A 57388-nucleotide genomic window follows, 5' to 3' on the forward strand; every position below is an offset into this window, starting at 1 on the left:
TACAATAAATTATGAGTATGGTAAAAAATTTAGCCAATTTCACCATATTTTAGAATCCGATCGGATTGGTTAACCGTAGTCACTTATATGTTTTATTGTTTGACCGATGGCGTGGCAACCGCGAAACGTGCTTATTTTTTCACATCACGTTTGTATATATTCCATCGATGGATGTGCGTGGACATAAGATAAAAAAAATTAATTTTAATTACAAACACATTGGTGTATACCAATTTTATTCCTTTAGTTGTATGACTTATACATTGCATTTAAATTGTTTAGGTTCATTCTAAAGCAACCATGAAGTAGAAAATGAATTCGGAGAAACCAACCGCTCGATGGAGAGATTGTAATGTTTTATGGTGATTGTAGAAAATCTAGCCAATTTCGTTATTGTCTCGAATTCGATCAACTAGGTCAAACGTAGTTACTCTTATAAACCTATATTTATATATCATACACTCCAAAGAGCAACCCCTATCAATTCAAAGAAAATAGAAAAACCGACCGTTGGATGAGTTTATTACAATAAATTATGAGTGTGGTAAAAAATTTAGCCAATTTCACCATATTTTCGAATCCGATCAGATTGGTCAACCGTAGTCACTTATATGTTTTATTGGTTAACTGTTGGCGTGGCAACCGCGAAACGTGCTTATTTTTTCACATCACGTTTGTATATATTCCATCGATGGATGTGCGTGGACATAAGATAAAAAAAATTAATTTTAATTACAAACACATTGGTGTATACCAATTTTATTCCTTTAGTTGTATGACTTATACATTGCATTTAAATTGTTTAGGTTCATTCTAAAGCAACCATGAAGTAGAAAATGAATTCGGAGAAACCAACCGCTCGATGGAGAGATTGTAATGTTTTATGGTGATTGTAGAAAATCTAGCCAATTTCGTTATTGTTTCGAATTCGATCAACTAGGTCAAACTTAGTTACTCTTATAAACCTATATTTATATATCATACACTCCAAAGAGCAACCCCTATCAATTCAAAGAAAATGGAAAAACCGACCGTTGGATGAGTTTATTACAATAAATTATGCGTGTGGTTAAAAATTTAGTCAATTTCACCATAGTTTTGAACCCGATCTAATTGGTCAACCGATTACCGATATGTAGAATATATATATATGCACATATTCTATATAGAATAATAGAAGTATAAGAAATTCAACACACACACACACACACATATATATATATATATATATCTATATATATTATTATATTATATATATAAACACACACATATATAAATATATATACATATATATAAACACACACACACACATATATATATATATCTCTATATATATATATATATTATATATATAAACAAACACACACACACACATATATATATCTCTATATATATATTATATATATAAACAAACACACACACACACATATATATATATCTCTATATATATATCCTCTATATAAACACACACACACACACACACACATATAACCCTATATATATCTCTATATATATATTATATATATAAACACACACACATATATAAATATATATATATATATATATATATACATATATATAAACACACACATATATAAATATATAAATATATATATATATATATATATACATATATATAAACACACACACACACACACATATATATATATATATCTCTATATATATATTATATATATAAACACACACACATATATAAATATATATATACATATATATAAACACACACACATATATAAATATATATACATATATATATATACAACACACACACACACACACACACACATATATATATATATAAACACACACAAATATATATATCTATGTGTGTGTATATATATTTATAAACACACACACACATAACTACAAATATATATATATATATATATAATATTTTACGGGCTTTTACAGGCCGGGCCTAGCGGGCTTTTACGGGCCGGGCCTAGCGGGCCTTTTGGCGGGCCAGGCCTACGGGCCGGGCCGGGTTTTTGCTGGCTTTAGGCGGGCCGGCCCTCGGCCCACCAAGGCGGGCTTTTGCGGATTTTTTGACGGGCCGAGCCGGGTGATAGGAGCATTTTAATGCGACGTTTTAACTGCATTTCCCTACATTTCTTACGTTATTTCCTTATTAAAATCCTGTTTAGGAAAGTTTCCATTCTTTGATTGGGAAAGTTCCTATTTGTAGAAAGTTTATATTTTTGTAGTTTCTATTTATCATTTTTAGTAAGTTGCCATTTTTCATTTTAGGAAAGTTTCTATTTTTCTTATTTGTTTCTATTTTTTTAGGACCTCCAAGCAAGTGGAAAATCTTGAGGAGGAAAATCAAAGTTGCAACCAAGTGGAAAATCTTGAGGAGGAAAATCAAAGTTGCAACCAAGTGGAAAATCTTGAGGAGGAAAATCAAAGTTGCAACCAAGTGGAAAATCTTGAGGAGGAAAATCAAAGTTGCAAGGAAGTGGAAAATCTTGAGGAGGAAAATCAAAGTTGCAACCAAGTGGAAAAACTTGAGGAGGAAAATCAATTCAAGTTGAACAAGTGATAAACATGTGGGAAGATATTTTTTACAAATTTGTCTAACATATCTAGCCCTTCATTTATGTTCATCTCCACCCTCCATTCATCATTTTTTGGGCTATAAATACACTTCTCCTCTCACTCTCAAAACATCTTCCTTCATCCATCTCATCTTCTTTGTCTCTCCATTTCCTTTCCATTTTCTCTCCATCCTCTAGTGCATTCAACGTTTCAAGCAAGGGAGAAGAAGAAGAAGAAGGAGCCGTGAGCATCATCATCCATCCTCCACCTTGAAGCTTGCTTTCGAGATTCAAGAATCCATAACGTTTCATCCTTCATCCCCATCTCCATCTCACGGTGTAATTCAACCTCTTTCTTTGTAATCTTGCTTAGTTTCGTGAGAATTGTTTTTTCGTTAACATTTATGTTTGAACAAGGTTTATATTCTGAAATTTTATGATTGAATAAAGAATTTCAATTCTTATGTTGTGATTCCAAAGTTGCTTATGTGTGATTGTTCGATTGAATTTGCTTGATAGAAAACTTTTATATGTTTATCTTATTTGGGTCGACACTTATAGGATTTGCATGTAATTGGTGCTAGGTTTAAGAACATGAAATCGACTTTTCGTTTTGTGTAAACTTGAATCAAAGTAGTAAAGATTTTGGACAAAAATCGAATTCAATTGAAGAGGATTGCAATTAGGTGAACTTATTCATACTAAGTTGTACACTTGAGTTGATAGCCTTTCTCTATGTGTAATGCATTAAACATAACATGATTGACTAGCTTTCTAGGGTTTGATTGCATGTTTAATAGGATTAATCTAGGTGCTTTCGCTTAGATTAATTAGCATTGAAAAGTAAAATATGGGAAATCGTTTGCTTTCGAATGTTTCACATGATCAACTCCTTTCACATGACTTGGAAGAACAATGTAGGGTTAATTCGAATTCAATGATAAACTTGGGTTTAATCTTTGTTTCTTATGTTTCATTCTTGTACATGTGTTTTTATATTTTCTTTATCTTAATTTTCAATTCTATAATTCTTAAACCCCCCTTCCTTTTTATTTGTGTTTACTTGTATATATTTATATTCTTTATTTTATTTTTGTAAATAATACTTTTTTATTTTAATTCTTTATTTGTTTATACAATTGTATATATTTATATTCTTTATTTTATTTTTGTAAATAATACTTTTCTTTATTTGTTACACAATTACAGGTGTACCCTCAATCCCCGGAATAGAACGATCCCTATTTGCTTATACTACTAACGATATTTCAGGGTTAAATTATGCGCTTGCTTTGAGCGCGTCACCGGGCTAAAAGCCCTCCGGGCCGGCGGGCCTCCATCGGCCCACTTGATCCGCGGGCTTTTTGATGAGGCCTAATTGAAGGTGGCTTTGGTGGCAAAAAGTGCTTTTCATAGCTACTTTTTCTTTAAATTTGCTACTCCTCTTCACTTTTATTTTTTATTTTTTATTTTTGTCCTCTTGGATTTATTTATGCTTTGCTTTTATATCCAATTATCCATTAACTTAGAAAAAGATTTCCAGAATGTTATGCCTGGGGCTTTTTACATTTCCAAGCATCACATTTTCTGAAATGAACTTTGGTTTTGTGCAGTCCTCAAAGATTTATCTTAAAGTTGTACTGTACATGAATTTTGATGTATATTAAGCTTTGGAATAATTCAAAGTTCACAAAGAGTGGGGCTTTATCTATGGAAGAAGTCAAAAGAGCTGGTGGGTGATGTGTCTCGTCCTTTTAACTAATCCAACACATGGACTGAAAGTAAGGAAATCAAAGAATGAATCAACAATGGTTTAGATAAAAACTGTCCTCTGTTGTAGTAAATAGGTAAAATGTCTATATCATGGAGTATGCACTTAAGAAGTGGAGAATGTGTGGTTTGTATGGAATGCACATTGAGAGGTAGAGAAATTGTGTAGCAAATATACTAATGTATGTAGGGCAAATTTACACTACTTTGTAACCCTATATAAACCCCTCAATATGAGAAGAAGACTCACCAATTCACTCTTCAGTTTCTCTGAAACACGTTATCAGCACGAAATCGCTCTAGAATTAGAATCGAAATCGATTAGAGTAGTGAAAGTTCTTGATCCGAACTAGGTCATTTTACCAACCTTACAAGAAACCCCCAAATCCTATCACATATCAAAGCCCTTGATCCCAGAAGCTCAGAACCGGTTTCAGAACCCCCAGAACCGGCCGGAAACCTGCCGAACCGGCTGCCGGAAGTTCTGAACCGCTGTCAGTGTGCTGCCGAGCCCCTGCCGAGTGCTGCCGAGCCCCTGCCGAAGTGCTGCCGAGCCCCTGCCGAAGTGCTGCCGACAGCCCCTGCCTACCCCCTGCAGACCCCCTGCGCAGCAGCTGCCGAGCCCCTGCCTACCCCCTGCCTACCCCCTGCGCAGCAGCTGCCGAGGCCCTGCGCAGCAGCTGCCGAGCACCTGCCGAGCCATCTGCCGAGCACCTGCCGAGCAGCCTGCCTAGCACCTGCGCAGCAGCTGCCGAGCTGCTGCCGAGCAGCTGTCGACACATCTGTCGAGCGACTTTCCGGACACTTTTCCGGCGACTTTCCGGACACTTTTCCGGCGACTTTCCGGACACTTTTCCGGCGACTTTCCGGACACTTTTCCGGCGACTTTCCGGACACTTTTCCGGCGACTTTCCGGACACTTTTTCCGGTCAATTCTTAAGGTAAACTTTTCTAAAAGTTCCCGTTTTTGAAGTTTTTATTACTTTTCTCTTCTTTTCACGGGGACTTCCAACATCCCTTATTCTACCCCCCTTTCTTCTTCATAGGGGAGACCAAAAAGGCCGAACTGTGGGGGTTCGTGCTCACTCCAAGCTTGGAGCTTGTAGAGTCCTCCAAACTTAGAATTTGTTGAGAAGAAAACAATCGACCACATACATCATTGTTTCGATTTAATCCAAAACCCCTCTTGGAATCAAGATTTTCTTGGAAGCGACTACGCTCAGAAAATCCCTAATTTCTTGAAAGCGATTACGCTCAGAAAGTTTATAGTTTTTCGTGGTAGCCTTTTTCGCTCCGAAACTAACCCTATTTTCTTGTTGTTCTTCAGGATGAGTAACCTGAACAAGTTGAGCTTCAACCCACTAGGGACAACAGGCGCAGGATACCACAGGTGGATCCGTGATATGCGCCAGCATCTTAAGGCTGATGGGATCCTGAGTACGATCCAAGAGCCAAGTCAGGACGTGCTTACTCCTCAACAAGCTCTTGCTTTTGAAGCAAATAGAGCAAAGAGAGAGGCTAATGAAGCAAAAGCCATCATTCTCATGACAAGGCACATGAATGACGCGCTCCAAAATGAGTACCTCAATGAGGAAGACCCAAGAAAGCTATGGGTAGAACTCGAGCAGCGTTTTGGCAACGTCCGTGATTCCCTGCTTCCCGACTTAGAAGAGAGATGGCAAAGCCTCCGCTTCTGTGATTTCAAGACAGTTCTTGACTACAATTCGGAAGCACTTCGTATCAAGTCTATGATGGAATTCTGTGGACATCAAATCACTGATACGATGTTGATCGAGAAAACTCTCTCTACCTTCCCTGTCTCTGCATTAATGATAGCTAAAAACTATCGAATTGATATCAATGCTAGACGCATCACAAGATTTCATGAGCTAATTGGTGTCATGAACGTAGCTGAAAAGCACGACAACATACTTGTGAAGAACTATAACTCTAGACCCGTGGGAACCAAGTCAATTCCGGAGTCTAATTATAGTCGCACCTCCAAGGGAGGACGCAAGGAGCGAAACCCTAAAAGAAGGGATAATTATGGACGTTCAGGTCCATATTCTCGCCCTAAAGAGGAAGGAAACCGCCAAGATAGGCGTGCACGGAACCGTGGAGGTAAACGTGTGAAGAGAGAGCGAGGCCAAGCCTCCGGTTATGGTGGTAACACCACCAATGGAAACAACCGTTTTCAAAGTGCTCCTAAAGCACCTCGATCAAAGGAACCTGACCATAATGATGCTTGTCTCCGATGTGGACTACCTGGACATTGGGCAAGGGCATGTAAAGCATCCCAGAATGTTGCAAACGCGTACAAAATGTATCGTGAAGCAAGGGAGGCAAATTACATGGAACAAGAAGATCAAGATGGCAATCTCGATCTAAGGGTGGAAGACGACAAAAATCAAAACCCAGAAACTGGCGATTTTGATTAAGTCTTTTCATTTTCCAAGAGATGTAGGCAATCGCCACATTATCCTATAGTAGATGCCAATGGGATTAATCTTTCTTCAAAAGTAGGCGTACTCAATGTAATTGTGATGTCTAGGAAGGTTTTGAGATAATTGGTACTTAAGCGAGCCTTTGCTCCACCAACATCTCTCTACTCACCTGGTCACCTTTGCATTGGAATTACCGAAAGAAGTTAGACGACTACCATTGCTTTGCATTAACTAAGTTTATTGGATTACGCTTTCTTTGATGAAATAAATGATGATGTAATTCCGTTTGGCTTATTAATAAAAGTTGAGTTCTTTCCTTTATGACTCCTTTTTTAATTACGAGCTTTTCTCTTAAGGAATGGATGAACTACAATGTCTCGCTGATAGTGCGACTACGCACACCATTCTACGACATAGGCAATTATTCTTGGAGATGTTGCCTACATATTCCACTATGACTACGATGGCTGGGCCATCAGGTTTAGTTCAAGGACATGGAATGGCCCAATTCCTATTGCCAAATGGCACCTTGATTAAAGTCACTGAAGCTCTCTATGCTCCTAAGGCAAATCGAACCTTATTGAGCTTTAAAGATTTAAGAGCCAACGGATTCCATGCGGAAACGCATACTGAGAACGGAAAAGAGTTCCTTTGCATTACCTCTAATGATTGCGGACGAAAGCGCATCTTAGAGAAACTTATGTGTCAATCTAGTGGACTTTATGTCACTACAATTCGACCAATTGAATCCAATAATGTCATAAGAGAAGATCTCTTGGATTCTGACACATATTGGCTTTGGCATGACCGACTAGGGCACCCTGGTCGTGATATGATGCTCCGTATACTAAAGACTTCACACGGACATCCATTCTTCAGAGTGAGAAGAAGCAAGAATCGAGAATTGATTCCTGGACTTAACAAGACCGCAACAATTGCAGCATCTGGTGCTGCAGCCGTCTTGGGGCGCCATAAGGCTGGCCAAGTCCCATGTGATGACACCAACCATGAGCATAACGCCATGATTGTTCCTCCAAATAGCTACAATGCCATAGAAGGAGATGTAGTCACACATTTTGCTTCTAATAGCGCTACAGACGCTCAGGCCCAACCAAAATCCTCATTGGTTGCTTCTAAGGCCCTCGCTCATTTTGCAAAGCCTGTTCCTTCGGGAAATTAGGACCGAGACCGTCCTACGCAAAGGATCCTAAAATACTCATTCCGTTCTTACAGAGAATCCAAGGGGATATCTGTGGACCAATTCAACCATCATGCGGACCTTTCAAATACTTTATGGTATTGGTTGATGCGTCGACACGCTGGTCACATGTCGCGCTGTTGTCCACTCGAAATGCTGCTTATGCTAAACTCCTCGCCCAGATTATCCGTCTACTGGCTCACTACCCTGACCATCCAATTAAGTCAATTCGACTTGATAATGCTGGGGAGTTTACATCGAAAACATTCGATGACTATTGCATGTCACTGGGGATTGATGTAGAACATCCAGTTCCCCATGTTCATACCCAAAATGGTCTCGCAGAAGCTGCTATCAAACGACTACAAATGATAGCACGGACATTGGTAATGCACACTAATCTCCCTGTTTCTGCTTGGGGATATGCAATATTACATGCAGCGACGCTAATTCGTCTACGACCCACTGCAACCCAATCTTACTCTGCGTTACAGCTAGTGACTGGGTACGAGCCTAATATCTCGCACTTACGCATTTTTGGGTGTACTATTTATGTGCCTATTACGCCGCCACAGCGTACTAAGATGGGTCCACAACGACGAATAAGCATTTATGTTGGATATGAATCTCCAACTATCGTCCGCTATCTTGAACCCTTGACAGGCGATCTCTTTACCGCTAGATTTGCGGATTGTCACTTTGATGAGACAGTCTTCCCATCATTAGGGGGAGATAAGAACACAAATGTTCAACAGGAACGACAGGAATTGTCGTGGTCTGTCCCCACTATGTCTCATCTCGATCCCCATACCGCACAGTCCGAACTTGAAGTGCGAAGAATAATCGAGCTCCAGAACGTAGCAGACACTCTGCCTGATGCGTTTTCTGATATTGCTAAAGTGACGAGATCACACATACCTGCTGCAAACGTGCCTGCAAGGATTGATGTCCCGAATAATGGACATAACGCCACTCCTTTAACGCTAGGAGATGGCACCATTGCTCAACATGGCAATAATGTGGCATCTATGGCTGTAGGTCCCGCAAGGAAGCGCGGTAGACCGATTGGTTCGAAGGATACTCGCCCTAGAAAAAGAGCGAATGAGGCACAAATAAATCCTTTGATCATCGATACTCAAAATCCGTCCCATGAGAATGTTCCGGATTATGGTTATGTCCAAGAGACATCATTGGGGGACGCCTCAGTGTCAGAACCTATCCATGAGAACATAGAGATCTCTGTAAATTACACTAGTGTACATGGGACGTGGGAAAGAAACTCCATCATCATTGATGATGTATTCGCGTATTCAGTGGCGCGTGAGATTATTGAGACCGATGACATCGAACCACGCTCCGTTGATGAATGTCAACGTAGAGCTGATTGGCCAAAATGGAAAGATGCGATCCAGGCAGAACTTGATTCTCTAACGAAAAGAAAGGTATTTGGCAAAATTGTACCAATACCACCCAACACCAAACCAGTTGGTCACAAATGGGTATTCGTTAGAAAGCGTAATGAGAAAAACGAGATTGTAAGATACAAAGCTCGTCTTGTGGCGCAAGGCTTCTCACAACGCCCTGGAATCGACTACGAGGAGACATACTCTCCCGTAATGGACGTTATTACGTTCCGCTACCTTGTCAGTTTGGTAGTTTCCGAAAAACTGAACATGCAGCTTATGGATGTGGTTACTGCATATCTATATGGGGATCTAGATACAGAGATATACATGAATATTCCAGATGGAATTCAACTACCCAAATCAAGTGGCTCTAATCCACGGAGCGCGTTTGCAATTAGATTGAAACGCTCACTATATGGATTAAAACAATCCGGACGGATGTGGTATAACCGTCTAAGTGACTACTTGATTGGTAAGGGATATGTCAATAACGAACTATGCCCATGTGTGTTCATAAAAAGGACAAGTTCCGGATTTTCAATAGTAGCGGTTTATGTCGATGACATGAACATAATTGGCACCCTTAAAGAGTTAAGGGAAACCACTGAACACTTGAAATCCGAGTTTGAGATGAAAGATCTTGGGAAAACACGGTTTTGTCTCGGTTTAGAACTTGAGCACCGTAGAGATGGTATCCTGATTCATCAATCAGCTTATACCCAAAAGATGCTTAGGCGTTTCAACACTGACAAAATCAAGCCTTCAAGCACCCCAATGGTCGTCCGTAGTCTTGATCCAAAGAAGGATCCATTTCGTCCAAAAGATGACGATGAAGAAGTGCTAGAGGCAGAAGTGCCCTACCTAAGTGCAATAGGTGCATTATTGTACTTAGCACAATGCACGAGACCAGACATCTCATTCGCTGTGAACTTGCTAGCTAGATATAGCTCTGCGCCAACACGACGCCATTGGACTGGTGTTAAAGATATCTTTCGATACCTAAGTAGTACGATCGATATGGGCTTGTTCTATCCCTACAGAAAGAAGATGGATTCGGACCCATCAAGTGTCAGGAACGCCACACATGGTGGATTGCGTTCCCTCTCCCCATCCCAAAACGATATAAGTGTTTTGGAAGGTTTTGCTGATGCTGGGTACCTCTCTGACCCACACAAAGGTCGCTCCCAAACTGGTTATGTTTTCACCATGGGAAAAACCGCGATATCTTGGAGGTCTACAAAGCAGACCCTAGTCGCTACCTCTTCAAATCATGCAGAGATTATTGCTCTTCACGAAGCAGTTCGTGAATGTATATGGCTTCGATCCATAGTTACGCATGTTCGAAGCAATTGTGGTTTGAAGTCTACCACAGATGAGCCTACGAGCATTTATGAAGATAATGCTGCTTGCATTGAACAAATGAAGCAAGGTTACATCAAAGGCGACAACACCAAACACATATCGCCCAAATTCTTCTACAATCAGCAACAACAGAAGCTCCTCAAGATCAAGGTGAACCAGGTTCGATCTGAGGACAATGTGGCAGACTTGTTCACTAAGTCATTGCCCAAATCCACGTTCGAGAAACATGTGGCAAGAATTGGCTTACGGAAATTATCTGAACTCCCATGATCGTTGTCATCAGGGGGAGGCACAGACATCAGGGAGAGATGTCTACATGTTCGTCTCAAAAGCGTGAAGGGTGTGTTGTGCTCTTTTTCCCTTTCGACCGAGGTTATTTTTATCCCACTGGGTTTTTGTTACTCGGCAAGGTTTTTAATGAGGCAACAAGAGAAGCACCATGTTATCCAGAAACAAACTCCACACTCAACGCGCGTTGTGCTCTTTTTCTCCTTCGACCAAGGTTGTTTTTTCCCACAGGGTTTTATTACTTGGCAAGGTTTTTAACGAGGCAAATTAGAAGCGCACCTCCAAGACAATACTACTGACATGATATATCCAAGGGGGAGTGTTGTAGTAAATAGGTAAAATGTCTATATCATGGAGTATGCACTTAAGAAGTGGAGAATGTGTGGTTTGTATGGAATGCACATTGAGAGGTAGAGAAATTGTGTAGCAAATATACTAATGTATGTAGGGCAAATTTACACTACTTTGTAACCCTATATAAACCCCCTCAATATGAGAAGAAGACTCACCAATTCACTCTTCAGTTTCTCTGAAACATCCTCTTGTTTATAGAGTATTCCCTGGCATGTCTTTCAGACTCTGCTTTCTTTTACCTTTCATTTTCAGTTTTCCCCACACCACTCTTTAATCATCACCTAACGGGCTAACAGGACAAGTGTGGCTCTTGTAACCCTGTTGGTGTTTGATAATGATGAACCTATTTTCAGGCTCGAATAAAGAGTTTATTAATCAGTTTGACGTATTATTTGTTATCGGATCATTATTAGTTGAAATTTTGTTTGCACATTAGTGGTTTTGGGCATATTTTATGCAAACTAGTAAAATTAGAGCAAGATGTGGAGACAAAATAATAGGTCCATTTATAATTTATTTGAAGATGTTTAGCTATAGAGGCAAATTGTATTGAAAAAGTTAGGAGTTCAACAAGAGGGTACGAGAGAGTGCTTGAAGATTCAAATATGACATAATTAGCGTAATTGGGTAAATTTACCTAAATTAATAAGCAAATTCATCTCATTTATCTCGGATGATAAGTCTCCGAAACTTGGTGGTTTCGAGTTAGGACCTTACACTAAAATATAAACAAAGATAACGATAGCAGTCGTGAGGAGCGACTTTAAGCCGTTTCGTTCGAAAAATAAAAACAAGCAGGCAAGGACCCGTGAAGAAGCGGAATGAGCTACTAGAGCCATTATAATCCTAAATGAGTCTTTAGTTGAAACTGGAGAGAATGTTTCTGTATAGTCTATCCCTTCCTTTTGTGTGAAACCCTTAGCTACTAGCCTGGCTTTATGCCTTTCTACATTTCCATTTGCATCTCTCTTTGTCTTAAACACCCACTTGCAGCCTATTGGTTTTTGGTTTGGGTTTGGTTTAACCAATTCCCATACTGAATTCTGCTGCATTGACTCAATCTCAGCCTTCATAGCCTTCTGCCATTCTCCAACTTCATGGCTCTCAATAGCTTGCTTGAAGCTTGAAGGATCATTATCTTCACCTAGGATATCAGTTTCTTGCAGGTACACTACAAAATCACTATCTTCCCCATATACTGGTCTTCTTTCTCTCTGGGATCTCCTAGGCTGAGTTGGAATTTGTTCTTCTGTAGGGTTATTTTCTAAATGGACATCAATCATAGGTTCATCTATATGAGGTTCTAAACCTATTGGTTCTTCTAAAGCTTGATTTTGGCTTGGAGTTTCTGTATCTGCATTATCTGCATTGTTTGACTGAATTAAAGGTAAGATATTCTGTAAATTTTGATTTTCAGTAATTTCTTCTAACTCCAAGGACAAGTCTTCAAAGTTAGTATTACTAAATCCTTCATCCAGAAATTTTGCTTGATGAGTTTCAAAAGTTCTGGTAAAATTTTGAGCTGCATAGAACCTATAGCCTTTAGATTTCTCACAGTAGCCAATAAAATGGCAACTGACTGTTTTGGATTCAAGTTTCTGTGTCTGTGCATTTGGCAACTTTGCCTCAGCCTTGCATCCCCACACATGGCAGTGATGCAAGCTGGGTTGCCTTCCACACCATAACTCAAAAGGTGTTTTGTCTACTGATTTACTAGGTGATCTATTGCAAATATAATTTGCAGTCTTAAGAGCTTCACCCCATAAAAATATAGGTAGGCCTGTAGTGCACATCATACTTCTCACCATGTTTAATAAAGTCCTATTTTTCCTTTCTGCTACTCCATTTTGTGTAGGATTATAGGGAGTTATGTACTGAGCCTTAATGCCATTTTCCTGTAAATATAGTGCAAAAGGACCCTTCTGCTGGCCTGCTTCAGTGTGTTTCCCATAGAACTCCCCTCCCCTATCAGATCTCTCACTAGCTTAATTTTCTTCTCTAGTTGCAATTCAACTTCAGTTTTATAAATTTTGAATGCATCTAGAGCTTGTGATTTTTCTGACAGTAAATAGATATAGCAGTACCTGGAAAAATCGTCTATGAATGTGATGAAGTAAAAATTTCCACATATAGTTTTGTGTTTAAATGGACCACATATGTCTGTATGTATTAGTTCTAATAGGTTTTGACTTCTTAAGGCCTTTTTCTTTCTGCAGTTTGTCAATTTACCTTTAAAACACTCAATGCAGTCCTTTAAATCAGTATAATCCAATGCAGGTAAAATTTTGTTTTTCTCGAGTGTTTTCAGTCTTTCTTTAGATATATGGCCTAATCTTCTATGCCATATATTTGCAGACTTATTATTGAACAATGTTCTTTTTGTACCTGTGACAGTGTTATCCTTAATAGTGTTTTGATTATTTTCAATCAACATAATCTCCTGTTGAGCAACAGAACAATTTAATTTCAAATAATCATGCATAAACACACCACAGCCAAGATAATTTGAATCCTGAAACAACTTTATTCCACTGAAATCAATAATGAGTTTGCAACCAATCTTAACTAAAAGACCTACTGAAATCAAATTCCTTTTCAAAGAAGGAATATAATAAACACTATCTAGAAAAAGAAAATTTCCTAAGCCTAAATCAATCTTCAGAGTCCCAATGGCCTTAACTGCTACCCTCGAACCATTCCCTACACAGACTTGGACCTCACTTTTCTTTGGTGTCCTCCTGTTTGTTAAACCCTGCAAGGAATTCGTAATGTGTATAGGTGAGCCTGAGTCTAACCAGTAAGAGTGAGATGCTATATTAACAAAATTAACTTCTAGAGAAAAGACAGAATTTGGAAAAGACTCACCCTTCTTTATCATCCAAGCCTTGAAACCACTGCAGTCTCTCTTCATGTGCCCTATTTTCTTGCAAAAATAGCACTTAAACTTAAAAGGTTTCTCAGCTTTATGTTCTGCAGGTTTGCCGGGTACTTTAGTGGTGGTAGTCTTCTTGGCCTTAAGTTTGTTCTGTTTCTTCCACTTAGGCTTCTCAACTAGGTTGACTGCAGTAGCTGGTCTGCCTTCCTTCCTGATTCTCTCTTCCTCTACTACACAGATAGAAATTAACTTGTTCAAATCCCAGTTAGACTCTTGGGCATGGTAGGAGGTTCTCAGGTTACTGTAGGTGTTAGGCAATGACTGAAGTGCCACATGCACTACCTGAGAGTCTTTAACTCCCATGTCTAAATCCCTCAGCCTCGAGTTGAGGTCAATTAGCTCCATAATGTGCTCCCTTACACTTCCTTTTCCTGAAAACTCCAGGTCATTAAATCTTTTGGATAGCCTAGCAGCCTCAGCTTTGTCACTCTCCTGATATTTGTCTCCTATGGCTTCTAGGAAATCCATGGCAAGCTCTGGCTCAATGATCGAGCCCCTAACTGTGTCAGACATAGAGGTTCTTATCACATTTTTGGCTTTCCTATTGGCGCTATACCACTCCTTATAGTATTTTCTATCTTCTTCTGTGCTCTCAGTGTCTAGCTCTAATGGATGTTCCTCAATCAAGCAAAGATCCATATTTTGATGCATAGACAGATAAAATTCAACTTGGTTTCTCCACTTCTTATAATTCCATCCATTAAGCAACTGAATTTGGCCTATAGTGACCACATTTAGACCTAAAAACACAGAAAAAATAAACAAAATAAGATTTCTGCAGTAAAAGATTTTATCTGTGTGTTAATCTTTAAAACAAAATCATGTATTTGAATAACACAAGCAAAAGACATAAAATTCAAAAGCAGTCATGAGCTTTAAAATTTTAGCAGATACATGATTAGTTTTCCATAAAACCCCATAACTGAAATAACATCAAGTAACACCTTTGTGGCATAAAACTCAACATTCTAAAGTTCTAAATCACCATACTGCATTTAACAAAAATCAGTCATTCCTTTAACCAGTCAAAATCTTTGGATAAGAAAAGCTTCAAGGTATCTAAATAGATAGTTGTGATTACATATGATGCTGTTCTGCATTCAGAATTACACAGTGAACAACTTCTTTGGAAGACAAAATATAAGTGCAATTTTAAATGCAGAAACACAAGTTCCAGTTTTGTTAAAACTTAAAATCCTTGAAGAGTGATAATGAAAACTTTCTTTGTGCAAAATGACCAATACAATCTTTCAAGAATATCAAAACTAGAATTAATAACCATATGCTCAGTTTCTGTATGAACTTATTAATTTATGCCATGAAAATAACAATACTGCAGATTTTATGTTGGGAGATATATTCATAATTGTTAACTAAAAACCATAGCATACTTAAATCATCAAATCATACCATCACAGTAATCATATAGTTCTCAAAACCAAAACTTCATATCACACGATTACAGTAAGTCATTCAACCATATATGCAGAATTCCTTCAACATGCATGATCAAGCATTCCAAATATGATTATGACAACCCTTTCCATATGCTAAACAATAATCCATATGACAACCCTTTCCATATGCAGAAATTGAAATACAAGTTCTGGGATTCCCAATGAACATACCTTGGCCTCTGCTACAGCGCTGCAACAAATATTTTATAGCGGAAGCAAAAGAAAACAAGCAACAAATTTCAACCCTTCCACATGATCCAATCAATTCTAAAGAGGGGTCTTGAATCCCATAACCGAGAATTCATCTCAGTGAGCCCTAACTCAATCTGATCCCTAAAGCAAAAGTGACCGTTATGTTCCAACGGTAATATTCTTTGATTTATATATTAATTTTGAACTCGGGTTTGGGCTTATTTGCTTAATGAATTGGATTAGTATTAAAGCCGGGTTAAAACCACTTAAGGCCTGCTTTTAGTCTAAACAGAAAATATATATATATATATATATTTATATATTTTTAGAAAATAGTTTTCACAATATGAATTTTCTGAACCAAAACAAAAAACGCATGATATGTGTTTTATGAAGTTCCTAGGCTCTGATACCATTTGTTAAAACTACATGATGCAACAAACAACACATCAACCACAAGATCATATCATACAACACACATCAAGAACAATAAACCAGCTGCATAACAATCACATGATCTGCAGAATAGCTTTTCTAGCTGCACTAGGACTCCACCTGGATCAATGACGCTCTGGATCCCTGCAGAAACAACTTGTCCAAGGTTAGACATCTTGAGCAACTGGAAACGAGAATGAACAGCAGCAGAACTAGAGCAGAAAGCCTTCTGTATGTCAACACCAAAAGCTTCAGAATGGGGCTGAACAATATGCTTAACAACGGTGATGAATACAGGGACTTTGCTCCCTATTTATATTGATCAATAAACCTGAGCTGGACTCATCCCATAAGGAGTCCAATACTTGCTTCATGTTTATCTTGATAGGAGACTTAGAATTTATCACAAACACTTAATGTAATTCAGGTTGATTACAAATGAGTTCCCTACTTCTACTAGGAGCTATACACCCACGTAGATAACTGGAATTAGAGTTATATTCATGTACTCCTTGTTATTTACATAGGATTAAATCAACTGATTTTATCTCAATGTGATTAAGATAATGTTAAGTCCACATATTCTAACATTTCCCACAATGTTCGGTGATGTCTAAAGTTTAATTTATCTAAAATCATGAAAAATTTGAAGGCAATTTTTAGGTTCACGTTCTAGTTGTAGGTTTTTTTTTTTTTAGTTAGAAATGTCATCTATTATGTAATTCAGTAAGCAGTACAATAATAACTTTTGGATCCAAATGCTTGAGATTCCAAATTGTATACCAAATTTTGGATCCAAATGACGTGGCAAATGACACATCATCACTTTTGATTTCATATGTTCAATGTCCTCAAAATAATTATTTTCATTTAAGTAAAATAATTAACATAAATTGTAATTAAAGTCAATACTCATCCACTTCTACTCTTCTAGCCATTTCTTAATTGTATCCCATCGCCACTCTTCTCTTTATCCCTTAGAAATTCATCAACCATCTTATTCTTGCAACGAAGAAAAACAAATCATAATTGTTCTCTGGATGCTTAGTTTCTTTTTATTCTTTTTTGATTTTATTCGTCATCTAAGTTGCTCGTTAACTAATAAATTAAGCAATTAAAGAATTTTTTTCCTAAATGAGAATATAAAATAACTATTTTTTCATCAAAAAATATTTGCTTAATTTATTAGTTAACAATAACATCAATACAAACAATTGATATTAGAGTTTAGTAAAACAAAAAAAAAATTATTGTGTCTCTAACACTACGTAAAAATAATAAAAACCAACAAGATAAGATCCAAAAACCAAGCCTAATTGAAGTCCAATAGGCCCAATTAGTCGGAACCCTAGGATGACCTATAGCAAGCAGACAATTGCCACAACCCCCGCCGGCCGCCGCTACCGTCGTTTCCGCCGCCACTGCTGCCACCACCAAGGAACCCCAACAGAGCTAGCCCGATCAAAACCAACCATAGATGAATCCCACCGTCGCCATCTCTCGCATACTTCTTCTTTGCTGCCCCCGCCACCGTCAACTACTCCACCAGTAGCAACCAGATCAGCCCCACTACCAACATCTCAAGGCAAGACCACAGGATCATTAACTAGACAACAACGCATCAGAGTTTGCCTCGACGGCCATAGCTAAATATGAAGATGAGAATTCGTTATTAACAAATCGAAGTAAACCAAAATCACCAAAAACCTAATGACAATGGCCATCCCTTATGGACTTCAAAGCCCAACACAAAAAAGTGGACTATGTTGATGGCAATGGCCAGCCCACCGTACACCCTTTATGGACTTGATTCTTAGTCTGTGTAATCCAAAATTTTTCTAAATGATCACAAACACCTATTAGGGAGCTAGACGTGTTTATTTGTGGAGCCTTTGGTTTTCCACCTCTTCTTAGTAAGAACCGCACGTTTTTATATCCACTTTTTTTAGTGATGACATGACAGGCACCAGATACCGAAATGGGGAAGTTTGAGGAAGAATTTGCTTGTATGAGCAAATACTATATACCTAGCTGTGATCAACAGGTACCAACTCTTTCAATTTTTATGCTTGCTACAATGTCACCATCTGTTTTGCATTAGTTAATAATGGGTCATTGTCCTTCGTGTTCCATCAAAGGTTTAAAGAACGATGGAGTTGGGATGAAGGTTTGCTTGAACAACCAAAAAGATTAGTTAGATTATTGGTAAACAAAATTTCATGTTAGATGACATCATCTTGTACATTTTTAACTTTTTAAGTGCATTTGCCATGCATGTAAGTTGTATAACTAATGTCACAATAAAATGGTTTTTCTATTTCAGTATAAACCATCATAGAAGAAAATTTATTTAAATAATGGAAGATATATTTAGACGGGAAACATAAAGAACCTAACTCTAGAGAGTGAAGTCGAACAAAACAACACAAAAATAGTAAAATCGATGAAATATTTATTTAGAGAGTCTAAGTATGTGAAGAGTGTGCACTTTCAATTTCTCGATTGGTTTTTGGTTTAGTTCAAGTTTGTTTGTTTTTTTAATTCTTTCATGACATGGTAAATTGACTAGCTAGCCATAGATTTTGATTTGCTATGAGTTTTTGAACTAAGTACGCAAATAGAACACTTTTGTATGGTCATTAATACGTATTCGGAAGGATAACCATAATTTGATATGCCATCTTCCTATCAATAGTTGGGCAAAACATTGGAGTAGCTTGAAACTCCAGGGGGATTATTGCTGTTTGTTTCTGATAATCTTGACAGAAACCTATCAATAGGTACAATTAACTTTGAAGTTCCAAAGGCTAAGTGTTCTATTATTAGATGAAATGCACCTAACTTGCTTGTTGTTTTTCATTTTTGGGTGTGAGGATCTGCCCAACTTAAACAATCAACTTTGAAAGAATTCGGCACAAGATTAGCACTGAAAAGATTAACAACCGATCTTATTCCTAACAATATGTTGGAAGTCCAATTTTGATGTTACTTTGTTAATTAACTCCATAAAATCTAAATGTAAAGTTTTATCTCAAAATGTTCTATTGTTTATACAACTTGAAAAAAAATTCTCTTGGTTTAAAGTAACCATTTCTTCCACAATTCTTAAACACGATGTATGTGTACCAGCAAAATTTTTACAAAAACCAACATCGGAATTAGGAACCAACACAAAAAATGATGATATATCTCTGAAAGTCTGTCTTCTCACTTCATCTAAAGCCAAATTTTGTTTCCTGAATCTTGATTAACAATTTGGTCAAAGATTGTTTGCCCGCCCCTTTCCTGACAGCTTCTTACTTCTGTAGATACTAGATATATATAATTTGTCCAACTGATTATGATTTTTCTCATCAGAAAAACATCCCTTTCAAGTTAATGGCTAACTTACAAGAGCTATGTCGACATTTCAAACTGCAAATTTTGATGGAAAACTGTGAATCACTAGGGTAAATTTAGAAACTAATCCAGGTCTATTACAAAGGAATTGATGATCAAGAACCACCAACATTGCTATCAGATGAAGACATTGAAAAATTAAAAGGGAAATGAAAATTAACATGGTTTAAATTGATATTGAGCACATGTAATTGTATTTCTAAATAGTGAATCTGATTTTCTTAACCTGGAAAGTTTGACAATGATGTACATTTGTAGCTTTTGCAATGAATAGTCAACATAAATTTTGGTCTATCCTAGAAGTCAAATTTCTTGATCTAAAAATTTTCAATATTTAAGTTCCACATAAAAAGAAGTCCTTCTCAAGAAGAAAAAATAACCATTTCCCATCTTTTATTTAAATCACCCAGATGATGAATACTATTCCTTTCTATATTGTCATCCACTCATCCGCGAGCAATCATACTAAATAAGCTATTATTGTTGGCCCTGGACTTGCAAGAAGTTGAGAGATCAAAACAACTCGAAACAAAACATAAATTTGATGAAGATTTGGTATATGGAGTTGTCAACAACATTATTCTAAAAAAAGAGGGATCATATTGATTAGCTTAATCAACATCAACACCATTAACAGCAAAACTGCAACTCAGATAAATCTCAAACACTTATTTAAGCTAATTGTAGTTGTACTGTACAGACCACCACCATATATAATCTGTCTTGCTTTATAAACTGCTCCCAAATCCTCATTAACTGGTCCTAAATGACACAATTAATTAAGAAATAACACAAGCATTTGGGTTCTCTTCTGCGCTCTGCACATAATAGTACCTCGTCATCTGCGGATTATAGTTTTGATAGGCTCGCACAAGCTCAGCAATTTGCTCATTCGGGTCCTTCTTCTTGTTATCATCTTTCTTAGCTCCATCTTTCTTATCATCCTTCTTCTCTTCTTTCGCCGGCCCAACTGTCAAAATCTCAGTGTGCCAGTTACCTTTCCGTAACTTGTTCACCACATCAACCGGATCAATATTGCCAGTCACAGTTAATTTCCTCTCTTTCATGTCCATAGCAATGGAATCAATGCCTGCAAAAATGAAAGAACAGAGGAGAAACAGAGACATTAAGTTTATGCAAACCCATGTAAAATGAATACTATAGCTAAATATTGTTCCGAAAGTAGATAAATTTGAGTAGGATTCAAATTCATGAGATGAAGTCAATGATCTAAGCAATAAAGTCAAAGCATATTGAACAGAGGAAAATCAGAGGCTATATGTATTTCAAAGTTTTGATGTCGAAAAGTGAAAAATAGAACACAGGTTTAGATACGTAAACCAAATTAAATTTATCTGCATAAGCATAACTAGATCATACCAGAAAGGCCAGACACTGCTTTCAACGCCTTCTGCTTCTCCTTGTCATCGTGCAAATCAAGTTTCAGTACCACCTTCTGCAACAAATCAAAGACAAAAAAATTTGTCACTTAAAAGTTATCAGAGAGAAAGCACAAAAGGGCCAGTTTGTAACAGCAAGAACATTGAGAAAATAATAAAACCAAGGTCAATGAAACGATCAGATAAAAAAAAAAAGGTTTGGACTAACAAAATTAAGAAATGAAACTTAAGCATCAAGATTGGTTAAGGAAACTGCACCTTCATTTCTGTTGGGTCCGAAGCTCTGACGAAGATTAGCTAGTAAAATATTAGGGAGAACGACCGGTTATAAACAAAGAGGAAAGCAGAGGGTTTTTACGGGGAAGCAGCAGAAGCAGAAGAAGAAGATTAGAAGAAGAAGAAGTGAAGACTTTTCTTTGGAGGACTAAGCCTTCGTGGAAGACGGAGTGACCTATGTGCCAAAGAGGGGTTTAATATATAGAGCCAAACAAGAAAAGGTCAAGCGCAAAAAGTTAAGAATCTAAGATTGAAATCCAGGGGCCTTTTAACTTGCTTGGCAAGGCAAAAATCAGTGTTGAATCGAGTCGTCGTCAATACTAGCTGTGTCGCGGGTACATTTAGGTTTTTGAAGGGCAGAGCCATTGGAGAGGTCACCACTTCCGGAAAAGTCGAGGAATGAGACTCTTCTTCATCGGCTTTGGGCCTTTCGCTTTTGTAATTATTGTTGTTTGAAAATAAGACTTCTGTAGTTACTATTGCTATTGATATCATGACCACGACTCTAAGATTATGTGTTAACATTACAAGAATATATTAGTGTCAGATTGCGCGAATTTGTTAATTTTGACAAATTGTCACATAGTTCAAATGATAAAATAACATTGTTCAAATGACTTTTACATTTCACGAGTAAGAGTAGTTAGGGTTTCCCATGGGCTCGATCGATCACATCACTGTGGTTGGGCGAGCATGTCTATTAGGAAGGGTGTTCTTCGAATTTCCAGGGTAATAAGTAGGTAGTCTTTCATCCTTCATTTAAGGAGGAGGATTCAGTGCACCAACACAAATGGATTGTTAGATTATATTAAATACACTCTTAGGTTATTAATAAAAATATTAATTATAAATATCAAGGGTTGAGATTATCTTATAAGTGTTGGGTCATTTACACCGTCGATGCATAGAATAATTTCCATTCATTTAATTGTGAGCCCCCATTATTTTGTTTTGTTGGGGGGTTTTCCATGTCGTTTGCTTAAAATGCAACATGGTAGTCCCTCACATCAATCAATGGTTCATGGCCCCTCACATGCGTGTCCTAAACCATTGCTTATAATCTCTTCAAAGAAGAAAAGAGACTTGTGTTAAGACTCTAGGCCATGATTGATCCGTAGGGAGATAAACCATTTCAAGCAAATTCAAGAACCAAATTCTTCGGTAGTCCGTAGTGAGATCATGAATGTGAAAAGTCCGCATAAGAATTTCTCTGGGAATTCGAAAACCACGAAAATGAAAAAACCAGGGAGGAACTAGTCTCTGCTTGATACTAACAACTCTTTTGTATGTTTGAGGCTTCAAAGGAAACTTCCACTTGATTATGTCCCTATCATATTACTTAAATATTGCCAACCCAAAATAATAATGAATTTGCAATTAGGATTTTGATGGCTACGGTCATCTACTCCACATTTTATTGTATATTTCTTCACTAATTTATATATGTTTTTTGTGTCCTAATCATACCACTTAGGATAACCAGAACGCCATCAACGTTTCTACATCTATCATAAGCAAAGCAGTGAGCTCATCTGCTAACCCAGTTTTATTATTTAAGAGAAGATCAAATTAATCATAAAGACAAGAGCATGATAATCATATAAACCCGAATATTCAATCATTTCCAGATTGTTTTTAGTTTTAGTTGTGTACATATCCTCAAGCTCTGCAAATGATCCTATTTCTGAAAACAAATGCACGAGTTTTATAATCGGTGGTTAGCGAAACGCTTCAAGATCATAACCCTTAAAGAAACGGCGTATGAGACTAATGAATCAAGATCAAAACCCTTCACGCCGAGTTTCCTCCGATTCGGGGTTTGTTTGTGGCTATGGTTGATGGTCACAATTGGGCTGGGTGGCTTCTGGCCGCGGCCTAGACGTGGCCGTCTCCGGCATCGATCTCTGGGCGGCAGTTGGCTCATGCTTTGGTGGCTGTACTGGGTTGCGACGGTACCGAATCTGCTGCTTGCGGTGGCAACGAATAGGGAGATCGGTGGTTATGGCTGGGTGTTCAGATCCATTTGGGCATGCATGGCTGGTACCGCTGGGACTGATAGAGCCTTTCCAAGGAGGCAGCGGTCTCTGATTTGGTTGCTGGGATGGAGGCCGACGAAGTCTGACGGTGGAGGGCGGCTGAGTTTGGGTGCCCTACTGTGGGTGTCCAAATCAATCTGGATTTCCCACATTTTGGGCTGATATCGGGCCTATGTCACTCTTTTGGCCCATTTTCACCATTTCATGGGTCTGGATTTGGGACCCAGGAGACCTTCTACAGGGTTTTTTTTGCTCAATTGTGCTGTTTTTGTTCCTGTGGGTGTGCTGCTTTAACTTTCAGGTGGAATGCTCATTTCTAAATTCTACAAGGAGTTTCAGTATAATCACATTGTGAGTACCACAATTGAGTGCCTTTGCGAGCAGTGCGAGCAGTGTTCTTTATACTGCAACGAGTTTAGTTTTGATTGGTCTACCGATCCTTTGCATGCCTGGATTGCAGATTCTGATGGTTGGGTCTACAAATCTCAAAGTCGAGACAAAAGTTCTATTGTTGGTAATTATCTTGAGGAGGCTGACGATTTACCTTCCGTTTTTGCTAGTTTCTCTAGAAACGTTTTAAAGCATTGTTATAATGTACAAGGACAATTGGTTGGTGTAGTACACCTTCAAGTTTGTTTTACCTTAGCTCTAGGGCCAAATCGTTTTTGGTCTTTGTATGCTCCCCATTAGGATGCCCTCTTGAGCGATTTCAATCGCTAATTCAATGAACTTTTCCTTCTTCAAAAAACAAAAATTAATCGTCAGGTCAGGAAGAAACAAAACTCGAGTCATGTAGTGTTGCCTCAAAATGCTGCAATCGAATTTATTATGTTGAGGAACAATGACCGTTTACAACTACAGCTCCGTAGCTCCTTTTATTCTTTGTCTATAACTAAGTACTGAACCTGTTAACAATTGCATTATACAATCTCTCTATGAAAGTTCCTGCACCGTGGCGACTACTATAAATTCACCAAGAGACGAGGCTCAGACAATGAAGCTCGCTGACATGGAAACAGGTATTTATCCCCTAATGAAACATCGTTATGTATAGATGCAAAACAGGTATTATGCTCTTAAATGCATAATTAAGAGCACTTTTCCAGACTATACTGCAGCTCCGACCTATAATGATGACCCAACAATGGCTAGTGCCTCCTCAACTGAAGATGCATTCTGAAGCTTGGCTTTATCAACAATAGGCTGGCTCCTTGCAATGTTTGGAAGGAGTTGGAATTCCTTAACAAGCAAAATGAGGTGTCAGAACCATGCAGGGAAAATGATATCACACTAAAAACACAAATTTCCATTTTACATGTAAAGTGTTTCAAACTTTCAACAACCCAACTACTAGTGTATGACAGTGAGTTCCCTTATATTGCCAACCTCTTACCTATTTGGGTATTCTTTCATTGTCTCTTATATTTCACCAAATTTTTGTCACATGCTCTTATACTAAAACTAATTTATGTAACCGTCTCCCATTATCATGACTCTTCTATCTTTACTGATATCTGAAAATTGGACCTCCGTCCAAGGACAAGTTCTGGGTTCATTGGTTGGAGACCCAGATCTGTTTCTTGTCTGACTAAAGAAATAAAACATACAAAGAAAGTACCTCAGGACTTCCGCTTTCAACGAGAACACCTTTCAGTTTACCTGCAGTGAAGCAAGAATAAAATTAGCATATCAGCTGCTATTACAAACCCCAGTACATGTACGGAAGCAGAAATTGTATATATTACCAGAATCTATCCAGAAAGTTGCAATCTTAGGATCAAAATTCCCAACTTCAACCGTCTCTCCAACTGTTGAATAAAATGAAAGTGGTGTAAAGTACAAGAAAGGAACTGACATCATCCAATAACAAAACATAAAGTATAAAAAAGAATCAAACATCACTTATGCTTACCATTGTCCCCATAAAATTGCCACCATATTTTCCTCGGGCTTCCTTCATACTCAAATACCCTCGAGTAGAAAGATGGAAGATAATCATATCTGGGCATTATGCAGTAACTCAGATCATCAACAAAGCAGTTTTGGCACAAAGAAATCTTGAAAGCTGAAAGAATTTTAATATTGTCAAGATAGAAGATTAGACTACAAATATGAAGTCCAACTTACGTGTGAGTTTGGGCAGTCAGTAGAGCTTTAATGCAATGCTGGGCAGATCGACGAGCATGATCTACATGTTCCACCCGTGCTATACGATTGTAGATCTGTTCAGTGGTAAGATATTATCTTTTAAAATTCAAACTAGGAAAGAAGTTTTGCATCTAATTAAGTAAAAAGCTACCTTCAATGGGAATGCTGCAACATCTCCAACTGCAAAGATTCCAGGTACACTTGTCCGGAACAGACCATCAACCTTGGTTTTGAAAGTACAATCACAGATAGCACACAATAAGTAAATAGACGTTCTACTAATCCTGGCAAACAAATTTGAATCAATTATCAAAATCTAAATTCCTAAACCAGGATATTAATTTCACACGATTCTTGGCAGAAAAAATAGCTTTGTAGTTGGAACTTTAAACCTCTGATGACATAAAAGTAGTTAAGTAGCACAAAATAAAAACCTACCTACACGGCTACACATGATTTACATTATTACTCATATATCTTATCCAAGGTTTTAGTAGTTAAATTTTGCATGATTCATAATTTAATATACATCTAAATGGATGTAAACAGCTAACATACTCAGGAAACAACTCTGGCAGCGTAAATTTAAATGAGTACCTGTATACCACCAACACTGGAATCTAAACCCACTCTTTCAAAAGGACCGACAGCAGGTTTTGCTCCTATACCAACAATTACCTGCAAAAGACAAAAGAAATGGAGGGAAACTTATTACAATTTCTTCATCTTCTTTATTGTATTTTTAATGTAAAATCAGGCCTTGGCACACTTCATTACATTATCCAAGATGTATAGTGCAACGTGACACCCAAAATTAAATAAATATATAAATCTATAAATATATATATATATATAGACATCCTAATATCAAGAGATGTGTAGGAAGTAGGAACACCAACTTACTGCGTCTGCTTCTATACTAGATCCATCTTCAAGCTTAACATGAGTTACACGTCCATTGGAACCAGCTTCTATATTCTTTAGGGAGTTACCCTGGTCCATAATTGAATATGCTTAATCAGCCAGGTTCAGTGAAAATTTCGACATGCAATGTAGGTACCAGAAAGAGGGAGTACCTTTAAGAATTTAACACCATTCTCTTTGTAGAATTCTTCATATCTCCGGGCAAGTGAAGGAGTAAACAGTCTTGACATAAGATGGTTCTCTGGAAATATGATCTTCATAAACAAAAAGTTGAAGTAAAAATCAGAGAAGGAAACTATAGGTGCCACGTTACAAAATAACACTTTTTCACTTCATGAAAGTTATGTTATCCTCATTCCCGCAAACATAAAATGCAGCAATTGAACACAACACATACTGTTGTATCAAGTTTCCAACCAGTAGCTGCTGCAGCAACCTCCATACCAATATAACCACCACCGACAATGACCACCTTCTGTGCTTTCTCCTGAGAAATAAGATGTAAAAGTTTTACAGAAAGGAATTAGCTGTTCAACTTAAGCCAAGAACAAAAGAGAAGCCCAGATACTTATTTAATGTAAGAGTCTCAAACTCTTATTGAACAAATCAAACCTTGTAAACGCACTCTACTGCATTTTGCATTTCCTTTAACGTTGGGTATTCAATTATATGTATATAATTCAATGTGGTAAGACAAACGATATAGCAGGATGTTGATCAGTTGTTCCAAAATTTGGAACAAATGAAGGATCTATCTTTTTGTGAATTAATCAAGTTTACACTCCTATGATAAAATGCCAAAATATGCATGTAGCATGCAAGCATACAGCATCAAAGTAGCAGAATAAAGTCTTTGACTGTAAATACGATTGCAGTGTCAAAAGACAAGCATATCCAGTGCCTTTAGTCAATCAAGTTTTCTTTGAAGTGCCTAAAGACGATCAAAGGTGGTACAGCTAATCCTCAAATAGCATACAATTGTGATAATGTGGGACTTAGGATTGATCTTAGATAATATTCATGTAGTTGCTCAAAAGTTTCAGCATTGAAGAAACAGAAACATCTTCATATTTTCAAATGGAAAGTTACATCATCACTTGCAATATGGAAAGCACCAATTGAAGCAAGTACGTTAGAAAGTAAAAACAATTAAACTCACCAACGATGATATAAGTGCATCAGCATCAGCAACATCCCGGATATAATGAACACCAGGTAGGTTTCCTCCTATTTTCTCTGGCAATCTGAAGAAACAGTAGTCCAGAAAGCCAGTTTGCTTCAATTTATGCATGTATAATCTAGCAGCACTTAGTATACATAATAACTACTCAGTAAAAGAAAAAGATTATCGAAGAGCACCTTGAGGCTGTGCATCCTGTAGCAATGATAAGTGATCCATACTTAAGCAGTTTCCCTGAATCTGTAGTCAGGGTTTGCTTTTCGATATCAATATTTGTAACCGGATCTTCATAGAACATCTACATAGAAAGTTCAAAAGAAACACCAACACTAAATCATCAGAGTCGCACAAATGCGAAAATCTTGTTGAGCAGTTAGAAGAATCAATTTACCTCTATCCCTTTTTCTTTATACCAGTCAGGCGTTTGCCTCTCCCCACCAGATCCAACACAAGTATGAAACCCCTATAACAATACATTTCAACTTTTAAACTCGTAAACAGTATAGATACCATCATTTCGTATTCACATTTACTCAAAAACTCACACAATCAAGTTTGATATCAGCTAATCAAGTCTGATTACATGAAAAACTTACAGGTAAGCGAGCCGGCTTCTTATCTAATGGGAACAAATACGCTTTAGTCAGAGCTGGACGCTCATAAGGCGCATAAGCCTGTTCATACAACACACAAAATTTTCACAATGTGATAACAATAACCACACAAACTATTCGAAAAAACCTCGAAAATGTTCGTTACCTCTTTAGATACAATAGCAAGGCGCCCATCGGCCATTCCATTTTCGACGAAAGTCCTAGCCGCGTAGCCAGCAGCATTGCCACCACCAACAATCACATACCTGCAAAGATTAAATAGTTAACAAAAAAAAAAAAAAATTGATATCAATAGCCAAGTTCAAAACTAGAAAGAAGGAACTGACTCGCGGTTTTGATTGGCGAAAGCAGAGGACGAAACGACGTAGCTTCGGCGGAAGGTTGTGAATCCGAGTGAAGCGGAGGTGTGAGTGGGGTGAGGATGAAGGCGGAGAGGAACGCCGAGCTTGAAGGAGAGAGAGTTGGCGATGGTGGAGGCCATTCGTCTACTGCCAAGTACTGTAGCTTGGGAAACAAGAAAGAGAGGATTAGGGATTGCAGTGATTGAAGAAGAAGAAGAAGAAGAAGAGGAGGAAATGAAAATTGCAGTGGGTTTGATTTTGTAGAGGTCGGACCTGAAGAAGACATTGGATTTTGAGCTTGATATTTGTGGGATTAAAGTAATTGATTGCTAGCTGGGTGGCTCTTGAGGGGGTTGAAAGGTCAGTGTGATGAGTTGGGCTGTGAAGCTCTGTGATTGCAGTTTCGGTATTTTCAGAGAGGTGGGTGCTGGTCATTGGAGGACGTCCGGGAAACTGAAACGACGCAGTTTAAGCTTTGGACGTGGCAAATGTTGGGTGGCTTTGAGACGTTGTCGTTTTTTCTGAGAACCCAAATATTACTACTCGAAGAGAATGGCAAGAAACACCGAGGCTACAAAATGGAACTTCTATTCATACCTCTAAAATTTATATTTGAATTTCTCTATTTTTCTAAGTTCGAGACCCACTTTTCAATCTAGTCTCAAACTTTTTTTCATCATAAGTTAGAGACTTCTCTTATTAACAGTACAAATATTGTCTTTATTCCTAAAACAAATAATCCGGAAACAGTCAACCACTATTGACCTATTAGTTTATGTAATGTAGTTTATAAGGTTATTACTAAGATAATGATAAAACAGCTTCGTCCTTTACTCATTAGGTGTATTTCTCCTAATGAAGGAGCCTTTGCCCCTAGCAAATCTATTCATGATAATATTTTGATAGCCCATGAATTATTCTCTTCTTTTAATAAGAAAAACCGTAGAGTTGGGAGTATGGCTATTAAAATTGATCTTGAGAAAGCTTATGATTTACTTAATTGGGATTATTTAGTAGCTTGTTTGCAAGCGTTTGGATTTCACATGGACTGGATTACTCTGATCAAGTCCTGCTTAAGTATAGTTTTGTTTTCTATCCTCCTTAATGGTACGCCATATGGTTCGTTTCGCCCTAATCCCAGCATCAGACAAGGTTATCCTCTCTCTCCTTATTTATTTATTCTTGCTATGGAACCGTTCATTCGAAAGTTAAATTTTCTTGCGTCTCAATCTAAATCACAGGTTGGTCTTTTAACTTCTCCTCATGGTTTTAAGATTTCAAACTTAATGTTTGCTTATGATTGTCTAATTTTTGCCAAAGCTTCTCACTCTACGACTAAGCATGTCTTACACACTTTGTCCTTATTTTCTAAAGCTTCTGGTCAATAAGTTAACTATTATAAATCTACCATTTATTTCTCCACTAATGTTTCTGCTTCTGTTAAACGTGACATTGCTACTTGTCTTGGTATTCAGCATAAGTCTACCATAGGTCGATATTTGGGCGTGCAGAACATTGTCTGCTGGAAAGATCCGCTTAATTTTAATGATCTTATAGTCAAAATTCAGAAGAAACTTGCAGGAGGGAAGTCCCACACTCTTTCTCGCGCTGGTAGGTCAACCTTGCTTAAATCTAATCTCTCAGGTATGCCAAATCATATTTTATCTTGTTTTAAATGCCCCAAACAACTCACTGACAGATTAAATAAGGAATTCAGATCTTTCTTTTGGGGTAAATCTCAGCCTCATGTTAGTTGGGATCAACTTTGTCTTCCTAAATCTAAGGGTGGTCTGGGTGTTCGTCAACCTAGTCATTTTAATCAAGCTGCTTTAGCTAAACTTGGGTGGAAAATTTTAACACAACCTGATAATTGGTAGGTACAACTTGTCACTAAGAAATATCTTCAGCATAACCATTTGTTTACTATTCACAAGAAAAGCTCTGATTCTCTTGCTTGGAAAGGCATTTTAGCTATTAGATCACTATTAGGCCAAGGTATTAGATGGATTGTCGGCGATGGTCGATCTATTCTTTTTTGGACATTTAATTGGGTGCTACCATTCCCTTTATTCTCTATCATTCCTGAACAAGATCGACAACATTTAGATTGGTCACTGACATGCTCATTTTATTCATAATATGACTTGGGATACTGTGGCTTTGAATCATATTCTTCATCAGGACATTGTCCAAATGATAATAGCGATTCCATTACCTATTTCCCCTCTGCCAGACCGATTTGTTTGGGGTCCTTTTCCCTCAGGAGTTTTCACAGTTAAGAGTGCTTCGTGGCTACAAGTTCAAGATTTACCCACCCATTCTAATCTCACCTTATTAAATAAGATTTGGCATCTTTGAATTCCCTTAAAAGTTAAGGTTTTTGCTTGGTCCCTCATAAGAAATGGTCTTAAGACTAGGGACAAGCTCTCTCAATATATTCCTAACATTTCTCCTTTGTGTCCGTTTTGTGCTCTGCATCTTGAGTCCATTGATCATCTTCTCAAGACCTGTACGTTTGCTAGACAAGTTTGGAACCATACTTCCTTACCTCATCCTCTTTCATGGAATCGATCTTTTCTTGATTGGTTGCAACACATTAGTTCCGATAAGTCTTCTCATGATAATCTTGCAACGATTCTTATCACTGCCTGGTCTATTTGGCATTGTAGAAATAAATCTCTCCTACTCGTTGCTTGTTTCAAGCTTTTATCTTGAAGTCGAATTATCTTAAAGCTAATCCCACCTCTACTCTTCCAAAGGTCTCCAAATACTTTCATATTAAATGGCAACCGCCAAATTCACATCAGGTTAAGTTAAATTTTGATGGCTCTGTTCGGAATGGTATTGCTACTACAGGCTTTGTGTTTAGAAATGAGGATGGAAATCCTCTTTTTGCAGTCAGTCAGAAGCTTAGTTTAGCAAATGTTTTAGTAGCTGAGGCCACAACGTTAAGAGATGCTCTTCACACTGCTCACTTACATCATTATCCCAATGTTGTTGTGGAAGGTGACTCTAAGTTGTTGTTTGACTGCATTCAAAGCAAAGTTCAGGTGCCTTGGAGAATTCAGATGCTCGTCAATGATATTCGTACGTTAACTGCGAACTTCCAGTCCATTATCTTCAGACATGTCTATAGAGAGGCAAATTTTGTAGCAGACCGATTTGGCAGAATTGGCTCACCAGAGTTCCACTCCTTCTGTTTGGTTCTTTTGTCTTCCCCTTTCTGTGTCCCCAGCATTCCATTTGGATCAGCTGGGAGGGAGTGCTAGTAGAGGGTTTGTTTTGTAGTTTCTGTTTTGTTTAGTCATCGACAAAAAAAAAAAAGGTAGGTCTACGGTTTTGTTTATGACCTAGCCGTCTGTTACGGTTTCTTTGTGGTCTATCCTCGAGAAAATATTATCAATTCTTCATGTCGCCATGGCTCAGATGGAGGAGAACAATCAGGTCGATCTTCGTCTAGAGGACCTTGCGCATGCTTCTTTGGGATCGGCGGGACTTGCAGCGCTGCAAGCTAATCGATGGTATATGGTGGTCGACTTCTTGACCCTAAATCCAAATTCCCAAGCTTCAAATATCCTATTTCTACAATTTGGCGTATGAAATCGAGGCTTTCAATTCAAGATATGGGAGATCGATTTGTGTTTCAATTTGATATGGAGGTTGACCGTAACAAAGTCTTGCATGGAGGGCCTTGGTTTTACAGGAATACAGTGCTCGTACTGGGTGGGTACGATGGGACAAGCCTGGTGGCTGATGTCCCCCTACATCTGGTGGAAACTTGGGTTGCTGTCAAGAGCCTTCCAGAAGGTCTACGAAACAAGGCGGCTCCAAACTTGGTGGGATCAACCCTGGGTAGGGTGATCCTATTTGACCAATCTGCGCTGCATAGGAAAGAGGAAGAGTAGAGGATTACTTTGGTGCTTGATGTCCGGCGAAGGATTAGGGTATCAAAACTCTTTGAATTTTCACCAATAGTAGCGCTGGTGCTGTCTTTCACTTATGAAAAAGTTAGAGGCTTCTGTCGTAGCTGTGACTTTTTTTAGCATAGAGAGACAGGCTACGACAGTTTGTTGACAAAAGAGAATGATGAAATCTTGGCTCAATTGCAAGCCTCTGCTTTGGCTGGACTTTCATTGTTTGAAAAATCGCCAAACCTTAGGTCTGAGGAGGAAGGAAACCAAGTTTCTAAGGGTATGCTTACACTAGTGGACACGGGATCGAGTAGTAAGTTTGGAGAGTCAGTGGAGATGGAGTTTCCTCAAGTTCAGTCTACGGGGAGTGGAGCTATCATGCACCCTGCACCTTTGTTTGCAGGTTTGAATCTCTTTGCTTTCCTGGAGAATTAGACGTCCCAAGTTCATAAAACTATGGGATCAGTGAAAATGGTGTGTGGACTACCTCTGGCTGTGGTTCAGAAGTTGAAGTTGGACTGTGGTATTGTTACAATGGATCTGGAATCATTTTTGACACCAGATTTAGTGATTGGGTCCAAGCGAGTCGGAAGTAACCCTAGGTTTAATAGCAATAAACCTAAATAAGAAATCTGGAGTCCAATAGAGATAAATGAGAAAACTCTCAATTTGATTGATAATTTGGTAAAAGATAGGTTCTATAGCCATTTAAGATTGCTTATATATGGGAAAAGAAACTCTAGGGCTATTAACAAAGAAACCCTAAAGCCTACAGGTTAAAACAAAATAAATCCAAAATAAATTAGAAAACTGAAAATTCTGAAAAATGGTAAATTGCAATTTTGAGGCCCTAAACGATCCTAAAAGCCCCAAAAAGCCCACACGTCGTAGCATAGTGATGAGTTTTGTTCCTGACGTCGTTCTCTTTCCGAAAAGGTATAGAAATCACGATTCGGACACCGAATTCCAAATTTACAGCAAATCGGGTTTTCCTTTCTCACGATCGAGCTATTCTTCAATCATTGTCGCCAACCGTTCTATATCAGCGAAAGGCTGTGGAAGCTTTGGATCGTGTAGGTAAGAGGTATGGCTCTAACTCGGAACCTCTACTTTAGTTGATGATGGTATGCAGCTTGTTTTGCAACACAAAAATGGGCAGCTTATTGTCTCACCAAGGAAGAAGAAATTGGGAAGGCCTAAGGGAAGTAAGAATAGGCCTAAATGTGCAAGAGCTCTTGAGAAAGAATTATAAGGAAGAAAATCCAAGAAGTGGATGCATCGTGACACTGATAGTGTGATTCAAGCTTTGGTGGAGAAGGCATGCAAGAACTCTGAGGCACTTATAGAGGAACTGCATGCAAATGATGGTTCTGTTGGGGATGCAAGTGTTGCATCCTCGGATTGCAATGTTTAATTTCACTATGGGTCTCAAGGTCTAGTTCCTCGGTTGTCACCTTTTATTTTATTTACTTCTGAGTCTCTAGGTCTTGTTAGAATAAAGATGCTTATTTGTCCTAAAAAAGTGGGTGTATCCGGGAGTGCGAGGCTCTGTCTTAGTATAGGTTCTTTGTATGTCTTAAAAGACGACTCTTTCTGTCGGCCCCTATGGGGTGTGTCGTTTCTAGTACTGCTTGTTCAATTATAAATCTAACTGACTTCCTTTGATTCTTAAAAAAAATATTAAAAAAAGATTCAATTTATGGTGTAAGTTTTATTTCTATTCTTGACATGTCTTTATTTGTTGTTATTTAAGGCTATAATTTTTATTTTTAGGCAAAATATTGTTATTTGTTATATGATTTAAAAATGCATTTTTGATGCCATAAACAATTCATATTAGATTGACACATTGTCGCCTTTGTGCCGTTGAAATATTGATTTCGTATATCGTGTGAGTTGAATAAACAAAAGGTTCAAAATGTTGTTCCATAAACTCGTATGCTTACAGTTCTACCCCGGGTGATTTTCATTGCAAAATGAGACTCCTAAGGCAATTGAAAAAATAATTTTAAAATGGAGCAATGGAAAATAGACGACTAAACATACTTCTTAGAATTCTTACAAGAAAAATTCTTTTTTTAATTGATTTATTAAAAATAAAGAGAAATACAAGTAAATATCCTACACTTCCCAGATGTAAAGTACTACGAAAGAGGAATGATAGACAACCTTCTGCCTTCCAAAACAAAAAAACTCATCTAAAATGAAAATTAGGGAGACCCAACTTATCTCTTAAACAAAATTGATTAATGAAGCTTGGAGATGAATCAAACCAAGCAAAGCCCGTACTTGAAGCGCCAAAATTGGCCAAAGCATCAGCCACCTAGTTTCCTTCACGAGAAATATGTGAACAACGAAATTGCATCATTGAAATGCGATGCACACAATTTTTCCATGCCACATGTAATTGCCAAGGTACCATCTAAGGAGAGCGGAGAAAATTCAGAATTAGGGACGAGTCAACTTCAAGCCAAATATGCTTCCAATCACGAACTCATGCAAGCTCGATTGCCTTGATCACTGCCATAACCTCCATAGCAATGGAACTAGGAATGTCAAGGGATGAAGAAAAAGCACCAACAACCTCCCCATGGAAATCACGAAAAACTCCACCATAACCTAACCGATCCTCCCCTCGCTTCCAAGCACCATCCGTGTTAACTTTGAACCAACCAATAATGGGTGGATGCTAATTCACCTCGTAAACTTTCGGGGCACAACACGGCCTATAAGTAGCACCAAACGTCTTCAAGACACAAAGCTCCTGTATGTTGTTCAACATATGTCCAGTAGCTATGCGACTGGAAGCATAAACATGGCCAATAATTAACCTGCAAGCCAGAGCAACATCTGGAGTAATGTCATCATATCTCACCTTATTCCTTGTTTGCCAAATAAACCAAAGAGAGGAACAGAAACAAGCAACCCATAATTCTCTCAATTGGGGGCTGCGACCAACCATTAAACCTAATGGAAATAGCTCATGTAATGAATTAGGAATGCAACCCAACTCAAATTTGTCCAACATATAAGACCATATAGACCTTTCATATGGGCAGTGAAGAAAGACATGCTCTTTGGACTCCGAGTGTTGTAGACATATAACTATTTTATTTTTTTATTCAAAGAAGATTAACAAATCAAACTATGGTAGTTTTGATCGATGAATCAAAAGGAACAGAGTAGGTGGATCATATGATTCACATAAGAAATGTTAAAACCACACTCAATAAGAGCCAGTCATGGGCTTAATCCCCTCATGTAGGTACTTTTAGGGGGTGTTTGTTACATGGGATTGGATGGGATTGGACATCATTATCAGCTTATGTTATACCAATCCCATGTTTGGCAAGAAGCAGGACTATTTTAAATGAGACTCTAGAGTCCCAAATTCTCCCTAACACCTTCTTCCATAGACACCCCAAAAACCATGGGATTGTGGAAGCCCGAAGCCCTCATTCTCTCTACTCTTTGCTTCAGTGATTGATGAACTCTCTCATCGTTCTCACCTCCTCAAACCATGCCCGATGAACTCTCTTGAAAGCTTCTACAAATTTCACCTCCTCAAACCATGTTCGACGAACTTCCTCGAATGCTTCTGCAAATTGAAAGCTGAGAAGAAACCAAACTGAATGATTGGGAATCAGATAATTGCAAAGGTAATGAATCAATGAAATATCGTATTTTTGGGTATTGGATGTTTTGTTGTTTGCTTAGATGGGTATTGATTGGAATTGCATAATTTTGGATTTGGGTGAAGGATTTCGATTCTGGTAGTAGAATTTGTTTGGGAAGAATTGCAGGCACCTTGGCTTGACTGGAAACCCATATCCCCTGACCAAGAACATGGGCACCTTGGCTTGACTGGAAGAGAAATTGGGTATGGCTTTGATCTGAGAAGTCTGAGAGAAATGTTGATGATGTTGATGGTGTTGCAGGTTTGTGGTGTTGATGGAGTCTGGGTCTTCATGTTTCTTGTAAACTAGAAGTCTGGGTCTTCATGTTTCTTGTAAACTGTAGTTATTAGTCCCTCCAACACCAAACATAAGTCAGGACATAGTAAACATAAGCTCAGCTTGAGGAGTCCGAGACAATTATAAAAATTAACGCGGGGTATGACAATCCCAGGAAACAAACATCACCTTAGATTGTGTGTGCCCACAATTTGGGATAGATTCTTGGTTATTTACTCGAAGTCATGCATGTAATATCTTTTTTTGTCAATGTATTCTACGGTACCCTTGTTTTTAGAGTTGGAATCTATTGCATCAACACGTTTATTGTGTTTACTGTGAACGGTGACTAATTTAACAGTTTATCATTCTGAAGTCTCAATACGCTAATTAAAACAATACAAAACTACTTTGGTCCACTTCAAAACTGCTTATAATAGGAAAAGCCTAGGATTTACCGATTTAACAAATAAAACCTGGTTGGTGCCTTGGTGCGATTGCTCCGGTGAGATAAAGTGGCATACATGAATGCCACTAATTCCATCATTGAAGCTATCTATGCCCCAATTTGCGGTTGTAACCTTTTTGACTTTCGGTTGGTAGTTAAACTTTTTTGCATCTTATCTTTAACACTTTAACAATGAATAGGTGAAAGCCAATCAGAAGAAGCTGTGCTAACAGAACACAAACAATCTGAGATTTTTGGAACCCTACTGAACTTTGGATTTCATATCAACAAACTCTATGAACACCCTAGCCTGTACATGACAAAGAAGAAAGGAACAAAGAGAAATTGAAGAACAAGTGATTCTCTGATTTCAAAAACTCAACAAAAAAGAGAAAACACCAACTTAATTGGGTATATGTACATGTCCTCTTCCAGTTAGAGTTTCTGTACTCAAATAATTTAACACCCAAAAAAAACAGAGTAGATAAGCAAAGCATTACTACTTCAGCTCAATCTTCTTGATCAGCAGCTGAAGCTCTTAGAGAGCTATATATACTCAATCCTACCCAAAATCAAACCCTTCTTCTATAACTATACTAATCCACATTTTGCAGCATCAAAAAACTCCAACCACCATGTTTGTTCAATCAAATCCAATTTCACATCATGGGTGGAGTACCTTTACCACCTTGGTCCAAAACCTCAAGCACCTCCGTCCTGCTCCTCACAGCCCTGTGGAACAGTTCCCTTATCTGCTGCTGCAGAGGCAGCAAACCTTCCTCCATCCTCTTGCAAATCTCCGCCAGCTCCGCCACCTGCGCCGCCACCTCCTCCAGCCTCTCCGCCTCCGCCGGGAACTGAAAATTATCCGCAAACTCGATCAGAGACTGCCCCAATTTCTCCATCTTCTGCAGCTCCTCCAGCAGCCCCGCCGCGCATTTCTTCTCCTTCTTCTTCCACTCCTCCGCTATCTTGTCCTGCAAACCAATCAACGACTGCGCCCACACCAAGTTCCTCGGCACCTGAAAATGCGTCATCAGCCCCGTCCGCTCCTGGCACGGCACAGCCGTCACCAATATCCACATCACAAACAGCATAATTGTGCTCATAATATACACCGGCTGCACCAAACTCGACGTCTCATTCCCTCTCGGAGCCACCAGGTTCATCGACATAGCCTGAATCTGCTTCGCCGACGACCACCCCTTCGACATGCCCCAAGACAAAGCCCGGAAATGACCGGCGGCCCTGTCCTTATTCGGGGCCGAGACTCCGGTCCTCCGCCCAAACGACCATGTCCTCTCCGTGGCCTTAGTAGTCTGCCCTTCTTTGTCCTCAATTGCCATGGCCGTGACCAGTGAATTCAAAGCCTTCTTGGCTCGCCGGACCTGCCCGTCGCCGATCGGGCGCTGCTCCAGAGCCGAAACCGCAATCTCGGCCAGCTTCTGGAAATGTCTGACCGATTCAACCCCGCTGGAAACAGCATTGCAGATGTCCAAAGCTTTCACAACTCGGTCAAGAAACTCCGGGACCAACCGGTCGAGCGGAGGCTTGGTGATCTGGGTGGGGTCGCGGCCCATCAGCACGACGGCCTTGAACTCGGCCTCGCAGCAGAGAAACACGTCGAGAAGCTTGCGTATCCAGGCAATGGACAGAAACGGGTCGGAGGGGTAGTCTTCGGGAGGAGATAAAAGGTCGAGGAAGCGATCAGCGACGTGTTTCTGGAAGTGTTCGAGGTCTTCGAGCTCCTGGTCGTGGGTACCTTCCATGGAAACCACCTGGTTTCGTCGGATACTGATCCGGTTGAGGAAGGAGTTCTGGTTATCAGTTGCACCCATTTTGTGGTTGATTGTTAATTTTCAGGGAGGTGTCCTGAGATTGAAGGATTGGGATGTTTTGGGGGAGGGGGAGAGGTGAAACGGAAGAAAATTAAAGGAGAGGTGTGGAATGATTATGAAAGAGTCGGTTGGTTTGGCGGTTATATATGGGAGCGAATTTAAGGCTTAGTCGGGGACGAGACCGTTTCTTATTCCTTTTTGTGGACGCTGACTACGGGTTTGTGTTTCCAGGACTGCCCTTTGCTGGCTCCTCTAATTACGAGCAACATGTATTTTTTTTTTTTTTCACTTTTTTTTTTTAAAGAGGATCAAAGGGTTTCACTTCTGCCCCTATGGTGACTCGAACCCATAACTTCGTACATAGGTAGTGGGTGCTCTAACCACTAAGAAACATGTATAAACCTAAAGAATCTATGAATTAACATGGATCAATGTTGATTAGTTTCAAGCTATATATCTTATGAAACAAATGATCACATCGTTACTCATAAAGTCATAGTTAGGTTTGGATTTAAGCGTGTGTTTCATTGAAGTTTACTTTCATATGTAAGCAATCATATTTCTTGTTTATAAATATAGAGATAACCTAACTTTTAATGAGTTTAGCTGTTGTTGCATAGAAGACGAATGTTCTATTTTTTATGATCTTAATAAGTTGTGTGAAATGGCAAAACTGGCAAAGAAATCTTTGTTATTTGTACTAGGTTGATTACTCATGATAAAGTAAATGCAAACGGGTTGTAACTCTTTATGTTTTTTTTTTTTACTGTAAAGAGAATTTTCATTGAAAGAGGCTAGCTCAGATGGTTACAATCATATTGAAGTACATCTAGAATACAATTGAGAGCATTTTGGAGCCAAGACTCCTTTTGACCAGATTCAAAACCAATACTAGCTAGTATGTGCCCAACTTGGTTGCAATTCCTAGGTGCAAAACCAATTGGTGCTTCATTTAACCTCTTCTGGAGTTCCTGAATGTCAGCAATAATGGCTGCAAACTCTGAATAATTAGATTGTTGGTGCATAATTTCTTGAACAGTAGCAAGACAATTTGTTTCGATACTGACAGAGAACAACTGTAGTTGTATTGTCGTCTAAACTCCAATTCGTATAGCAAGCAATTCTGCCTGTTTAGCAAAGTTCACATGTGGTATATGGTGAGCAAATTAAAGCAGCCATGAATTGCCTAGTTGGGTCTCGAGCAATACCTCCAGCTCCCCCATGCACTTATGATGGTAAGAAGGCACCATCTACATTTATTTTCACTCTGCTTTCATGCGTAGGCCGCCAATAATGTTTAACTGTTTGCTTCGATGCTGCAGGAGTAGCACGAGCTTTCTGGAAATCTTCCAGCCAAGCCAAAGCGCTGCATAAAAGAACCGAAGGCGGTCTGGAACTATCCTCCCACAGAGTAGTGTTCCGATTTTTCCAGAGAGACCAGATAAGCATTAATAACTTTTCAAATGTCTCTGGCTTAATGACAAGAGCAGTTTCTAGCATCCATTCCTTAAAAACCAAATTTGGCATAGCCATAGATTGTAAATTAAATGGGGGAGCTGAGAAGACTTCTTTTGCAATCGGACACTTACAGAAGATGTGTGTTGTATCCTCAAGGGTAGCAGAGCACAGTAGGCAATTTGTTTCACCATCATATCCCTTGGTGCACTCTCTAATGGGTAGGATGTTTTGGCAGGCCCTCCATGCACATATTTGGACCTTGGCAAGCACTCTAGTTTTCCAAAGGCGCTTCCATAGTTCCTTAAAAGGATCCCCCTGTGAAGTACAAGCAAGAGCATTACGAAGAACTTGTTCTCTGGCAATCCAGTACGCATTCTTAACGGTGAAGTAACCCCTTTTTTCTGGCTCCCCCAAGAGTTTATCTGAAACAGCCCTTCTACTTAAAGGGATGGATATTATTTGAGCAGCGACTTCAGGAGAAAAAAGTGTAAACACAGATGGAGCAATCCAGGATCTAGTGTGAGGATCAATAAGGTCAGTTACCCTATCGAATGAAGTTGAGTTTTCCGGTCTGTGAATCTGAGACCTTGAGTAATTAGGAATCCATTTGTCCTCCCAAATATGAATTTGTTCACCATCTCCCACTCTCCATTTGACCCCCGCTTTCAACACCGGTCTACCTTCCAGAATACTTCTCCACGAGAAGGATGGTGAGTCGCCTAATTGTGCTTCCCAGAAAGAGCAATTGGGAAAATATCGAGCTTTAAATACTCTAGCCACCAAAGAGTTGGGTTTGGACACCAGTCTCCATCCCTGCTTAGCTAACATGGCAAGGTTATAGGCAAAGATATTTTTAAAATCCATGCATCCCTCATGTTTGGTAAGACAATCTCTCCCAGCTATGCCAATGAATCCTCCTTTTGTCATCTGTATCTCCCCAAAAGAAAGAAGCACATAACTGATGAATATCATCACACAAACCTTTTGGCAATAAATAGCAATTCATAGCATACAAAGGCATGATCTGAGTAACAGCTTTAATGAGGATTTCTTTTCCTGCACAACTTAAAATTTTGGACTTCCAGTTAACTAGTTTCTTTGTGAGTTTCTCTTTGATATATCGAAAGTTGGCCGTCTTGGCTTTTCCCACACGTAATGGCAAGCCCAAGTAACATGAAGATTGTTTATATGCTTTGCAACCAACAATTTATCTCAAAAATTTATCTTAAAAAACATTTCAACTAGCTAGGCTACATCTATAACCAAACTTTATATGTAAAGCATCAATATTATAATAACTCTATTTCCATAAACAGAAGAAAAAAAATGCTTTACTTTAGTCAAAAGTTATAAATAACTTTACAATTATATTCTTATTCTTCTATTCTTGGGGTAGGATTTGAGGCTTGAACTTTATTTGACGTTGTTCATGAGAAATACTCTACCTAGTTGGCCACAAACTTTTTGCTAATGAATCAAATATCTAATATTTATTAGCCCAAATAAGCCTAACTCCTAAAATTAACTTTCGCATTAAAGTATCTCGTATTTGGATATCCTCTAAAGATAATACCGACAATCACAGCATAGACTTCCTGTCAAGTCACTTCATTGAATTATGAAGCTCAACACACATAGCGACAGAGAATTACCAAGCCACAAACACATTTCCACAAACAATGGCAGTTTCGAGATTTACACCTAGAGCAAGGGCAAGAGTGTGGGATGATTTATACATCTAGAGGGAGTGGAGTGGCTGAGTCAGCAAAGTAGGAAGCCAATTCATCGCGGCAGTGTACGCGTGTATCCCCGTGACGGATAAAGACAGTCACGCTCTGGTCCGAATGTCAAAACCCCCCAAAATTCAAGGAAAAGGTCAAAAGCTTACCTTGACCGGTTTCTGTTCCCCTCTATCTCTCTCTCCTCGCTTCTCTTTTCTTTTGCCCTTAGGCGATTCTCTACAATACTTCTGCACGACCTAAATCTAAGTCTACTCCCTCCATAGTCCATACTTCTAAACATGGGGTGGATTATTGCCAAGTCAATTATATCCATAGTCCATGCTTTATAAGTTCTATTGCCCTTGTTTTTTTCCTTGCCTAGCTAGGCCGAATAAAATGCCCTATTGTCAATTAATTACGTAACTATCTTTGATTTTAATTGCTACTAGTTTGATAGGTTATTCTTGAATTGGTTGAAAAGAAAAACGATGTAGTTAGAAGAAGGAACAGAGTGTTTAAAGAAAACAAGACCAAATTAGATGATGGAATATTTTTCAAAGCTGTGCATGCATGAATGGGCTTGCCAATCAGTCAGGATCAGGACAATTGACCATATTACTTAGAATACTCGAGTAATGTGGAAAAATAAACAAATAAACCGGCCCCAAAGCACTAGGTTATTATGAAAGAGAAATTGAATAAATAATTGATGGATCATAGACTGATAGCAGACTTTGAATATATAAAAGAGATTAGGGTATATAGGAGGCTTGCCCTATCTTCTTCTTGTTCTTCATAATCGCGATCATGGCAATGGCATTGATCGATAATTCTGGTGTAGAATAAGATAGATATGATATGTTAACCAAGGAGGGATTCTAGATTTAGTCCACCCAACACACTTCAAAAAATAAAAGAGGGGAGAGATCTTGATGTGATTAATGGTCATAGAGGGGAGAGATCTTGATGTGATTAATGGTCATTGGTCAACAATTGACTCACGAACACAATTAAGGATTTAAGGATTAATTAGTCCTCATTAAGACATCCCCCCACTTGTGTCACTATAACCTGCAGCTTGCCATAAAACGACATTAGCCGTCTGAAATATTTTATTGTCCTTTTTAAATTTGATGTTTTGATTGATTAGCGGTTAGCATATTGTCAAGCATATTACACAGTTCTAATGGCTTTGTATAATCTGATATATGGATGTCAAAGTCTCCATGTCACAACACTTACCTAGCATCCACTACTAGAATAATGTCATTAGACATCGCCACTATTAAATCGGTCAGGATTGCACCTGATGTTAAAAATCGTTTTAACATCAGTTTGTGAAAAAACCGATTTCTATTGTTATTATAGACATCAGTCACTAACTGAACCGATGAGAAAGGTTTTGTTGGAAAAAATTTTAAAACTGCGGAGGGACTAACTTTAAAAATTTTGAGAACGCGCGGGGACTAAAATTTCATTCCCCCCAACAGTCCAACACTTAGTATTTTTTCCGCTTTCTCTAAAATTTCGAACCCAACCCCAGACCTAGCCTCCTTCTCCAAGCTGACTGCATCGACTCCCGATCTCCTTCTCCAAGCTGACCTGCGTCGACACCCGACTTCATTCTCCAACCTAAGCCTACTGGAGCCACCTCCAACCTGACCCCGAGTCCCCGACCTCGCTCTCTGACCCTGAGTTCCCCTGCCTCGCTCTGACCCCGAGTTCCCCTACCTCGCTCTCTGACCCCGAGTCCCCTACCTCGCTCTCTGACCCCGAGTTCCCCTACCTCGCTCTGACCCCGAGTCCCCGACCTCGCTCTCTGACCCCGAGTTCCCCTGCCTCGCTCTGACCCCGAGTTCCCCTACCTCGCTCTCTGACCCCGAGTTCCCCTACCTCGCTCTGACCCCGAGTCCCCGACCTCGCTCTCTGACCCCGAGTTCCCCTGCCTCGCTCTGACCCCGAGTTCCCCTACCTCGAGCTTGAGCTCCGATCTGACCTCGAGCTTATTAGCCGACCTGAGCTTGTCATTCTCCAACGTCTAGTCTCGTAGGTCCTCTCTCTCTCTCTCTCTCTCTTCTCTTGGTTACCACCAGTACTGATTTTCTGTCTGGTTTTGATCTAAAGTTCAGTCTTTTTTATTTAATTCTTGTGTATTTGAGTTGGGTTTGTCTTTGAATGGCTTAAATGTGTTGATTGTGTTTGATTTTTGTTCTTGCACATGTTGGCTGTCAATCTGCAGAGGAAGATCGTAGATTGAAGGTTTTCAAGGAGTGGTTTGAAGGCAAGGACTGTCTTGACATTGGCTGCTCTTCTGGGGTTATCACTATACAAATCGGTAGTTATTCTTGCTTATAATGATCATCATTGTGTGTTATGAGTTTATTAGCTATGGTTTATTGTAATTTTCCTCTTCTTCTAGTCAAATGGAAAGAAGAGCATCAATCTGGGTATTTGATTGCCCATTCTGTTCTTTTTGTCCTTCCGAATTCTCATGCATTGGTTTGTTGCTTTTGTTATAGTGGTTTGATCCTGTTCTTTGGTTTTCATGGTAGTTGTTTGATGCTGTTCTGCATTTACCTTTTGTTATTGTTTTGAATTTTCGGTTTGTTATTCTGGAGCTCTGCTCTTGAAGTCATTATTATTAAATGAAATCTGTATCACTGAAAATTTATGTTGAAGTGAATTTGAAGCAATCTGTATCTATGTAGTTAGATGTAGGCAGTTAGGCATTTAAGCATTCATGGTACAACTGTTTGATGTTTTATTGGATGTGTTGAATTGTCATGTAATTGCAGCGGTTAGTCAACATTGCCTTATGATCACCCAAGATTGCAACCCCCTGAACCTTCCACCCTAAACTCTAAACCGTGAATATGAGCTATTGTTTTCTGAATTGAAGTTCTTTCAATACTGTATACTGTGCATGTTTTGCACAATGAACAATACTGAGAAACATTAATTCAGGTGAATTTCAGACTTAAGGTTTAGAGTCAGTATACTTGAGTTAAAACTCTGAACCTAACTTTTCTATTCTCAAGTACCGTTGAATCTATTTGGGGTCCAATCGCTATTACATTGGTTTCTTTTTCATTGCACAGGTTATTCATGAAAATCTGGAAATCATGTTATCACTTTCTTTGTGCTGTATGAATTTTGAGTTGTGAATAATGACTTTGTATTTCTTTTTTACTTCTCCTGTTGGCACTATATACTATGGTTATGCTCCTCTTTCATTTGCTGCTTCAATGAAGCGTTGCTAGACTTAAATTTATCTAATCCTCAATTGATATGCTCCTCTTTCAAGTTTATGTTTCTCTGTTTCTTGTTGCTTGTGGAGCTCTTGTCCACTTTGCTTTGATTGTTTTCCCAAAAGAAAAATATGATTATTACACTGATCATTTGCTAGCATTAAAGCTGTCAGTTGAATGTGAAGGTATATATTAACTAGCAATTGGTTATTCGCAGGTCAACATTCATTAGTGACCAAGATCTAAGGGTTGCAGTATGAGTGTATCCACAAGGAAACAAGTAAGTGATTTCTTTTTACATGTTTAATTTGCTGAAATACACTTCATAAGAATTTCTTAAGTCTAATACTAATTTGAAGTTTATCCATATATTACAAATTGTATAAGTAGCAGTTGTCTTCTCAATTGGGTAATTATTCTTGATATACAATTATAGGTTGCTCTAATTGATTGGTATGGTTTTGAAATATAAGTTTCCTTCAGAGAATTATATAACTGAAAAATTAAACCTACAATTTGATTATGAATGCTGAAAAGTAATCCCTAATATAGGTTGTAGCAACTTCTGGAAAATATCGGTTTCTGTGGCACTATATGTTGTTATCTGTTTGTCTTGGCTGGAGCCCTATTTTGCAGTTCAGTCCTAGTTTTTGGATTGTCCTCTTTCCCTTGATTGATATCTTTTCTGTTTGCTACGCAAAAACAAAAATAAGACAAAGAAACAAAACCAAACAAAAAACAGTGAACTTACAGCTTGGAACAAAAAACAGTGAACAAAAAACAAAAAACAAACTTGGAACCTGGAATTCACAGCTTTGTATTTTAATTGTTGGTGTCTTTTTCTCTTCCATTGACACTTAATGACCTCATGAACATTTTTCAAACATTTCTGGGGCCGCATAACTCAATTTGGTAGTTGGCATCTCCATTTGAGTAGAATAATAGCAATCCCAGTAAAGTAAAGATTATTATTTCAGTATGGAACTATGGATAAGTGAATTTTGAAGTTAATTGTTCAACTATTTGTTTGTTTTCATTTACTATGAAAAATGTGAATAGTGTCCTGCTTCTGCTTCCTTTTCTCTCTAATCAATACAACGTAACACATGCATTGTCTTTGTTCTTATTTGACTGTCTGAGAATATATATGTAAGTTATTTCATTTTAGAATAGTAATGCTTACTGTTAGATTACATGTACATACATTTATTAATATCAAATAAGATTACAGGTCCATCTTATGTTTGTTAAATGTACCTGTTCTAAATCTTGGAAGAAGACTTATGCTTCTGATACAAATTCAGTTTGATAATATTTTAATTTTAATTTTTTATTTTTATCTCTGCAGTAAAGGTTTCAGTTATGATCCTCCATTAGCCCTTAAACATGGCTTACTAAAGGTAACATGAAATTAAGTTTGATTGCTATTTTTGCTTTCTTTTTTAGGAAAGGATTGAGATCAATTTTTGTTGTCACCACTTCTCACTTAGTTCTTAATTTTAGTATTGTCGTGTATATCTTGCTTTGTGTTGGGGCAGCTGGAATGTTGGGTTAGTTAAAATATCTGTGGTTTATGAAAACCTCTTTTTTGGTTTATAGCAATTGCAGGCTTTACCTCATCAAAACCAAAAAATATACTCATTAGCATTGTTTTCCTTTGTTGGTTTCAATGAGTCTGGATTATAGTGTTCATAATAGACTTCATGAGAATGTAATCCAAATGGTTAAATTCAACCAAACTGAAATAAGTCGTAAATATGGAGCTTTCATGATAATATAAATTTCATAGGAGAGAGCACGTTACCTAAATAAAGTCTGATGTTCCTGCAAGGGGTCAAACTGATATATACCACCCTCTTTGGTATATATTTATGTATACTCAGATTTATACCTTTAAAAAGTTTCATTTAAATTTTCAGTTCTAGGCACCATTTGTTTAGTTGAGAGAGAAGCATGCACCATTATAATTTTTTCTTTCCAGAATGTATTGGATAAATCTGGGTTTTGTACTATTTCAAATACTGTGCAGTGGAGTTACAATTGCCCAATGTAAAAATTTCAGACTTTAAGGTTTAAGGGAGTTGAACCCAGAATGACTTCTTTTCTGTTAAGGAGTTAACCACCTCTTTGAAATAAGCATGTCTAATACATGTTAGTATGTGGTTTTGCATGGTCAAATTATTTCACACATAAAGCAGCCGAAAAGGCCAATCACATTTTGGAATTTCCAGAATTTATGAGGGTTGAGGGGCTACCCTATATCATAAACTAAAGTTTTATTATGACATTTCAGGTCAGCTGAATAGCAAGGAGAGGTAGTTGGCAGCAGCAGTTTTGGGAAGGGCTAATCCTTGTTGACGCTTCCATAGTCAGGTTAGATTTTCATTATTTTCGCATTGCTCTTCGGTATTGTTTATATGAATTATTGATTTCCAGTTTGTTGTTTGATGTCATGACTTGATTGATCGAGTGTTTTCTTTTTAATTTTTTTTTAAATGTTTCAGTCATGGATAAATCTTGGATTAATGAAGATAGGAACACTTTAAAGTATGAAATGGGTGTTGAAACTTTCTTGATATTTGCCGAAGATAATGCCATTGACCCAAAAAGAATTCCATGCCCTTGCTCAAGATGTGTAAACTTTAAAATGAAGTCGATTAAAGTCATTAGGGGACACCTGTTTGATTATGGCTTTAGTTTGAGCTACACAAATTGGATTTGGCATGGAGAACCTACTTTGTCCTCCTGTGCCAGTATACCTATTGGCGGCCCTCCAAACCCTCAATTTTGTTCCGAAACTGTTAATATGTGTGAAGCTGCCTTCAATGAAGGTGATTATGATAAGGAGTCGTATGAGTTCAGTAGGTTTGTCGAGGAAGCAGAAAGACCATTATTTCACAATAGTGAACACACCAAGTTAGAAGCATTAGTGCAACTTCACAATTTGAAAGCTAGGTTTGGTATGAGTGATACTTGTTTTTCTGAGTTACTCGCCACTGTTGGGTCTTTGCTTCCGAAAGATAATGTATTGCCTCAAACTCTGTATGAGGCAAAGAAGACTCTCTCCAATTTGGGCCTGCAATATGAGAAAATACATGCATGTCCTAATGACTGCATATTGTTTAGGAAAGAGTTTTCGGATGCAACTATTTGTCCCAAGTGTGGTCTCTCTCGTTGGAAGCTGAAGAAGGATAAATCTGTAAAAGTGGGGCAACCAGCCAAAGTCTTGTGGTACTTTCCTATAATTCCCAGATTTAAGCGCTTGTATAAATCTGCTTCAGTGGCTGAAATGCTTATCTGGCATGAAGACAAGCGAACTCAAGATGGATACATGCGCCATCCAGCCGATTCTCCTGCTTGGAAGTTGGTTGATTATAAGTGGCCCGATTTCGCTTCTGAATCAAGAAATCTAAGGTTAGCATTATCAGCTGATGGTATTAATCCACATAGCTCTATGAGTAGTAGATATAGTTGCTGGCCTGTAATATTGGTGACGTATAATCTTCCTCCCTGGTTATGCATGAAGAGGAAGTTTATGATGTTATCTTTATTAATTTCTGGTCCAAAACAGCCAGGCAATGACATAGATATCTACTTAGATCCATTGATTGATGATTTGCGATCTTTGTGGGATGGGGTTAGTGATGTCTATGATGCACATAAGAAAGAATACTTCACTCTTAGAGCTGTTTTATTGTGGACCATAAATGATTTTCCCGCATATGGAAACTTATCGGGGTGCACCACAAAAGGGTACAAAGCATGTCCAATATGCGGGGACAAAACTTCTGCCGTGCATTTGGGCCATAGTAGAAAAATGTCTTATGGCAGCCACCGTAAGTATTTGCCACGCCATCATCCATATAGGAGACAAAAGAAGGCATTTAATAATGAGCAAGAATTTGAAGTTGCACCAGCACCACTATCCGGAGAGCAAGTGTTGAAGAGACTTGAGCATCTAAACTATGAGTTCGGGAAGGGAAAAAAGAAGAGCTCGGCTGCAAATGGAGCTGGTCCTTCTTGTTGGAAGAAAAAGTCAATTTTCTTTAACTTGGAGTATTGGAAGTCGCTTCATGTTCGCCATGTTCTTGATGTCATGCATATTGAGAAGAATGTTTGCGAAAGTTTGATTGGTACTCTGTTAAACATGCCTTTTAAAACAAAAGATAGTGTTGCTGCCCGCTTAGATATGGTTCAAATGGGTGTAAGAGTTGATTTGGGTCCGAAAATTGGGGAGAAAAGAACATATTTACCTGCTGCCCCATATACTTTGTCGAGGGCGGAGAAGATAAAAATTTGCACTTCCCTATTGTTTATGAAGGTCCCTGATGGTCATTCATCAAATATCAAAAATCTGGTTTCCATGGATGATTTGAAATTGTATGGATTGAAGTCTCTTGATTGCCATATGTTGATGCAACAATTGCTTCCCGTGGCCATTCGTTCGGTGCTTCCCAAACATGTCAGAATTTCTATAATGAGGCTGTGCTTCTTCTTTAATGCTTTGTGCACCAAGGTGGTCGATGTGTCCAAGTTGGATAAGCTGCAATCTGATTTGGTGTTGACGTTGTGTGAGCTGGAGAAGATATTTCCTCCGTCCTTTTTCGATATAATGGTACATCTAACTATGCACCTAGTTAGAGAAGTTCGATTATGTGGCCCTGTTTATTATAGATGGATGTACCCATTTGAACGATTTATGAAAGTACTAAAGGGCTATGTTCGCAATCGTTTTCATCCTGAGGGTTGCATAGCTGAGAGCTATCTTGGAGAAGAATCTGTTGAGTTTTGCTCGGAGTTTTTACAACAATGTAGTTCAGTTGGTGTTCCTAAGGGTCCATCTAAGCTCTCTGGCCCACTTTCGGGTGCGAAGCTAAAGTCAATAGATGAAGAAGTCAGAGACCAGGCACATCTTCATGTGTTGTTCAATAATGCTGAGGTGGATCCATATAGAAAGTAAGTACTTTCAGCCAAGTATGATTTCTCTCGCATGTTCGAATATTTTTATAAGCACATTTTTGATTTTATAACTCTTGTTGTAGGGCATATAAGGAGATTGTGGAGCAGCTTTGGGGAGGGAAGAAGAAGAGCAAAAAGTGGCTACAAAGTGAGCACAATCGTACCTTTGCCGATTGGTTTCAATCCAAGGTGTCCGCAGAACTTAAGGAAAAACCTAACAATGTTACTCAAACAGTGAGGTGGCTTGCTGGAAAACCTAGTTTTACAGTTTTTACTTATGAAGCCTATCGATATAATGGAGTTAAATACTTCACAAAGCACCGGGACAACGCTAGTGCTGTCCAAAATAGTGGGGTGTCCTTGGTGGCTAAGACAATGCAGCTATCGAGTGCCAAGGATAAAAATCCGGTGGAGAGTGATATGACTTTTTATGGGTTTATTGAAGAGATTTTGGAGCTCGATTATCATGATTTCAAAGCCCCTTTGTTTTTGTGTCGATGGGCAGAAAATGAAAAAGGAATTAAACAAGATGAGTTTGGTTTCACATTGGTCAACCTTAATCGACAAGGTCAGAAAAAAGATAAATTTGCTTCTGCTGGTCAAGTGAAGCAAGTTTTCTATGTTGAAGATCCCCTTGATGCCAACTGGTCAGTTGTGTTAACTACCCCAAATAGAGATTATCATGATTCTTTCTATGACGATGATCTAGGGGACACCACCATGGAACATCAACCATTCTGTGCCGAAATTCCATATTGTGATGAAGATGAAAATGAGGATGATTCTGCTTACATAAGAGACAATGTTGAGGGGCTTTGGGTTGACCAGTTCACCGCTCCAAGAGAGTAAGATGTGAAAAATTTGTATGGTATTTGCTGCTAAACACTTTGTTATTTCTTTTTTATATGAATTTGGACAAATATGTGATATATATATATATATATATATATATATATATATATATATATATGGTATTTGATGGTATTTGATGCTGAAGCATCAAAGGTTTATTCTTTTTTATATGAATTTGGACAAATATGTGATATATATATATATATATATGGTATTTGATGGTATTTGTTGCTGAACACTTTGTTCTATCATACTATACTTTCCTCCTTTGTTTCCCTTATATAACATTTTATTTATCAATTTTCGATATATTTCAGGTAGCAATGGGTTCCAAGAAGGGAATTCGAAAATCACCAAGAGGCAAAAAATTAAAGAGAAAAGCTGATCTGGAGACTTCTCAACCTGAGACTGATGAAGTGCTTGAAGAAAAAGAAGAATTTGTATCAGCCAACACTATCACGAGCACCGAATCAGTCAAAACCAGAGGGAAGCGTAATGTGGTAGCACTGTACAAGGTCTTGGTCAAGAAAGCTTTGGGAAAAAAGTTTAAAGTATCATACACCGAGACGGGCAATCCAAATGGAAGAATCAGACACACTCTGCAGTCTTACATAGGAATGTTGGCGCGGACCAAGGTGCCCATCAATATTGTAAGCTGGCCCGAAGTGGATGGTGACTTGAAGGATAAACTTTGGCTCGATGTTCAGGTAAATTTGTATGGTATTCTTTGTCATTGAACTGCTTATGAGTAAGGTCTTGTCACTGAAATGCTGCTGTTCAGAAACTGAACTATGAGTTTAGTTCAGTTATCTTGATGTGCTATCTAGATGCTGATGAGCTTCTTTAATTGAGATGCTACGTATGATTAGTTTGTTCATTTAAACCGGTGTCCTATTGTATTTGAAATGCTGCTGATGGATAGTTTAGTCTATTTATTGTACTTCATTTGATACACTAAGCTGAAGTCATTTCATGCTTTTATGATATTTGCATAGGAAACATTCAAGGTAGCCCCTGAAAGCAAGAAACTGGTATTGACATCTGCTGGCACTAAATGGAGAGCATTCAAGACCATGTTAACACGAAAATATGTGCTCCCATACTTGGGAAAGAAGAAGAAGTTGAGAAAGCCACCGAGTCAATATAATTTTGTTGGGAGGGAGCCATGGAAGGATTTTGTAAAAGAGAGGACTACCGAAAAATTTCTGGTATGATAGAATATATGTATAAGCATCTTATGCATTTATGGTTTCTATGTGACAAAGAAACTCAGTTGGGTAATATTTTTTTATTATTTTTTTTACTGCAGCAACTTCATAATGAACAAAGTGAACGAGTTAAGAAGAGAAAATATCATCATCGATTATCAAGAAAAGGATATATTGGACTAGAGGAGGAGCTGGTTGTAATCTTGTGCCATTTTTTTAAGTTTTTTTCCTATTTTTGATGAGCATAATGAAATTTGTTAAACTGAATTGTATAGTGCATTTACTAGCTAATAGTTTTAATCTTTTCACAGAGAAAGACGTTGCCCGAAGGAGAGGTCATTGATCGTGCAATTATGTGGAAGAAAGCCCGTCAACGAAAAGATGGGGACATAGATGAGGAGGCTAGAGGTGTGGCCACAAAGATAGTAAGTATTTTCCTCCATGATTTTTTTAACATAGCTGCTGATTATTAGAATGAATTCTAGTAAGTTGTTCAAATTTTTTGTTTATTACCTTGTGAAGCTTATATTTTTTGTGGTATCCTATTAGGATGATTTGTTGGAAAAGAAAAGTAAGGGTGAGCTTGAGATCTCAGGGAGTAGTGATGTTCTTTCTCAAGCATTAGAAACTCCTGAACATTCGGGTAGAGTGAGAGGCGTTGGAGGCTTTGTCAATCCCTCAACCTACTTTAAGATGCCGAAGCAGAAAAGGATTAGAATTACCAAGGCAGAATTACTAGCACGTGATAGAGAGCGTGATCGTGAATTGGAAGAGACAAAGAAAATGCTCGCTGCACAACAAGCAAGGACAGAAGAGCGTTTACATAAAAAGATTGCTCAATTAGAAGCACTAATAACAGGGAAGACACCTTACACTTCACCTTTGAATGTTCATGTTGTAGGAGAGAATACAATTTCTCCTATATCGGATAAAGGGAGTTTCCAAGATATAAGAAGAAATACCTCCAATATTCTTGATGAACCGAAGGTGAAACAAGAGGTTGACGACTGCGAGGTTGTTCCTCCCCCTACTGAAATGGTAAAAATATATTTTCTGATGCAATTCCAATATTTTACATTTTATTGAATTTATGTAATATATTTTAATTGGGTATTTTTGGCATATGGTTCTTCATGTAGGGTGGCACATGTGAGTTAGCAGTGGACACCATTAGCAACATAGTTGCTTTTGGTACTGTTTTTGATGAAGAGGATGTCAGTAGGGTGATACATGGAGTTCCAATGAAGGAGGGGTGTGTTAGGGTGTCTGTGGATGGTGCCATTCAAGAGGAAGCACGACTTCCTTTCCCAGTGGGTGATGAGATGGAATTGGTTGGCCAAGCTGTTGGAAGTCATGTGGCTTGGCCTGAAGAGCTTGTTATTCGAAGAGTGAATAAGGTAAAGATCTAAATCGGATCAGTTTGATTTTGCCACTGTAGGATGTGCATGAGTGTTGAGTTTGATTTAGTAGGAATTGGGTTGATATTGCCACTGTATGTGCATGAGTGTTGAGTTTGATTTAGTAGGATCAGTTTGATATTGCCACTGTAGGATGTGCATGAGTGTTGAGTTTGATTTAGTAGGAATTGGTTTGATATTGCCACTGTATTTGCATGACTGTTGAGTTTGATTTAGTAGGAATTGGGTTGATATTGCCACTGTATGTGCATGAGTGTTGAGTTTGATTTAGTAGGATCAGTTTGATATTGCCACTGTAGGATGTGCATGAGTGTTGAGTTTGATTTAGTAGGATCAGTTTGATATTGCCACTGTAGGATGTGCAAATTGAAGTCAGTTTTGATTAAAGAAAGATGTGATTTGCATATTGTGGTTTGAAGTGAGTGTTGAGTTATTGAATGTGTTTATTTAGTAGGACTTTGTTAATTGAACAGTGAATAAAGTAAAGACTTAAATCTGATTTGCATATATATTGTTGTTTGAAGTGAGTGTTTAATTTCTATGCTGACAGAAAAAGAAAAGAAAGATGGATTTTGTCAAACAACTGTTTGACAAAGCTGAGCTAAACCCGTTTGTGCCCAAGCGTTGTAAGTTGTTGTACAAGCATGCCAAGACTATTATGAGCCAAACCAATGAGTCGATAAGGACAATGTTGGATGATAGTGTCTTTGGGGTACAGAAACAGCTCTTCATATTGACTGAGAATGTCATTGATCTCTTAGAAATGAATAAGATTGGCCAAGGAGTGATAGCAGCATATATGGCGTAAACACCTTACTCGACACCAAAAGCTTGAATTTTTTTTTCTCCTTTCCCAAGTTTCAGCAATTTCATGCTTATTATATATCTTGACACAGGAACCTACATGAGACTCTCCGTGAGAGAGATGAGTTGGATACTTTTGGCTTCATTGATCCGGCAGCCACATATATGTGTGAGAGATCGGAATTTGTCCCTTACTTGGTGAATCGGTTGAAAGAGGGTAAGGGTGATCGTATATTTTTAATGGCCTACAATCCGGGGTAAGTTTTCATTTTATACTTTTAGTCATGGATAGCATGGTGCTTAGTTAACCGATTATCATGTGGGTTATGTATTAATGTAGGGAACATTGGATATTGACAATCATTTGGGAAGATGAGATTTATATCGTCGACCCTTTGCCAAAACCAGTGCATTACAAACCATGGGAAAATGCAGTGATAAAGTAAGCTTGATATTATTGCTATCTTTGTGCACCAAGTGATATTATTGCTGTCTTTGATGTTAATTCACTGTCTTTGTGCACCAAGTGATATTATTGCTGAATATTTCCTTGGTGGTGATGTATGCAGTGCAGTTAAAACTTACAATGCTGAAAAGGGGAGGGTTACCAAAGTGCCTAAGTTAAAATTACTTCCGGTAAGCATAGTATTTGTGGTTGATCGAGTTACAATATATGTTTTACTATGATAATTCTCTTTCTAATTCAATAACATGAATAAATAGGGCGCACCTAAGCAGCCGGGTGGAGTTGAGTGTGGTTATTATGTTATGCGGTACATGAAGGATATTATTAATGATGACACGCTTTCGTTTTCAACCAAGGTATAAGCATTGTAATTTGACAAAAAACTATGTTTTTAATATTGGTGTATCATTATGACATACATTGTTATATGTATTTGTAGTGGGCGGTAAAGGATCGGAAAGGGTATACCCAACAACAACTTGACGAGGTCCGCATTGAAGTAGCCGACTACTTACAGACTCTGCTGTAGGTTCTGACCAGTTTCTTGATTTTGAGTTAGGCTAGCTTTTAACTAACTTTTTTGTAGCAATTATGAACAAACAAGAATACTAATTGCTAGGCTAGTCTTGTAGTATATTGGTGCATGAATTGGGGTTTTATTTTGCCCATTTTGTAAATTGTTAAGGATGATGAATGTCGGATATAATACCCCAATTTGCAATTTATAATTACAGTTCTATTTTGTGGACAGAATCCTCTTTATAGAATGTGATGTTTAGATATAAAGTTGAAATCAGTTTTAGCCATAAAAACTGATGTCCAGAAATACAGATACATCAGTTCTAAAATGAAAATCGATGTTACTAATATATCCAGACATCGGTTCATTGTTAAAAACGATATACTACCGAGTGCCAGACATCAGTTCCGAAATGAAAACCGATGTTACTAAAACATCCAGACATCGGTTCATTATCAGAAACGATATACCACCGAGTGCCAGACATCAGTTCCGAAATGAAAACCGATGTTACTAAAACATCCAGACATCGGTTCATTATCAGAAACGATATACCACCGAGTGCCAGACATCAGTTCCGAAATGAAAACCGATGTTACTAAAACATCCAGACATCGGTTCATTATCAGAAACGATATACCACCGAGTGCCAGACATCAGTTCCGAAATGAAAACCGATGTTACTAAAACATCCAGACATCGGTTCATTATCAGAAACGATATACCACCGAGTCCCAGACATCAGTTCCGAAATGAACACTGATGTTACTAACATATCGACACATCGGTTCATTATTAGAAACGATGTCTACAACAGTATTACTCATCGGTTTATTATTAGAAACGATGTCTACAACAGTATTACTCATCGGTTCTTAAATCAATAACGATGTTAAAACTCAAACTTGTGTTATATAATCTATATTTCTTTAAGCTTTAAATACAATAAAATGTGATTTTAACAATAGTAAAGCATGCAAGTTTGTTATCATTTATAGCCCCAGACATCGGTTTATTATAAGGAACCGATGTCTACCCGAATATTAGACATCGGCTAAAAACCGATGTCTGCATTTTCCGGATCTTTCTCATCACCCACAAAGACATCGGTTGGAATTTTTTTTCTCATCGGTTTTTGACCGATGTCTGGGGCTATAATTCTAGTAGTGATCTTAATTGAATGCTCAGTCTTTCATGATGTTCACAATGTGTAATGAAAAGAACGAATTTCGTAAATTCAAATTAATAGAATGTCTTGTAGATGATGAGATTTGTGAAGTTATTTTTCAGGTAAGCTCAAAGACATAGTTTAGAAGTAGAATAAATTAAAATTTTGATTATCTTTGATTGAAACCCTAATTCTACGGTTCTAGCATGAACGGCAATCTATTAATTAATTAGTAAACAGAAAATGGTTTTGAATGGTCATTGATTTGGTAGGTTGAGACAGGCCAATGATAAACATAGTTCCGCAAGTGCCAAATTACTAAGAATGCCAGTTGTAGAATTCATGTGTGAGTCAACTCTGTGGAATAGAACATTGAATCCCAAATATATATTCATATGCTTTCACAGGGACAAAGGAGCTATCGCTCGCTCCAGGAGAGAGTTGACATATGTAGGTATCCAACACTCCAAGCCATTTTTGAAAGCTATAAAGCTTATAATAGTGTTAGTCTAGTAGCACATAGCCGAACCCTAAGAGTTTGAGCGGGTAAAAATTTTACGGTGTTCAAACTCAATTTAGTGTTTCAAGCTCAAACTTAACTTGGCTAGAATGGTTTTTCATAGTGTTTTATCTTTGATGTGACTCGAAACTTAGTTCTCATTTTTTATTATTAATTAGAGAGTTAAACAATTTGAATCAAAA

General features: G+C 38.2%; 6 protein-coding genes and 1 long non-coding RNA gene across 8 annotated transcripts; 4 read left to right on the forward strand and 3 right to left on the reverse strand.

The window, feature by feature from the left end:
- Positions 1-20305: 20305 nt before the first annotated feature.
- LOC112180913 (heavy metal-associated isoprenylated plant protein 39) lies at positions 20306-21870 on the reverse strand. Its single transcript, XM_024319493.2, has 3 exons — positions 21454-21870; positions 21176-21251; positions 20306-20885 (listed from the first exon to the last, which is right to left on the reverse strand). The coding sequence occupies exons 1-3, from the start codon at positions 21457-21459 to the stop codon at positions 20575-20577; spliced, it is 393 nt and encodes a 130-aa protein (XP_024175261.1). The 5' UTR covers positions 21460-21870; the 3' UTR covers positions 20306-20574.
- Positions 21871-24300: 2430 nt separating this feature from the next.
- LOC112179200 (monodehydroascorbate reductase, chloroplastic/mitochondrial) lies at positions 24301-29181 on the reverse strand. 2 transcript variants are annotated; one of them, XM_024317536.2, is made up of 17 exons: positions 28988-29181; positions 28700-28871; positions 28519-28618; positions 28356-28433; positions 28151-28222; positions 27939-28057; positions 27739-27823; positions 26977-27066; positions 26732-26833; positions 26559-26648; positions 26253-26333; positions 25807-25878; positions 25635-25729; positions 25420-25508; positions 25253-25315; positions 25126-25166; positions 24301-24746 (listed from the first exon to the last, which is right to left on the reverse strand). In XM_024317536.2, exons 1-17 carry the CDS (start codon positions 28998-29000, stop codon positions 24633-24635), a joined length of 1476 nt encoding a protein of 491 aa, XP_024173304.1. In that variant the 5' UTR covers positions 29001-29181; the 3' UTR covers positions 24301-24632. The 2 variants fall into 2 exon arrangements, with proteins under 2 accessions (XP_024173304.1, XP_024173303.1); XM_024317535.2 differs by having other exon boundaries at positions 28700-28877.
- Positions 29182-35983: 6802 nt separating this feature from the next.
- LOC121050853 lies at positions 35984-36875 on the forward strand. The gene is made up of 2 exons (XR_005804209.1): positions 35984-36284; positions 36386-36875. It is a non-coding gene; the product is annotated as an uncharacterized LOC121050853 (long non-coding RNA).
- Positions 36876-37369: 494 nt separating this feature from the next.
- Positions 37370-38998, reverse strand: LOC112178703 (protein ROH1). The gene has a single exon (XM_024316894.2). The coding sequence runs from the start codon at positions 38862-38864 to the stop codon at positions 37686-37688; it is 1179 nt and encodes a 392-aa protein (XP_024172662.1). The 5' UTR covers positions 38865-38998; the 3' UTR covers positions 37370-37685.
- Positions 38999-47797: 8799 nt separating this feature from the next.
- Positions 47798-51099, forward strand: LOC112177463. Its single transcript, XM_024315752.1, has 2 exons — positions 47798-50247; positions 50334-51099. Exons 1-2 carry the CDS (start codon positions 47798-47800, stop codon positions 51097-51099), a joined length of 3216 nt encoding a protein of 1071 aa, XP_024171520.1.
- A 326-nt stretch (positions 51100-51425) lies between these two features.
- On the forward strand, positions 51426-52783 carry LOC121050606. The gene is made up of 4 exons (XM_040511339.1): positions 51426-51809; positions 52098-52310; positions 52412-52504; positions 52622-52783. The coding sequence occupies exons 1-4, from the start codon at positions 51426-51428 to the stop codon at positions 52781-52783; spliced, it is 852 nt and encodes a 283-aa protein (XP_040367273.1).
- A 126-nt stretch (positions 52784-52909) lies between these two features.
- Positions 52910-55610, forward strand: LOC121050406. Its single transcript, XM_040510177.1, has 8 exons — positions 52910-53348; positions 53450-53707; positions 54279-54532; positions 54625-54789; positions 54873-54974; positions 55102-55168; positions 55256-55354; positions 55438-55610. Exons 1-8 carry the CDS (start codon positions 53004-53006, stop codon positions 55525-55527), a joined length of 1380 nt encoding a protein of 459 aa, XP_040366111.1. The 5' UTR covers positions 52910-53003; the 3' UTR covers positions 55528-55610.
- Positions 55611-57388: the final 1778 nt, after the last annotated feature.

Source organism: Rosa chinensis, chromosome 7, assembly GCF_002994745.2.
Source record: "Rosa chinensis cultivar Old Blush chromosome 7, RchiOBHm-V2, whole genome shotgun sequence".
Lineage (NCBI taxonomy): Eukaryota > Viridiplantae > Streptophyta > Magnoliopsida > Rosales > Rosaceae > Rosa > Rosa chinensis.

Bases quoted from the DNA above. Each gene is read 5' to 3' on its own strand.
- LOC112180913 (XM_024319493.2), bottom strand. The intron at 20,886-21,175 runs GTATGATCTAGT...TCATTTTTGCAG, and splicing joins AGCAGTGTCTGGCCTTTCTG to GCATTGATTCCATTGCTATG.
- LOC112179200 (XM_024317535.2), bottom strand. The intron at 26,649-26,731 runs GTACTCCCTCTT...ATTATGGACCAG, and splicing joins ATGGTGTTAAATTCTTAAAG to GGTAACTCCCTAAAGAATAT. The intron at 25,316-25,419 runs GTAAGCATAAGT...TTTATTCAACAG, and splicing joins GCAATTTTATGGGGACAATG to TTGGAGAGACGGTTGAAGTT.
- LOC112178703 (XM_024316894.2), bottom strand. From the start codon at position 38,864: ATGGGTGCAACTGATAACCAGAACTCCTTCCTCAACCGGATCAGTATC.
- LOC112177463 (XM_024315752.1), top strand. From the start codon at position 47,798: ATGGATAAATCTTGGATTAATGAAGATAGGAACACTTTAAAGTATGAA. The intron at 50,248-50,333 runs GTAAGTACTTTC...CTCTTGTTGTAG, and splicing joins GAGGTGGATCCATATAGAAA to GGCATATAAGGAGATTGTGG.
- LOC121050606 (XM_040511339.1), top strand. From the start codon at position 51,426: ATGGGTTCCAAGAAGGGAATTCGAAAATCACCAAGAGGCAAAAAATTA. The intron at 52,311-52,411 runs GTATGATAGAAT...TTTTTACTGCAG, and splicing joins GGACTACCGAAAAATTTCTG to CAACTTCATAATGAACAAAG. The intron at 52,505-52,621 runs GTTGTAATCTTG...ATCTTTTCACAG, and splicing joins TTGGACTAGAGGAGGAGCTG to AGAAAGACGTTGCCCGAAGG.
- LOC121050406 (XM_040510177.1), top strand. From the start codon at position 53,004: ATGCCGAAGCAGAAAAGGATTAGAATTACCAAGGCAGAATTACTAGCA. The intron at 54,790-54,872 runs GTAAGTTTTCAT...GTATTAATGTAG, and splicing joins TTAATGGCCTACAATCCGGG to GGAACATTGGATATTGACAA. The intron at 54,975-55,101 runs GTAAGCTTGATA...TGATGTATGCAG, and splicing joins TGGGAAAATGCAGTGATAAA to TGCAGTTAAAACTTACAATG.